General features: G+C 40.3%; 3 protein-coding genes and 1 pseudogene across 4 annotated transcripts; all 4 read right to left on the bottom strand.

Annotated features, from left to right (window-relative positions):
• Nucleotides 1-724: 724 nt before the first annotated feature.
• Nucleotides 725-17262, bottom strand: LOC127229540 (guanylate-binding protein 2). The gene is made up of 11 exons (XM_051194625.1): nucleotides 17177-17262; nucleotides 13506-13716; nucleotides 12888-13015; nucleotides 11478-11587; nucleotides 8885-9081; nucleotides 8298-8540; nucleotides 6650-6930; nucleotides 5206-5418; nucleotides 3471-3573; nucleotides 2996-3189; nucleotides 725-1660 (listed from the first exon to the last, which is right to left on the bottom strand). The coding sequence occupies exons 2-11, from the start codon at nucleotides 13693-13695 to the stop codon at nucleotides 1550-1552; spliced, it is 1770 nt and encodes a 589-aa protein (XP_051050582.1). The 5' UTR covers nucleotides 13696-13716; nucleotides 17177-17262; the 3' UTR covers nucleotides 725-1549.
• Nucleotides 17263-34022: 16760 nt separating this feature from the next.
• On the bottom strand, nucleotides 34023-44143 carry LOC127229477 (guanylate-binding protein 4). 2 transcript variants are annotated; one of them, XM_051194589.1, is made up of 10 exons: nucleotides 43948-44143; nucleotides 42133-42260; nucleotides 41347-41456; nucleotides 40963-41159; nucleotides 39762-40007; nucleotides 38599-38879; nucleotides 36878-37090; nucleotides 36098-36200; nucleotides 35594-35787; nucleotides 34023-34269 (listed from the first exon to the last, which is right to left on the bottom strand). In XM_051194589.1, exons 1-10 carry the CDS (start codon nucleotides 44135-44137, stop codon nucleotides 34051-34053), a joined length of 1881 nt encoding a protein of 626 aa, XP_051050546.1. In that variant the 5' UTR covers nucleotides 44138-44143; the 3' UTR covers nucleotides 34023-34050. The 2 variants fall into 2 exon arrangements, with proteins under 2 accessions (XP_051050546.1, XP_051050552.1); XM_051194595.1 differs by lacking the exon at nucleotides 36878-37090.
• An 11081-nt stretch (nucleotides 44144-55224) lies between these two features.
• Nucleotides 55225-57069, bottom strand: LOC127230587 (acyl-protein thioesterase 1-like; annotated as a pseudogene).
• Nucleotides 57070-57631: 562 nt separating this feature from the next.
• LOC127229467 (guanylate-binding protein 4) lies at nucleotides 57632-70988 on the bottom strand. The gene is made up of 11 exons (XM_051194577.1): nucleotides 70800-70988; nucleotides 68058-68253; nucleotides 66398-66525; nucleotides 64819-64928; nucleotides 64426-64622; nucleotides 62929-63174; nucleotides 61090-61370; nucleotides 60111-60323; nucleotides 58684-58786; nucleotides 58197-58390; nucleotides 57632-57954 (listed from the first exon to the last, which is right to left on the bottom strand). Exons 2-11 carry the CDS (start codon nucleotides 68245-68247, stop codon nucleotides 57715-57717), a joined length of 1902 nt encoding a protein of 633 aa, XP_051050534.1. The 5' UTR covers nucleotides 68248-68253; nucleotides 70800-70988; the 3' UTR covers nucleotides 57632-57714.
• Nucleotides 70989-71513: the final 525 nt, after the last annotated feature.

Raw genomic sequence — 71513 nt, 5'->3', positions numbered from 1 at the left:
CCAGGCCCTACAACCTGGGGTGTTCCCTTTAGACAAATCTTTCCTGTACAATGTGTGTGTGTGTGTGTGTGTGTGTTATTTTACTACTTTAGCAACAAGGCAAAACCATACTATATTTATCAGTGCCTATCATTCACAAAAGGGGTCAGGGGACCCAAAAGGACATCTCTTTTCACAAATATACAAGGCAGGTAGATCATTTCACCAATAATACACATTGTTTTTTGTTTGTTTGTTGAAGCAAGTCTCTAGCCCAGGCTGATTTTGAACTCACTATGTAGCAGAGGAAGACCTTAAACTCCTGATCTTCCTGTTTGCCCTGTCTGCAGAGATTATAGGCATGTAGGCATGTGCCATCTCACCAGGTTAGGGCAACACTTGAACCCAGGACCTCATGCACGCTTGTTAAGCACTCTACCCACTGAGCTACAACCACCAGTGCTATAACACATACTTTGAATAAAATAGAAAATCGGCATGTGAATCAACTTATAAACTCAAATTAATTAAGGTTTTCATTTCCCACACAACATTTCCTGTGCCTAGTCAACTCCCCGGTTGCTCTACCCACCGAATAGTAACTAAAACCCTGCATTTGATCTAACAAAAGAAACAAACAGGATTTTTGATTCCCCAGCTGTAGATACTGAACCATTTCTATGAACATACATAGTGCTACCAGGTTGCATTCAAACCTATATTAAGGAAACATTGCATACAGTGATGTTATTCTGTGAGTTAATGTTTAATTAAAGTGCCTTGTCACAGCCTGGGTTTGATATGAGCACCAGCCAAAAGCATAAGAAAGTTGGTTTTGTTTCTGCATGCCTTGGGAGAGATGAGACCCACGACTTCAACATTATCTTTGTGTGGTGGCATTATTCTTAATGAAATAGACAGAGAGCAGGCATCCTAATATCCTGGAGTGTCTGGGTGCCACCCAATGATATTAAAAAATAAGTGACTTTTTAGTTTATTAGAAGATTCTGTTATTTCCTTAATGAACCACAAATAAAATACATATTCTGAACAATTATGGTGGGCTAATGCTTTTTATTAACTTGTGCAAAATATTCATACTGAAAAACTTCAAACTAGGATGTCATAGCAGGGAGACAAAAGGGGAAATGGAGGTAGGGTTTAGTTTTTGAAGGACTGTAATTAAAAAAAAAGTACTTAAGGAATGAAAAGGGATTAATTTAAAGAGTTAATTAAAAGTCCTCTGCTTTTGATTGTAGACACTATACAGTAGAAAAGAGAAAACTTTAAGATATAAAGAGAAACGAATGCAGGCTGGGCATGGAGCACATCAGGAGGACTTCTAAAACACCCAAGGCAGAGCTTCCATTCATACATGCATCCTGTGCAGATAGGAACCTCCTCCAACACTGCCCAGTGTCAATCAATGACCACAAACTGGAGTTACAGGTGATTTTCAGGTGAGTTAAGTTAATTTAATAACAGTTGTTTCAAACCCTGAAGGTTCTCAGTCAACATATTCCTGCATGAAAGGAAGCTGGTCAGAGACAGTCAGCTGGATCTCAGACCTTCAGAGTATGGTGCATTTCCCAGCTGGGCGCCTATTCCGGATGCTCTGGATCTCTTGATGAATTTTCTTGCTCTCATTCTGAAATCCTTCCTTGAGAAGACGCTCCTGTTCCTGAAATGGAGGTGGAGACAACTCAGACAGCTCTCCAAGTTCCTCAGAAGGTCTCACAAGCTCTCCTTTGGTAGTTAATGCTAATTAGCTGGAAGAATTTTGGTGGGTTTTTTTTCTAAGCCTTTTCCTTCTTTAATTTCCATTCTCTCCCTCCTTGTCCCCTCTCCTATTTCCTATGCAAGCTGATAAATTTCCTATGCTTTCTCCAGCTTTAGAAAGACTACCAGTTCCTAAAACACTAGTGGCTCACAACTCTCACTTCCAATCCTTAGGTCTTTTGACTCATGTAAAATACATACATTTTCTGTAAAAACGCCAGCTTCCCTCTTCTTTCTTGCCTTATCTCAGATTTGTGTGTGGTGTGGACTCTCAAACACACGTAAGGTAAGAAAGATGGGTGTAAAGTAAGTGAAAGGTTACTACTCGATTCAGAATCAGGACAGGTGTTCAATCAAGGAATTTATCACATGTCCAAACTATTAGTGACAGAGCTGGATGACAGAAACATATTGAGGCAACTAGGGTCTGAGGTCCTCACAAGATAGTCTGGGTTGCCATGGAGACTCAGCACCGATGCATGAATAGCAGTAAAAAACTGCAATTTGAGTACTTAACAATGTGTTTGAGTGGGTGGATGGTTAGGGATTCTTGCTATTCGTTAGGATACTTCCAGAGACAAGACCATATTAGGTGTGGCAAAAATGAAATTCCTATGGGTTCCATTCAGTGGAGACAATAAGATGGATATTGTATCATGTGTTTTGATAAATTTATAATGTCTCCATCCAGCACAAAATAGTAGTCCCGAGTTGTTAAATAGGAGGCACATAAGCAGTGTTGAGTAATTAATTCCTAGCTGTTGTCTTTGGATAGCCTCATAAAGGATTTCATCCAGACATAAACAGCTCTTACTCACTAGACACAGCTGGAGATGGGCTGTGAGAGAAGGAAAATGTATCAGCATATCTGAACTATTCGCTTTATTGCAGGAGTCTTATTGTGACTTACTTGGAACCAGTCATTCTCCTGCCTCAGCCTACCGATAAAATTGCATTCCAGTTTCCTTGTTTGCTTTTCAGATTTATTGGTGATATTTTAAGTGGATGAGTGTTTTGCTTCTGGTATGTGTAAATGTAACACATATGTGCAGTCTCTGCAGAGGTCATAAGGAGGGCTATGGACTGTTGTAGCCACTGTGCGGTGTGCTGAGAAGTAGACCTGAGTCCTCTGTAAGGGCAATACACACCCTTAGCTACTGACCTGTTATTTCAGTGCCCTGATATACTTATTTTCGATTGGCGCACAGGAACATACTGAGATGATATGATCAAGTACCTGAAGTTTGAGAGATATAATTTTGTTATGTTCTGCTATTAACTGTTCCCGTTCTTGCTGCATCTTCTCAGTCAGCTGTTTCACGTGCTCCTGGTAACTCTTTTCCTTCTCTGCCAACATCAGCTCGTATTTCTTCTGCTTCTTTTCTAACTCTCTGTTGTTAGCTTCAGCAGCTTCAGCCTTTATACGTTCCACTGAGGAGGAAAAGCAGAGAATACAAAGATTAAATTTTATGAGTTGTTTTTGCTTTTTATCTCCTTTAAAAACATTTTCATGTCATCGATAAAATTTCTTGTGGTGATGTTTGTAGGAAATAACCAATTGATAAGGAAACAGGTAACCACATATACCAGTTTCAAAACAAACCAACATGAGTGACACTTGTGATTCTTTCTCTGTGATGGTGATTTCAAGTGGACCAATGTTGCTAAATGCATCAAGAGCTTCCAACCACTGGAGTCTCAGCAGCTCTCACCTTCAATCTCCTTTGCTGCCTCTGTGAGTGACTGATCTGTCTTTAGAAGTGTTTCAGCCACGTCGTCCTTGGACTCAAAGTACTTTTTCAGGATCTCTTCTGCCTGGTTTGATGGAATAAGTTGAAGACAAGCCAATGTGTCTGTTAACTGATATTAGTGTTACCAGCTATTTTGCAATTCAAATAGTGTCTTACATTTAATGGACCTAAGACTGACTTAGAGATCCCCCTCCCCAAATCTGATCTTTTCCATAGCCCCAACTTTTAGAATCTAGTAAATCTTTTGAAGTAGTTGTATTTTTGATCTCTTTGTTTATGGGACCATGAGCCAATCATGATGGTTTTAGCTTTAAAAAATGTAACCTCAGTCTTTTGCTTACCATCTGTTTCATCCAAGTCTCACAGACCCAGCTCTTGCTTCCTGATTACTGCAGACTGTTTATCTCAGAGTAACCAGAACGTTGCCATGTTATTTTAAAAACAGTCATAATATTCCAATGCTCAATGATGATGTTATAGCTCATCAATTTTCCAGTGTCCTCTAAGATGTTCTGTCTGGATTATGATCTCCTTGCTAATCTCTGCATTGCTTACTATCTTCCAGAACATCAGATTTCTTGCTGTGCCTCAAATAAATATTAATTTACTCTTAAGGACCTGTTCTGTTGTTTGAAATCCCCATCTCCTACATAGCCACTTTTCTTTCTCTCTAACTTCTTTGAACAGTTTGTTAAATCTTTATCTCATAGTTTGTCAAAACAGTAAATTACAGTATCTCTTGTAAGTCTGGAATGTCCATGGGATTAAATTCTTATGGAAAGTATACAATCAGAAAAGTGTCATAATGTGCCTTAAAATTTTAAAAGGACTTGAGGCACCATCCTTTTTTCTTTTGTCCCTCCTTTTTGTTTCAAGGCATGAATTTGAAGTAAAGTTTGACTCTCCAGCAGCTGTTTCTGAGCACGGATGCAGCTTGGAGATGGAGTTCCTAGACTAATGTTCTAGAGAACAAAGGGATAGGCCCATGAACAAGAAGGTGGCAAAGCCACCACAGCCGCACTGGGTTCTTGGGGATGCGGCTAACTGTTCACGAGAAAAAGAAATATTTAGCCATTTAAAAGACATTGTTGTTTATAAATAATACAAAGTCAAACCTAATCTTAAACTCTATTATCATAATAGAGTAGTGTAGAAATGATGGATACAGATGATGCTATTTGGCTCTGCACTCAAGACTTACTGGTCCTTAGCTGAGTGAACTTGAGTGAACCTTTTGCTTTAGTATGCATGGTTTGTGTGAGGGTGTGAGAATTAAGACAATAAATTTCTAAAGTAGTGGGAGAGATATCTAAGTGCTAATAGCTAAATACCATTTGTCAATGGGTTAAAATTACTTCATTCTTGAATGAACATAACTTTTAATTGTTTTTTTTTCTTAATCCTCTTGTCTCTAACAACCTGAGAAGCCCTTAATACACAAAGCCAAATAAAACATATTAGCTGATTAGATGCCTGAATGGTTGAGTGAATACATGAATTCCATAAACATTTCTGAGAAGTCCTGATGTGCTTCTGAGGAGAAAGGTGCTGTCTGTCTCAAAGTTAGCTGATTGCTTAGATGGATGTAAGACAGGGGCTCTCTCCACCACTACCACGGCACCGTCTTTGTTCTCATTGTCACTTGGAAGAGATTCCTCACTAAGCACCTTCAAATGGTACCACCTACTCAATTTACCTGGAGCCCCTTTCCAGGAACCCACTTATACTTTCTCTCCAGCTCTTGTTTCTTTTGAAGAAAGAGGTAGTAACCTCCTGGTTTAGAAAATGTTCCCTGTTTGACTTCTTCCTCCAGAGGTCCAAAGATATCCTCCAGCAAATCTGAGCAACGAGCTGATGACACATCCATGTTTTTCTTGATAAAGGCATCTCGCTTCACTACCAGCTGCTCCTGGGTAAGGACAAAATCACACAGATGGTTGAAGGGGGGAGACAACACAATAGACTACTGGGAGACGTCTAATTGAGGCCAAGCTCTTCATCTCACTGTGAGCTTCAAGGTACCGCTAAGGAGGCTGCACGTTACAGTGATTAACACTTGAGGTCTTGCTCTTTATTCACCTTCTTCAGAGGTATTCTCAGAGCACAGACACTGCTTCTTGGGGAGCCCTTATCTACTGAAGTCATCCACTGAAGGAATATTTCAGATTGTAAATTAAAGATAGGCCAGCCTGTGTGGTCTTCCTGAACCCAGTTTTTTTGTGGCATCATGAACATGTCATTAGCAGACTAATGTTTCCTTGTCTATAAGGGTGGAGTAACACCACTGTTCGCAGAGGTTACTTGTCAGACTGTATGAGCTAATACAGAGTACTAAGCCCAGAGCTGCTAAAGAAACATTCAGTAAAGGCTAATTGATTATGTAATGCTCTTGAACACATGAATAGTTCCCTATATTTTCTCACTGTACAAAGAAAGTACTGAAGATGATATGTTGTGCTCTTCTGTGTTTGGAAAGAATAACAGAAGAGCTATCTATTTGATATCACACAACTAACTAAATATCAACTTCTGTATCTCCTCTAGGTTGGGGAGTAGTCAATGTGTTCTTTACATTGACTGCCATGTTTCCCCAGAACTTCTGAATGAAGCCACATGTCCTTTGTGAAATCCAGCCTTAGTCATCCGAGAAGCATCGCCACTAATCAAGTGGCAAAACATCCATAAACCATGTCATGATTAATTTCTCATTACTACTGAACAGCACAAAAGCAGTGAATTCCTTGACAATAAAAACTTCATTAGAAATGAATATGATAAAAAACATATTTAAACTTCTCAAAAAATGAAACTATTATATTATGAAAAAGTTAATGAAACAATCCTTTGTAAATGCAGTTGTGCAATTCCCTCAGTGTCTGAGAACATGGTTTCCAGAGTGGGGAAAATGACAAAAATGGAATATGTGCATGTGTGTGCACACGTGTGCATGGGTGTTCAAAACATGACTAGTTATAGTGTCATGCTTTTTGACCAAACTCCAGCAGAATCTAATCCTTCTATAGCCATTGCAAATCTGTACACATCATTTGAGTGTCTCTGTATTAGAGACTAAGGACAACGTTCATTCCAAAAAAGGCCCATGATTTTCTTTGTCTTAGGATTTTGGGTACCACACATACCCCTAATTCCTTCTGGAACTTTTGGTCTACATCCTTGAAAGAATTCTTAATGAAGACCTCAATGGCCTCACTCTCAATGGGCCTGTGCAGGTCCAGCAGCTCCTGAAGGGTTTCCGTGGGCAGCTGGACCTTCTGGTTCATCTGTTCTTCGTAGTGCTCAATGGCCTTTTGCACCGCAGCTGAGTTCTCTATCTGGGCCAAAGTCAGGACGGCATTCTCCATGCAGGGTAGTTCTCCACTTCTGATGGCATTGACATATGTCAGCACCAGGCTCTGTAGACCTACCAAAGAAGTTAATGGCTGTCATTTGGTAGAAAGGGCACTCGACAGTTTTCAGGATTCTCTGAGAAAGAACAGCAACTTAGTAACTTACTGGGTTTTATTCCTTCATTTATTCCAAAGATAGATGTTTGATTGAGTGGATTCCAGTATTGGGAGAAGAGACTTGTGATATAAAATCTTGTTTCTTTATTACCCCTTTTTCTTCTCACTCCGTTTATTTCCTCTCATAAATTTACCCTTTTATTCTTCATTACTTTTTTATTAGCCAAAGTTACAGTTTTGCTTTTTATACTCATTTTGATGTTGTTTTTTTTAAAAAGTGATACATCTTTCTAGTCATGTCTCTATCCTATAAAAAAGGATAAAAAAATGTAGCAACCCAGACCCTCCCACAGAGCTGTACATAGATGAGCCAACCATCTAGGTTTGCTCATAACATTGCTGATTGATTGAAAGCATCACACTCAACTTCCCTGCACCCTTATAACATGATAATATGTTGTATGCAGAATATTTAAGACAGTTATTAATGTAAACTAGAAAACTTAACCTAGTCCTCCAGAATCTCTGCTTGCTAAATCCTCCATAGATTTCAGAACCAACTGTAATTCCCGTTCAGGACATTGCCATATCACACTTCTCCAATGGGGGACTCTATCGTTCACTCTCTTCTCTCAGTCACTTGACTCTTATTTTCTTGAAGATGGAAAGTTGTATTCTGCTTTGGGCCTTCTCCTGTTACATTAGTACCTCAGGTATTATCCTCTGACCTTGTGAGTAACTCCTATTCATTGCAACTTCTCACCTTACTCAACTTAAAAAACCCAATGTGTTCTCTGTCCCCATGGACTTATGTCCCACTCAACTAGACCTCTGGCTCCCATGTAGCCACTCTTTATTTATTATTAATTTTGTGAACCATTATTTATCACTATGAATTGTAGGTGTTGTAATGCTTTCTTTTGAAGTGTTTTTCTGTTGTCCTTGTGCTGAAATGAGAATGGAAGCCATATCTTTTTATGCCTCATTAAACCAAATAGTTGGCTCTTTAAAGTCATTACTAAACACTTGGTATATACATGAAAGTTTGTAGTGGCAAATTCCATATAGGGAATTTTCATTTTTCTAACTTGAGTAATCGTTTTTATCAGGAGGAACCATGAGTGAGGGGAAAAGGCTTCTAGGGTTGGATTAGATTTTAGTTTATTTCTCTATTTCCCTTTTGCTATTACAGATATAAAATGCTGAGAAATGGCTTTATTTCCCAAGTAAATGCTGTCATGTGATGCATGCACTACATTTTCAGTGGCATATCCTACAATGAGCAGACAAGAAGCACAGAGAGGAAGTACAGGGGATAACTTACGTGGTCCATTGACTATGATGCCACCAAACAGAGTCTTGACATGGGAATAGCTGAAGATGTATGAGGTGAATTCTGCAACTTGTTGTACAAATTCCTCACTCAGATCTTCTTCTCTAATTGTCTCTAGTTTGGAAAGATACTTCCTCTGAGCAGGCCTGTCAAAGACAAAGCACTTCCTCTTTGGGAAGAACTTCCTGATGCACAGCCGAGGCTCGTTAAAGCTTTTACTTTTCTTATCAGATCCTGAAAAAAAATGAAAATTAGATATAGTAAACTTCAAAGGAATTGCTTCAATATATGACACTTCCAATTCCATAACTCCCACAAAGCCCATGTAAGCTGAAAAACACCTAATATAGATGAATGACACAAACTTGAAGGAATAGGAAAGGAAACACCCTTTTTCTAAGAAGTAGCTTGTGAAATTTCCCATGGAGTACAAATGATTCAGTGAAGCTGTGTTTCATTTCCTACAACAACTGTTAGGATAACATGGTTACAAAATCGAGGCCTTTGTCAACTGTGCAGAAATGACATCTATGAGATTGCTTTCCCTTTGTATCAGAACATTCCACTATCCCAGGTACCTTTTTTCAGGGTCAACGAGTATTCCAGGTATTCATCAGCAGTGATAGGTTTTCCATTAGCTTCCAGCTCTAGGGAGAAATCTCTCAGAGCCCACACAAAGGTTGGAAAGAAGCCTACAAAGTTAGCTGAGTCGTCTACCTCACTCTCTTCAGGTGATGACTTTGACTTGATTAGATCAGTCAGCTCTGTCACATAACTGAGATGTTAAATTAAGAAAACCATAAAAACAAGTTTACTATTTTATGATAAATATTCTACCAGTGCCCCCCCCTCCAAGTTTTATTTTTGTTTTTAGCTATGTTGGTTAGTTTTTGTCAACTTGACACAACTGAAGATACATGGGAAGAAAAATAATGTGAACTGAGTAAATTCTTCAACTGAGGAATTACTCTATCAGCCAGGCCTGAAGATAAGTCTGTGGGGACATTTTCTCAATTACTAATTGATGTAAGAAGCCCCATCCCCCAGTGTGTGGTGTCATCCCTAGACAGGTGGTCCTTAGTTGTATAAGAAAAGTAGTCAGGTAAGCCACAAGAAACAACCCAGTAAGCAGAGGTCCTTCTCAGACTCTGCTCTAGTCTCTGCTTCTGGATTTCTACCTTGACTTCCCTTGATGCTAGACTCTAACCTGTAAACCAAACAAACACTTTCATCTCCAAGTTGATTTGGGTCATAATGTTCACCACAGCAGCAAGAAGGAAACAAAGATATAGCTCATTCATTGACAGAATTCAATAATTTGCAAACATCTGTTGAGACCCTGATATGAATCAGGCACAGTTTCACATAAAAATTTTTAAAATAAATGAAAGGGTACTACCATCATAGGGTTTACATTGTAACAGATGAATACAGGAACAAAAACAAGTAGATAAAATCTTTTAAAATCTTATATATTTACTACCATTTTGATGTAGCAAAAGGTCTTAGCCTAAAGACTAGAGAATAACCTTGTATGCTTTGTTACTCAGAGAGCTTCATGTGCTTTCTGAAGTCCTTGATTATCAGAAATCTAAAGGAATTAGAGGAGTCATCTGTGAAAGCTCCAGTGGAGAGGCCAGAGAGATTGCTCAGTGGTTAGGAACAATTAATGTTCCTGCAGAGGACATGAGTTCAGTTACCAGACTCAACTTTCAAGAAATATGAAACCTCTGGTCTTAACAAGCACATGATTTTCACAAACACACACAAATGAAAACTTTGAAACTTCTACTTGGAGAACATTCCAGATAATAGTCAAATCCCTTTGCTTGAAAAACATGAGTATGTCTGACATATACATGAACTCTGGTGCACAGAGTATAAGAGCTAAAGAAATACATGCCAGGATATGCAAGTTTGAAGATAAGGAGGTCAGTCTAGAAAGGAAGTAGACTAGAGATGATGGAGAGATGATATGGAGGTCGATCTAGAGAAGTAGATTTGCTGATAGAGTTTAAAACACGTGTGAACTAATACTTTCTAGGGTATGAGGGAACAGATCAAGATTATGTCTAAGGTTTTTATCAGAGCAACTTTGTGGAACATGTGGGATATTTGATGGTGACTGAAATATAGCTGCACAGAAGCCCTTTGGACAGAATGATATTGCCTAGGGACCAAGAGTAGAGAATAAAGAGAAGTACAGAAACTAATGAGCTGTGATATTCAGAGTACACAAAGGCAATGAACAGTTTGCCAGAGAAGAAAGTAGAATATTAGAAAATTATGAAGTTCTAGATGCAAGAACCAAGTGGTTCGGAAGAGAGAGAGAGAGAGAGAGAGAGAGAGAGAGAGAGAGAGAAAAGGATTTTTGAAATGCCCATAAGAGATGAAATAATATGACTTCTGAATGAGCATAGTGATATGAAAAAGAATACAGTATGATACCCAAAGTTAAGTTCATAGGAATTCTTGCAGCACTGATAATGGCATGGGTGGATAATTGGGAAAGTAGAGGGAAAATATAAGAGGAGAGAGAACTGGGAGAGAATAATGAAAACTGGTGTCAATTGTTTACCAGTCTCCCAACATTAGATCTTAAAATCTTTAGCAAAAGAAGGCTGTGTGGCAGGGGGCTGATAAAAGACTACAAAGAAAGGTGATGGATGGGTGTGAGCGCCTTGGCATCTAAGGAAATCATCTTTCCAATGTCAGAAGAATGAACAATTGACTGAGCTGTAGATTGGAGAAGCACAGTTGACTGACACTAAAGGTACAGGCAAAAAAAAAAAAAAAAAAAACAATCATCATCTCAGATCTTTTGATGAGTTTGCAGGATAAATATTGCCTATAGCATTTTGTGAGTAGTCAGGAGATAAGTAACATTTAGACATAATGATAATTGCAATTATTAAGAAAATGGGTTCTACATCATGTCAAGATTTTGGACAAATGCAGGCTATTGACCTAAATCGGGATGCTCTCAACAGTGTGTTACTATGTTGATGGCGATGTGTGGCTTAAGGGGATTGAACTTGTAGTGGAAACTGGCAAACTCACATGATAAGTATAAAGGGATTGGTTGATGACTTAGAAATGCTAAGGTCCTTGTCTGCCTATCTATCTGATGAAATGATGAAGCTGTTCTTCTAGACTACATCAAAAGGATACTGCAGCTGGTCCATGGCCTGCTGGTTGATGGTTCCTATGCTGTTGTAGATGAAGGTGCTGCTGAGGAGAATAGCCAAGGCAAAGATCCAGCAGTCGTTCTGGTTGTCTCCCTGCAGGTCAGTGAGTGAAGAAGAGTGACTAAGAGACTGTCCATCAATTCAAGTAGCCAAAGATGAGCCTTTATCTGCCCCATGTTAGCTATGGCATCAAAAGTAAGTCATTGCTTCTACATAATATTTTCTACCTGTTCAATGATTTTATGAATATTCAATTCATGCTCTACAATTTAAATAAGACAATGTACAACTGTGTACATGAGAGCATGAAAGACCTCCACACTTAAACGTCATAATGTTGATCAGTGGTTAAATCTAAACTGACATCCTGAGCTTTATTCACAGGACATATTAAGGTAAGGCAAAGGATATTTAAGCACAAGTGTAAGTAAGGTCCTTCAACAAGACTTTTATTATTTGTCTCAGCTTGGGAAGAGTAGTAACATGTGATTCTCAATGAACAAGGATATTGTTGTAGATCTTACACTGTCATTCTCTTACTGATAGTCTTACATGGAAATGACCATTTTTTTTTTTCTTTTTTAGAATTCTCTTTTTTACTTCTGTCTCTTTTTTTTTTTCCTTACTTAAATTTGAAACAAGGTTGTTTTACATGTCAATCCCAGTTCCTTCACCTCCCATCCTCTCCTGTCACCCCCACCAAACCCCACCCCATCCTCTTTCTGCTCTCCAGGGAGGGTGAGGCTTTCAATGGGGCTGTCATATCATGTGGGGCAGGACCTAGGCCCTCCCTTGTCTGTCCAGCCTACATTTCACATGGCCAGAAAACCTAGGAAACAAGGAGGACCCTAAGAGAGACATACATGGTCCCCTGGAGAAGGGGCAAAAGGCAAGATTGCCCGAGCAAATTGGGAGCATGGAGGGAGGGTGAGAGAGTTAGGAGAAAGTGGAGGGGACAGGTGGGCATGAGAGAACAGGAAGATTGAGACAGGGAAAGAATAGAGGAGAACAAGAAAAGAGATACCATAAAAGAGGGAGCCATTATAGATTTAATGACCATTCTTTTAATACATATTTCACTTTTTTGAGAATGTTAAGCATTGTATTTTATCATGGTACCACACTGAATATAGTAAGTCATGTTTATAATGTGTACAGGTAAGTTCAGGGTGTCATTCGAGTTTTGACCAAAAATTCTCTTTTGGTGTGAAAAAAAATGACTAAAATATCATTAGCTATCATCTAAGTACTAATATGCTATTCTTGGCTTTTAAAACAACTTGAAGAATAGAACATTATTTAATTATTTAAATGCACAAATCTGGAGTTGGATAGGTATTGCAAGGTGAGCTATTAGTAAGCTACAAATAGAATCTGAAAGATTTATTTTTACCTTCTCAACATCTTCAAGGCCCTCAGTGTCAAGCAGAATTAGGGTGTAGTCTGGCTTCTGGGGATGAGGGACACACCACATCCAGATGCCCTTGGTGTGAGACTGCACTGTAGAACCCAGGGAGAATCCTGCAGAGCAGAATGGGCATGGGATGGGGAGGGGATTAGATAATGTTGCTACTGATGTCAAGTTGAAAACTAACGTAGTTGTATTTGAAAGAGGAAAACAACTTCAAGTATTGACTTTAATTACTACCCTACAAAGAGGGTACTTGTAATATCTAATACTGATAAATACATTCAGTCCTTAGTGCTAGACATATGTTCCTCCTATGTAGACAATCTAATGAATGTTTTCTAATTCATCATTAAGGAAGTTAACTTTCTCAATGAATGTATGTTCTTTAACTAAAACATACCTACCACTTTCAATTGGAAAACAAATGTGCTGTTCAGTGAGTAGGGGATAATTCAACAAAAAGGAACTCCAATAGTGGGTAGACATTATCTTTTCATATTCTTTGCTCTCTCTGACATTCTTTCCTCACATCTGCTTTTAGGATGCTGGCTACATGGGTGAACAGAAAGGAACAAGCACAGATGCTTTGGTGGCACTCACCTGTTTTCTTCCCAGCCAGCTTGTTCATCAAGTAGGATTTTCCTGTGCGGTAGAGGCCCACAATGGCCACCACCACCACTGGCTGCTTGATGGCTGACAGGATCCCTAGAGCCTGTTGATTGATGACAAGCTGTTCCTCGGTGTTCTCAATGAGACACATGGGTTCCAGCATGTGGATCTCTGAGGCCATGTTTAGAGTGTTCTTTTGTCTCTAAGGAGAAGGTAGTTGAACAGCAATTTCTAGTCAATTGGAAGAAGGAAATAGTATGTACTAAAATTTTCCTTCTTTATATGGTCTTTATATACTTCTAAAAATTCTGGGGTGCTCTTTATGGCTATCCTATAGATGGCTCACTACTTCTATTTAAATACAACTAATCTGAGGTTCATAGACAAACAGAAAAGCTGTATAGTAGGTTCAAAAGGCTACATATACCATTTGCCCAGTTTTTTCCAATCCTACTATCTTATATATGTTCAGTGTAATATCTGACTAGGCTCTCAGATTTTCTACAACACCCTTGCTGAAGCTGCATGTGATACCTCCACTTTATCTTAAATAAGATTCTTACTAATGTCCTTTTTCTTCTTTGTGATCTAATCCAGGATTCCCCCATTAAACCTCACATCTCTTTAGCTGCCTCTCATCTTCAGTAGGCCCTTACTCTTTCTTTATCCTTCTTACTTAGTATCCTAGAAGAGTATATCACAGTCAGTTTGTAGAGTGCCTTTCAGTTACATTTTTTAGTTGTTTTCTTTGAAATTTGAAATTTCATTGGTTTGAAATTACATTGGTAAATACTGGGCAAAAAGGAGACAAGACTGGTATTCTGTGATCTTCTTTGATCGATCCAATCACAGGGTTTATGATGCTGACAAGACTTGCTCTGATATTACTCTTTTGAATGTGGCCTCTTGGTTAAGAGGCAACCTGCCAAGAACTGTTTACTGTTTTGTAATCAAAATTACAACTCAAACAGCATGTAAATATTTGGAAAAATATCTAAGGTTTTAGTTACCAGGGAAAAACAAGTTTAAAAGTCATCAAGGTTCCCTCTCACACCACAGATAATGTGTAGCATAAAGAAAAAAAAAATAAAAAGTGCTTCCAAGAGTGTGGAAAGAGAACCCTTATCCATTGACGGTGGGAATGTAAAGTGGTACAACTACAGTGGAAAGTATGGAGGTTCCTCAAAAAACTCAGAACTACCAGATAACCCACTCCTGGATATGTGTGTATATGTATGTATATATGAATGTATGTGTGTGTATGTCAGTATATATGTACACACACACACACACACTCACACACACACGTATATATGATTAAGGAAGGATGAAGTATATAATTTGCAGGAATAATAGACAGACCTGTTAAGCCAGACTCGGCAAAAGAAGCATTGAATATTTTCTCTCATTCATGAAATCTAAACTTGAATATACAGTTAAATTTACGTTTATAAATATGTGTTCAGACACACATGAAGTTAGAAGAGCAAGAATGAGAAAGCAGGAATAGTTCCAAAGGGAAGCGAGAGATAATGATGGATGAAAAAAGAGAAAAAGTATGACAGGAGAAACAAAGACACAGTAGCATGATGGGAGATATCATTCTGTAAATATGTTTCTCTTATTGGTTAATGGATAAAGCACTGCTGGCCAATAGGAGAGGAAGGTAGGTGGGACTAGGAGACAAGGAGGAGAGAGGAAGGAGTAAGGAGGACTCAGGGTGGAGAGTCTGGAGAAGGCAGAACCGCCAGCTGCCTCTCCCTGGTAAGACCACGTGGAAATACATAGAAATGGGCTAATACTTAAGACAGAGCTAGCCGATAAGAAACTAGTACTTGGCCAACAGAATTATATCAAATACAGAGTCTCTGTGTTATTTGGGGCTGGTGTGGCGGCGGGAGGAAAAAAACCTTCCTCCTTACAATAGCACACATTTCGCTCTTAGATACACGAGCATAAATACGTGTACACCATTCCATAAAAGCTTGATAGGAACTATTTGGAGAGAGGAAAAGCACCAGGGAATTTAGTGAGGAGGGGTGGGGTATTCTGGGGAGGTAAATATGGGTGAGACACAATAAATATACATTGATTTAGATGGATTAATGAAGCCTATTACATTATACAGTAATTAAAGTGGGTTTTTTAAAGTGTGGAAACAAAAACAAGAGGAGAATTTGAAGGTGACCATTTGAAAGTCAGCACATGTAGCTCCATTATATTCCATGGGCTTTGGTCACTACTTTTAGCATCAACCAATAATCCAAGCTTCTAAATTAACCACTAGAACATTTGCTGAAAGATTACTGTCCACTCTTATCATGCCACGTACTTATTAATTCGAAGTCTACAGTGAAAAGGAGCATTGCTCCTACTTATAGTCATTTATTCATTCATTCATTTGGTTGCACGAGTGTGGACTCCTAGGTGTTTATTCCATTCCGTGTGCCTTAGTATTTTGTGATCATTCTTATTTTGTTGCCTGGCATGTCTCCTGTGTTCACTGAGCCTCCTTCAGCTGGATTCCATGTTGTGATGCCCTAGAGTTGAGCGTTCCTCTCAAAGCTTTGGTTCCTTTCAGGGCACAGTGGTGCTTATATCAAAATAACACACGGAATAGCATTTATTACTTGAGGTGAACCAGTGTCTTCTGGAACATGATAACATCTTTGAACTCATGAAGTCACAGCAGCTGTGCCCGCCTCTAGAAAACCTGCATAAAACCAGGTGGTGATGGCACTTGTCTTTAGTCCCAGCCCTCTGGAGGCACAGGCAGGCAGATCTCTGAATTTGGGGCCAGCTTGAACCACAGAGAGAGTTCCAGGACAACCAGGGTTACAGAGAGAAGCCTTGTCTCAAACAACAACAAGAAGAACAAAGAAACCCTGCCTAAAATCCAGCAGCCAAAACTCCACTATGGGTGGGTGGGTGAGAGGCTCAAGAAGCCCGTGTGTCGCTTAGGAGGTTTTGGCAGTTGAGGGAGAGAGGACTGGTTTTCTTTAGTGATGTGGTCTCTGGTAATTTACCCAACCTCCAGTAGGTGGCCTTATACCCATACCCAAATGACCCACAATACTGTGACTCAATGAGGAGATGAAACTGGGAAGAGAAAAGAGCTGGAGGGGTGGAGTGGGTGGAGGGAAGAGTAGGGAATATATACAATTCAAAACAAAACACATTCCATGTATGAAATTCTCAAAGAATGAATACACACACACACATACATATATACATACATGCACACACATATATATATTTTAAATACACAAATATTATATAACTTCCTAAATTTATTAGTGGGGGAACTGTCTCTTTTTACAAACCCCAAGCAGCCTAACTTACTTTACCAATAGTGTAACCTTGGCAACAAGTAGAGGGACTTTGTCTGAGTTTCGTTATACTCTAAAAATGGTCTAAAATGGTGTCACAAAAGCAATAGCATCCTTCAAAAACTCACACCCTCTCTGTGGACTCCCCCTTACCAGAGCCTAATTAATTCACCATAGTGGGGGCCTGGACACTAAGAGTAAAAGCTGCCTCTATCAGTCACCCTGGGTTTCAAATAATCGTCCCACTCTTACTGGTCTGTTTCAGGCTCCCTTGAAGAGGTCTTGTTAGGGTAAAGCTGCCATCCAGTGAAGCCACCTCCACCTCTTTCTTACCTGAAGCAAATCCTTTTGTCCTAGAGAAAGCAGCCTGTGAAGTGTAGTAGTGTAGGCTGCTGTCTGCTTTGCTTTTGAGTCTGACTACAGAGCACGCTCTCCTTTTCACGGGCACTGTGAGCTCCCCACCCTCTGCAATAGCCTAGGAAGTTCCAGATTTTCATCATAGAATTTAGGAGGAGCTGTGTTTAGGAAGATGAAAGTGAAAGTAGAAAACGCTCAACAGAAGAAATTACTCAACCACTTAGAAGTGAGGGGTGTTCTAATGTGAAGGCCTCAGATTAACCAGGGAGAGGCTGATAAATGCTGTGCTCAACTCCAGAGTGTTTGTGAAAGTTTAGAAAGCTAAGGTTAGGCATTTACTGAGGAGGGCTTGGTTCTGGAGTCACTCCCTGCTACCTTTCAGTCCTTTTGGATCCATCCCTGTTTGTTTTGTGAATTTGCCCCACCCCTACCGCCCCCTCCCACTGAGATACACAAAAGTAGCAAGAGATTGTGCAATTTGGAGTAGACTATGAATTTGTTTAAAATCCATTTCTCTATACTAAGAATGAATAGAGACGGAAAGAAATAAAAGGGTAGAGTTAGAAGGAACAGTGAGGGAGAAGGGAAAGGAGAGAGGGAAGGAGGGAGGGAGGGCGGGAGAGAGTATTACTGAAAGTGAAAGTGATTCTGAGTTCTTTTAAACATCTTAAATGCCTGGAAATCAGCTGGTTTGTTTTCCTTTTGAACTAGTAAAATGTGTTAACTTTATACAATCCCCAAACAATTTAGCACCACTTGAATATTAGTCAATCATGTGGATCTTAGAGGTAAACAAAAAAGGGTTTTGTGTTTGTTTCTAGGCTTAGGGGTCAGATTTCCAGTCACCCCATAGCATGTTTGTTTCTAAGGTAGAAGGGCCGGTTTTCCAGCCCTTTGAGGCACATTGTTTCTAAGCTGAGGGGCAGGTTCTCTGGTCTTCTTTGTAGCCTACTTTCTTATAGAGTAGTGAATCAGAGCCATTTCTCTAAGCTCCTGAGTGGCAATGACATCTGAGAGGCCTGTGAGCCTTTGGAATGTGCCACCAGGCTGGAAATGGCCACTGGGAGACATCTAATTAACCCTCATGCTGGTCTATTCACTGACCAGAACTTAAAATGTTCCTTCTGACCTAACACTAATCAGAAAATAGGCCTGATTCTTGTTTTCCACTTACAAGAGGAAGCCCTCAAAAGCATATTGAGGGAACGCTGTACCACCGCCATTATTATTCTGTAAGTTAACATATCATCAGACTTGCGTCCATCAGAGCCCTAGGTTTGAGGCCAACAAAAGCAAAAGAATTATATTGAAAGTATTTTTGTGTTTCTGTATTCCATGAGAGTGGTGAGACCCACAACTTCAGCACTTTCTTTGTGTGGTGCTTTTATTCTGAATGTTAATATGCAGATCCAATGTCACACAGTGGGTAACTGTGACTGCTAATATTCGTCAAATCAACTCCCTGCTTATTAAAATTGAGAAGAGGATTCTCTCACTTTATGAACAAGGTACAGCAACATTTGAAAAAATTACAGTAGGCTGACCATTTTTATTAACAGATTTCACTTAACCTGTGCTTCTGCTTTGTTGGGGAAGGCATTTATTCTCTGAAATTTTCAGTGTCATAGTGTCATAGTAATGGGACACAGATAAAAGCAGAGATGAGTTTCAGAACAGGTGGGACTGTGGTTATGATCCTTGGAAGAATAGAAAGTAATTTATTTTGAGTTCCCTATTCTGTGGTTGTAGAAGCCATTCTAAAATTGTAAAAAGGAGAAAAACTTAAACTATTAAAAAGAAGAAGGTTAGAAAGGAAATATAGTTGGCTGGAGCATGATACAAGGCAAAAAGGCCTCTAAACAGGGGAGGGGAAACTTCTGCATGAAGGGAAATTTTCTCTACCACTGCCCTATGGTCCTTCTCTACTCATTCAGCAGATGGACAGCCTTCCCACATTGAGAACTGCTCAGTATCTAGTACCTACACTTGGGACAAATATCAAGGTCCACGATTCCCTTGTCTGTAAACATCATGAAATCCAGGGGGCACAGAGCAGGTGTGAATCTCCACTGTATCCTATGGGTATGTTCACATTTTCCTCACATTTACAACATGCCAGTCTCAGCTTAGGACAAAGAGAAATCCTTAATTGCTTGTGAGCATTCAGCGAAGCATATCCAAAAGGTTGTGTGAATGATACAAAAGGTCTACCCAAAGAGACCTGCCATGTCACTGTGCAATAAAAAATTCCAATTATATAGTTTAGCACCTCTAATGGAGTCTATTTTACAATTTCAAATATAAGAACCAATTAAAATCATATTACTCTTTAGTTCTAATATAAACATGAACTGAATTCATAATCAAAACACTATTTTTATACTTAAACTTCACTTTGTTGATTTTTTTCCTACCCTCCTCCCAATAAAGCACAATAGTATAGCTCAATGTCAAGTTGTTCAAAGATGACCCAGCAGAAAACTCCTTGATGAGTAAGAGCTAGGTGCAGAGATGAAGTTGGTTTGAACTTTAGAGTATGGTGCATGCAGAAGGTTGCTTAGTGCTCTTGATATTCTCCATCTCTTGAAGAAGTTTCTGAAATCATTACCTGAGAAGCCATTCCTGTTCCTAAAATGGAGATGGAGACTGAGACAGCTTCCCACATTCCTCAGAGTGTCTCACAAGCTCTCCTTTGAAAGTTACACTAAGCACTCAGAGAGCATTTTAACATTTTTCTCAAAATCTTTTCTTTCCTTAATGTCCATAATTTCTCTACACTGTCTCCTACTTACAGCAATAGATTTCCTATGCTTTCTCCACCTTTAGAAATGCTGTCTAAAAGTTCTGAAACACCAGTAGCCCACAACTCTCATGTTCCATTATAGGATCCTTGGACTCACATAAAACACATTTTTGTATAAAATCAACACCAGCTTCCCTCTTCTTTCTTGCCTCATCTCTTACCTGTGTGATGTAGACTCACAGACACATCTAAGAAGGGAATAAAAATGGGAAAGAAAAAAAAACCCAAGTGGAAGCTTACTGCCTCATTCATAGTTAGGACAAGCATTCAATCAAGGAATGTAGCACATGTCCAAAATTTTAGTGTCCAAGACAGGAGAAGAAATCTATTCAAGCAACTATGGTCTGTGACACTCACATGCCTTTTTATTAACAGCCATGAAGCCTAAGTATAGATGTGGAGGGATGCCCAGAAAACAGGATGTTCCTGACCCTATGAGTATTTAACCATTTTCTTGATGATTTGGGACTGTCTGTACTCTTTAGGATGCTTCCAGAGATAAGATCATTCTAGGTGCGGCAGGACTGGGCTCCACTCAGTAGAAAAGAAAGGATTTGGATATGATATATCATATATTTTTATGTGAAAGTCATTTTACATGCAGAAAGTACAACATCTCCATCTAGCACATGAGAAAAAAAATAATCTTTGACAGATTAGTTGAAGATTCAGTCACAGAAATCCTATAAAACACATGAAGAAGATCTATGAGTCGAAACTACTGTTTAATAGAGATACCATGATTTCTTCCAGCAATAGGTAAACTTAAAAGGCCAGAGGTAGCCCAAGAAAAAGCAGTGGGTGATGAGAATATAATAGAGAATGTGAATGATTCTCTCTATTTTAGGGGATTTTGTGTTATTACCCTTGTAACCTCGCAGGGGCGAGGGTGATACAGGGTCTCCATTTACAATCCAGTCAAGCCTTGGTCTTGTGAACCTAATGCTTCAGGCTCCTGGTATACATTGCTGATTGACTGCAGAAACTGAAAATTGAAATGGTGTAGCCAGGTACCTCAAGTTTAAGGGATATGATTTTTTGTTTCTCTGCCATTAACTCTTCCCATACTTGCTGCATCTTCTCAGTCAGCTGTTTCACGTGCTACTGGTAACTCTTTTCCTTCTCTTACATCATCAGCTCATGCTCCTTTTGAATTTCCTTCAATCCTCTGCAGCCTCTGCAGCTTCGGCCTTTATACGTTCCATTGAGAAAATAAAAAATAAAGAATACAAAAAATGAAAACTATTAGCTGTTTTTGTCTTTTACCACTTTAGGGGAAAAAAAATCTTATCATTGACAAAAATTTCCTGTAGAATCTTTGCCCTAAAAGCCAGTTAATAAGGATGGAGATGGCCACAACTACCAGTCTAAAAACAGCTACTATGAAGTTAAGAGAGACATTTGTCATTCTTCTCTACAATGTTCTCATATGGCCCAATAGTGCATCACATACCAATAATTTCTCTCACCTTCAATCTGCTTTTCCTTTTCTGTGAATGACTGGTCCATCTTTAGAAGTTTATCTGTCACAGCATCCATGGACTCAAAGTACTTTTTCAGCATATCTTCAGCCTAGATGTCAAAGATTTTAGAATGAGGAAATAAGAATGTGAATGAAAGAGAAATCTTGCCATACATCTCTTAATTAAATTTAATGATATCAATTATGAAGAAATAGTGCTTTAAGCAGTATTTCAAGTTGAAGTTTTTAAAATCAACCCAAGATCCCCTCAGACTGCATCATTTCCAGTAGTTCAAACTTTACCAACTCCTGTCTCTAGAATCTAAAACATAAAATAAAATCACACAATCATATAATCACCAGAAATGGCTTTAGAGCATGAATATAGCCTGGAAAAGGTCACCATATACTAATGTTCTTGAGTACAACAAAGGAAAAAAAGCCTTTAACGCAGAACATGATCAAGTCATTAAAATGGTTGGGTTCTTTCTTCCTTACTTCTTATATATAGAAGGAAATAAATATTTAGCCCTTTTAAAGCCAGTAATGCTTAGAAATAATATGTAGTTAAATCTTACCTTGCCCTCTATTGCCTAAGTAGGGCAATTTAGAGCCATTAAAGGCAAAGACAATATAACCTAAATTTTCATTCAGGTGGTACTACTAATTGACTATGTGATCTTGGGTGAGATTTTAACTTCCCTCCCACACAGTTCCCTTTTCTCTTTACAGATAATATTAAATACTTCATAGAATTGGTGTCAGAACTCAATGAATGAATTTCTAAAAAAAAAATGATGATGATCTATATGTCAACTGCAATTACTACCATTATTACTAGTCTGTGAGCTAGCATTACCTAGTGGTTGTGAGTGAGAACTTTCTAGCTACTTTTGGTTTGAATTGTTTATTCCTTCTTAAAGTAATTCTAGCACCCTGAGAATTACCCAAAACATGGGGATAGAGTCCTGATACTCTGATCCATATATCACCCAGAACCTGCCTTCCCCTTACCATTGGTCCTGGTGAACCCACTGTTCCTGTTCAGGATGAGTGTTGGAACAAAGTGGGGTCCAATACACCATCCACCTCCTTGGAACTTCCTGGGCCAGCTCTGAGAATACTGGACCCACCTATCCACACAGGAACACCTTGAGCTTGCACTCACCTGATCTTTGGACCCCATCACCTGCCCACTGCCTGACTTCTTGAGACCATCCTGAGCCTGCCTTCTCCACATCATTGGCCCTGCTGTAGTCTCTGCTTGAGAGAATTTAAGGAGTGCTCTGATCATCCAGAGTTATAGACATCGAACTCCTGACCCACCTTCACCCACAGGGAGAGCAGGGGAGAGGGGGGGACCCCACCTGCACACACTGGAAGAAGTGATAGGAAGACAACAATACAAGAAAATACACAACATTAGAAAGACCAGTATAACACCACCAGAATCTAGGAACTCTATACCAACTAGACATGAACACACCAAAGCAGACGAAGCAGAAGAGAACAACTTAAAAAAAAAAAAAAAAAAAAAAACTTCATTAAAATGATAGAGGCCCTCAAAGACGATATGAGAAAATCCCTTAAAGAAACAGAAGAACAAACAAACAAAAAATGGAAGAAATGGAGGAAAGGGTCAATCAAAAAAAAATGCAAGAAATGAACATATCTCTTAAAGAAAGTAAGGGAAGCCAAGAAAAAAAAAAAAAAAAAAAAAAACAGATGAAACAAACAATTCAAACAGTTCGAGACCTGAAAACTGAAATAGAGACAATAAAGAAAACACAAACTGAAGGAATGCTGGAAATAGAAAAACTGGGCAAACGATCAGGGCTTACAGATGCAAGCATAACCAGAGAGAATTTCAGGTGCTGAAGATAAAATAGAGGAAATATATTCATTAACCAAAGAAAATCTTACATCCAACAAATCCTTAACACAAAACATCCAGGAATGTGGCATACCATGAAAAGACCAAACTAAGAATAATAGGCATAGAAGAAGGCAAGTAAGCCCAGCTCAAAGGTGCAGAAACATATTCAACAAAATCATTGAAGAAAACTTTCCTAATCTGAAGAAGGACATTCCTATGAAATTACAAGAAGCATACCGAACAGCAAATAATCCTGAACAAAAAATACTCACCTCACCACATAATAATCAAAACACCTAACATACAAAATAAAGAAAGAATATTAAGAGCAGTGAAGGGAAAAGGCCAGGTAACATATAAAGGCAGACCTATCAAACTTACCCCTGACTTCTTCATGGAAACTCTGAAGGCAAGAAGGTTCTGGATAGATGTTCTACAAATACTGAGTCCACGGATGCCAGCCAAGGCTACTATACCCAGCAAAACTCTCAATCATTATTGATGGAGAAAACAAGATATTTAATGACAAAGCCAGATTTTCACAAAACATATCCACAAACCCAGCCCTACAGAAAGCAGACCAAATTATATCAAATTGAAAATACTGTTATTAACCCACATACCTAAAACACATGATTTTTTGACAAAACAGCTAAAATTATACAATAGAAGGAGAAAACCATCTTCAACTAATGGTGCTGGCACAACTGGATGCTGGCATATGGAAGACTGCAGATAGACCTACGTCTATCACAATGCACAAAAATTAAGTCCAAATGGATCAAAGGCTTCAACATAAATCCAGCCACACTGAACCTCTATTACGAGTAGGTTTGTCCCTCTGGTCTGGGCCTACCGCCATGCCTGCCCCAAATAATACACTGAGATCTGTATTGCCCCAAATAACACACTGAGATCTGTATTAGATATAATTCTGTTGGCCAGTTACTTGCTTCTTATCGGCTAGCTCTCTCTTAAGTATTAACCCATTTCTATTAATCTAAGTACTTCGACGTGGTCTTATCTTACCGGAGAGAGAGACTGCCGATGTTCTGCTCTCTCCGTCTTCCATCTTGTATCCTCCCTACTACTTCCTTGAATCCTCCTTGTCTCCTAGTCCTGCCTATCTTGCTTTCCTATTGGCCAACAGTGCTTTATTCATTAACCAGTATGAGAAATATATTTACAGAATGACATCTCCCATCAAACCTCTTAGAAGAGAAAGTGAGAAGTACCCTTGAACAAATTGGTAGAGGAGACTGCTTCCCAAATATAAAACCAGTAGCACAGACACTGAGATCAACAACTAAAAATGGGACCTCCTCAAACTGAGAAGCTTAATTATTATTATTATTATTATTATTATTATTATTATTATACATGTTGATCCCAGTTCCCTCTCCCTCCATCCATCCCTCCCTCTTACCCTCTCTCCACCCTTACATGACCCTGACCACCCTCTGCTTCCATCCCCCCCACCCCCATTCCACATGTAGGGCTATGCTATCCGGGAGGGGTCATGTAACTCTGTCAAATCATTTGAAGTAGGGACTAGGACTTCTCTCCTGTCTCTAGATTAAGGCAGTTATCCCTCCATGGAGGATGTGTTCACAAGGTCCTTTTGTGCACCAGGAATACATCCTGGTTCCACTGTCCGAGGTCCCTTAGACTGCTCAGACCTTCTAACTCAGACCCATATTCAGGGGAGTCTGAGTCAGTTCCATGCTGGATTCCCAGCTATCAGTCTGGGGGCCCGTTAGCTCCTCATTGTTCAGGTCAGCTGTCTCTATGTGTTTCTGCAACCTGGTCTTGTCCTCTCTCCCTGCACCTGGATTCTAGTTCGACTCAGTGTTTAGTTATGGGTATTTGCTTCTGTTTCCAACAGGTACTAGATGAAGGCTCCATGGTGGTAGATAAGTTAATTGTTGATCTCACTATCTGGGAAGGGCATTTATGGTAGCCTTTCCACGGTTGCTCAAATTGTTAGTTGTTGTCAGTCTTGTAGGTCTCTAGACCTTTCTTTACGTTCAGTTTTCTCTTCAAACCAATAATGGCTCCTGCTTTTATTGTCTCTCTCCCACTGTCTCTCTCTCTCCCTCTCTCTTTCCCTCTCCCTCTCTCTCTCTCTCTCTCTCTCTCTCTCTCTCTCTCTCTCTCTCCTGTCTTCTATTCCTACCCTACCTCAATCTTCCTAGTCACATGTGCTTTCCTCTCCTCCCCTTCTCTTTCTTCTAGTTCTCTCTCCATTCGCTCCCCCTCCCACTTCCCCTGAGCTCTGGGGGATTTGTCCCTTCCCCCCTTTTGTTAGGGACCTTATATGAATCTCTTAGAATATACCTTGTATCCTAATTCCTCTGGTGGTGTGAATTATAGGCTGGTGATCCTTTGCTCTAGGTCTAAAATCCATATATGAGCAAGTACATACCATGTTTCTCTTTTTGTGACTGGGTTACCTCATTCAGGATGGTTTCTTCAAGTCCCATCCACTTGCCTGGGAATTTCAAGATTCCACTATTTTTTCTGCAGAGTAGTATTCTTTAAGCTTCTTTAAGGCAAAGGACACAGTTAACAAGACAAAACAACAGCCCATAGATTGGGAAAAGATCTTCATCAACCACATCTGACAGAGGGCTGATTTCCAAAATATACTAAGAACTCAATAAGCTAGTCACAAAAACACCAAACAATCCCATTAAAAAGTGGGGTCTAGAACTAAATAGAAAATTCCTAATAGAGGAATCTAAAATTATTGAAAGACACTTAAGAAATTGCTCAACATCCTTAGCCATCAGGAAAATGCAAATCAAAACAACTCTGAGATACCATCTTGCTCCTGTCAAAAATACCAAAGACAGTTCTTGCTTGGAAGATGTGGAGAAAGAAGAATACTCCTCTACTGCTGATGGGAGTGAGAACTTGTACAGCCACTTTGGAAATCAGTATGTCAGTTCTTCAGGAAAATGAGAATCAGTCTACCTCAAAATCCAGCAATTCCACTCTTAAGCCACATTCATCCAACAAGGACATCTGTTCAACTATGTTCATAGAAGCATTTGTAATAGCCAAAAGCTTGAAGAAACCTAAATGCCCCTCAACTGAAGAATGAATAAACAAAATGTGGTACATTTATACAATGGAGTATTACTCAGTGGAGGAAAAATGGGATCTTGAAATCCACAGGCAAATGAATGAAACTGGAAGAAACCATCCCGAGTGAGGTAATTCAGTCACAAAAAGACAAAATGGTATGTACTCTGTTACAAGTAGTTTTTCCTGCCTATGTTGTCCCACCACCATGCCAGCCCCAAATAACACACAGAGATGCTATATTAGATATAAATACTGTTGGCCAGTTACTATCATTTCTTATTGGCTATCTCTGTCTTAAATATTAACCTATTTCTATTAATCTAAGTATTTCCTCATGGTCTTATCATACTGGAGAGAGGGGCTGGCATTCTACTCTCAGTCCTCCATCTTGAATCTCCTCCCTACTACTTCCAGAATCCTCCTTGTCTCCTAGTCCCACCTATCTTCCTTTCCTATTGGCCAATAGTGTTTTATTCATTAACCATTAAGAGAAACATATTTACAGAATAACATCTCCCATCAGTGCTCATTCATATATGGATACTGGACATAGAGCAAAGGATCATCAGCCTATTATTCACACCACTAAAGAAGCTGGGAAACAAGGAGGAACCTAAGAGAAATATACATGAGAAAGAGACCCCAGAGAAGGGGAAAGGGACAAGTTCTCTGGAGCAAATTGGGACCATGGTGGGAGGGGAGAGGGAGTTAGGAGAGAGAGAGGAGAAAAGAAGGGAGGGAGACATGAGGGACCAGGAAGATTGAGTCAGGGGAAGAATAAAGGAGAGCAAGAAAAGAGATACCTTAATAGAGGGAGACATTATAGGTTTAAAGAGAAATCTAGCATGATGGAAATGTATAGAGATGACCCCAACTAAGATTCTAAGCAATAGTGGGGAGGTTACCTTAAATGCCCCTTTCCTTATAATGAGAGTGCTGACTACCTTATATGCTATCCTAGAGCCCTCATCCAGTATCTGATGGAAGCAGAATCAGAGACACACAGCTAAGCACTGAGCTGAATTCCTAGAATCCAGTTGTAGAGAGAGGGGAGTGATGAGAAAAAGTCAAGATGAGGCTGGAGAAACCCACAGAAACAGCTGACCTGAACAAGGGGGAGCTCGTGGACCCCAGACTGACAGCTCAGAAACCAGCATAGGACAGAGTCAGGCCCCCTGAATGTAGGTATCAATTAAATACCTTGGCAGTCTATGGGGGTCTGGTAATAGAACAATATTTATCCCTAGTGTACAAATGGACTTCGGGAGCCTATTCCCCATAGAGGGATACTCTTTCAGCCTAGACACATGGGGAAGGGCCTAGGTCCTGCTCCGAATGATACGACCGACTTTGATAATCCCCCCACAGAAGGCCTCACCCTTTCCCTGGAGCAGAAGAGGAATGGGATTGGAATCGGTGGAGGCCATGGGAGGATAGGAGAGAAAGGGAACTGGGATTGATATAAGAAACATGATTGTTTCTAATTTAAATTTTAAAATATATAAAAAAAATAAAAACACTTGCATTATACCAAGTAATAGCTCATCTGTAAGAATGAATCACATATTTTAAGAAGTATATTTTTAAATTATTTATTTATGTGAAAATGTGTGTGAGTGTGAACACGTAGGTGTTCAACAGAGCCTGTATGGAGGTCAGAAGACCACTTGTGGAAGTCAGTCCTCTACTTCTACCATGTGGGTCCTGCTAATCAGATAGTCAGGCTCTGTGTCAAGCACCCCTACTCACTGAGCCACTTCTCCGGTCCTCAAGAAATATTTCCTGCTAGGTATTGTTACAATCGGATATTAGTGGTTGGATATACATTTAAGAATTGATGATTGTGTGCCAATTGTCATGACATTGAATTTCAATTGTTTCACACTGAAAGATAGAGAGCAAAGTATGCTAAGAAATGTGGGTTGTGTTCATGCCCCTGCTTTGGACAGAAAATAGCTTCATTTGATATAATCTTAGAAGATAATGGGCTCCAGTGAACATGTAGGAAGGTAACAGGCTGGAGTTGGATCCTTGAGTCCATGTAGTAATCTACTTTAAATTATTTTAGGGTGTCTCAGTCTGTTAGGATCACTATAATAAACCCATGAATCACACAGGCTTTGTTTGCATAGCAGACATTGCTTTCACAATTCTGTGATCTTTAGAAGACAAGATCCAGTTATTGACAGACTCACTGGTGAGAGCCCACTTTCTGTTTATAGATGGTTTTCAGCTGTGTCCTTCTATGGTACAATGGAAAGACTCCAGTCTCTTGGTTCTCTTATAAGGGCTTCTTTTCATGGCCTAAGCATTTTCAAGGCCTCTCTTCCTAAGCTATCACCATGGTAGGGATTAGGTTTTAGCACAGGCATTTGGAAGCCACAAAAATTCAGACCATTGCATGGAGTAAAAAGCATTTACACTTTCAAAGACGATTCTAACTAGAGTGTTTAGTGAGTATGTGAATCAATCTCATCCTAAATTATAACAAAAACTGGTGATTCGCCACAGGGGGCACTCTTTTTACATTAACAGCAAAGAGTTGGCTTGCTGGCCTGAGGATTGATGGAAGTAATAGAGTTAATGAAGGGTGCGGTTATTTAAAAAGATACAAACTTTCACGAGCAGGGTGCATAGTAAGAAGCCTAATAGTTAATGATAGTTATGTCACATTCCATGATCTTTAGCTGTTTTCCCATGTCCCTTACTCTCCAGATAGTGCTGCCTTGGTCTGATATCAATACCAGAGAATGGGCTCCGAACCTACATATGCCCATCTCTGACCAATCTTTGCTTCATTGAGGATCTTACCATATGTGGACAGGTGGTCAAAGCCCTTCCTTCCTTCTCTAAAAATGCATGCTCATGTAGGAAAATTCAGTCTAAAGATGCAGAGGCTAATGGGACTGTGCAGTGTTTCCTCTTTAGCTTTCAGGCTTCCTTCTTTCTAGTGTTCTCCAACAAGCTTGCAACTTAGTTTTGTTTGCACTAATGCACCCTGCCTCCTCTCTCCAAGTACGGGCAATACTACTATTTCTTTGTGTTTCTAATAATTTTCCCCTCCAAACTACAAAGCAAGAGGAGGTTTTTAATGAATCAGTTCTGTCTGGAGTATTGAAATTCACCCTAACAGATGAGCAGGTAGCACCAGCAAGTCACACCACAGACAAAATCTGAGAAAATAACCTAGGTATTTCTGCCATGCCAAAGACAAACTTCACATTGAGTTTCTTCAGTTCCCATCTTCCTCTCTTAAGTAATTGGTGTTTTCAGGACCAGTTGTGGCCTTTGTCATTTTGAAAAGCCTGACACCATCTCAAATACATCTCTATCTAGAAAGCCTAAGATGATTATACGTTTTGACTAACATAGGTTACTATCTGTAACCTCTTTTAATTATACATTTAAATGAGCAGAGTAAACACAATATGTATATAAAAGGGGAAATATACATATCACATAATTGACCTTAAATTTCTATTTGTGACCCAAAATCCATTCCAATGCAAAGTATTCATTTCTATCTCGTATTCCCTATTTTAAAAATAAGATTTACCATTAACCATTTATCACCCATCCCATTTGAATGAAAAAAATTCATGAACAATATTTGGGAATTTCAGCATATTTTTCTCTAAATTTCTTCCTGCTGTTTACGGGCACTGTCCTTAGAAAACCCAGAAACCTGTCCAAATCCTCGCTGTAGTAGCTTGAGGCTGCATTGTCTCAGCTGTTGTAGATGTTGGATCACCTGGGCCACTGCTTCAAGGGATCTTGCTTGAGCAAACCATATTAGCCTGAAAGAAATCTCCAGCTTCTCATTTTCTGTGGAAACAAAAACAAAATCTCTTCTCCAAAGTAACATGTTCTTACACTTAAATTTTGAAGTCAAAGCATTTTAAAAATCTATAAATCGGATTAATTCAGCAGCATTTATAATCAAATGTTTGTTTTTAGCAGCTGTTGCTGTTTCCTCAGCAACCAAACAATTCAAAGACAACACAATGACATACAGTATCCAGACTCTCAGTGTGTTTTCCATCTTTACATGGCTTTTTTTTATTATTATTACTCTATTTCTTTTTCTTTTTCTTTTTCTTTTTCAGACAGGATTCCTGTGTGTACTTTTGCCTGTCCTGGAATTCTTTCTCTATACAAGGCTGGCCTTGAAATCACAGAGATCTACTTGCCTCTGCCTCTAGAATGCTGGGATTAAAGTTGTGTGCCACCCTACCTAGTTACTCTATTTCTTTTTAACCACTTTATCCTTTTCCATTTCTCTCCCAAGTCTACACATAACACTGTAAACCCCTTAGAGGTTTTTCTTTATTTGAATGTGTCTTTACTGTATATGTCTATCATTTTCTGGTCAGAAATCTGTTTTTAAGTTTTTCTCAGGTTTCATGTTGAAAATCTTGCTCTTCTTGTGGGCGCCATTTTGTGCTGGAAGTTTCTTGTCCCGCCAGGTCCCACTGCTTCAGTCCAGAATGAATGCACAAAGACTTATATTAATTAGTAATCTGTTTGCCAATGGCTAGGACTTCTTATGGGCTAGTTCTGTATTAATTATTAAGCAATTTCTATAAATATATGCAATTCGACCTGTTCTTGGCTTTCTGTGGTATGCCAGGACTTGCACCTCCTTTGCCAGCTACATGACAACTCCCTTGGCCCTCTCTGCCTACCCTTTCCAGAATTCTCCTCTTCTCTTAGCCCTGACTATCTTCCTGCCTCTTCTGGCTACTGGCCTGTGCTTATTCATCAAACAATAAGAGAAACATACATACAGAAGGATTCACCCCCACTAAGAATTCTAGGTTGTTTACTGTGAGATTGTGTGTTCTATAAATGACAAGGAAGCTGCACTCAAGAATCTTCAACTATATGGCTGCCTACATAAGACCAACACACTGACAACATCATCTTACATGACAGTGTGGATGAGGAGATCTACAGGGCTCCACCTACAATTAAAGAGCTATAAGAAACTCAATGTGAAGCTTGTCTTCGGCATGGCAGATATAGCCATTTGAGCAAGAAGCTGCTCTTGCCTGGACTGTTCAAATGTGTGCTGTATAAACTGGATATGCAGGACCACCAGAAAGTAACTAGTGAACTTGCCAAAACAAAATGGGACAATTCTGCAGGGTTCCAGTTTCACTGGGAAATCTAGCAGACATGGGGGTATATTTTATCTTTCTGTGGTCTTTGATGGACTTAAGGAGAGATAGTTTTTGTTTGTTTGTTTTTCCTCTTTTAATTTAAATTAGAAACAAGCTTGTTTAATGTGAAAAAAGAAAAGAAAAAGAACTTAGGTAATACATGCAGGAGTAGTACATTTGACTTCCTACAAAATTACTGAGGAGGTGATTGAAATTGCTCTGTCACACCATCAAGACACAAATTCTTCATGAATTTTCTCAAACCTTTGAGAAGCATTTTGCCTGGAAACTTCACCCAACGGGTGACAAGCGCCAACTGAATGTCACACTGGATGGACACTGATTCACTGTGCTTTTGTTGTTTGGTTTTATTTTTCTCCAACTGCCATCTCTTTCCAGTACACAAACAGCTATAATTTGAAGCCAATCTCCCTATCTGTGGCTTCATATTCCTATTACTGATCATGCATGTTTGGGAGCCAGAGTGTTTCCCACATCTCTGTATTAGTCATTTTTCCTGTTGTGATGAACTATCTGACCAAAGTAATTTAAGGAAGAGTTAATTAGTCCATAGTCTGAGGGGGTGTTGATTATCACGGGGCAAGCATGGTGGCTGAAGCATGAGACCAGGTTACACCGAGTGCCAGTGGGAAAGCAGACAGCAATGAATCCTGCTGCCCAGTTTGTTTCCCCTCTTCATTCTGTCTTAGTCACTCATAGAGGTCTGTTGTCTAAGCAATTCTAAATCCTGCCAAGCTGACAGTTAATATAAACATCCAAAGTTCACCCCTGGTCAACTTGATGCACATCATTGTAACTGATTAACTTTGTCCCCAAATACTCATGGCCATCTTATAGTGCAAAAATGCATTCCGATCACACTCAAAAGTCTTTAACAGTTTCAACACTGCTTAAAAGCACAAGTCTTACCTGAGATTCTGTTGTAATCGCCTAACTTTGAGATCTTACAACATAGAAACAAATTGCATAGTTCCAAGATACAGTGCCATAAAATAAGCATTTTTTATTCCAAAATGGAAGAATGGGAGTGTAGCAAGGGGTGATCATATCAAAGCAAGGTGCAAATCCTACAGGTAAATCATGAAGTTCCACATAAGGAATCCGTGACAGAACCCAAGTAGTCCTGCCCCATCAGCTCTGAGGCTATAGAACACCTAGGCTTTCTTTTGGGCTGGATTCCTTCCATGACTCTATGTTTCCTCAATGGTGTCCCACCTCCCTGGAATTTCCAACATCTCTACTGCAACCTAGGTGCCATCTTTACAGTCTCATGCAGTGGCTTCTGAGAGACTCTCCTTTCGAAAGCTGATCCTGTCACATATTGCCTGCCCTCAACAGTTCTCTAAAACTGTGTGGCAAGACTTTTCGACTCCTTTAACCTTTCATGCCTGCAAAACCAGTGTTGTATGGATGCTGCTACCAAGATCTGTTGCCAATGTGAGACGTAGTTAGGATGTGTTAGACCACCATAGGAGTAACTTTCTCTATGCTTTGGTGGCTAGACCTACACAACTAATTTCCAGGGTAGTTTTGTTGTTGTTTTGTTTTGTTTTTTAAAGCAGGAAATGCTTTGTGAGATATTCTCAGCACAGGCTTTCATCTCTCAGATAAATTTGTATTTTATTCATAAGTTGGTGACTTTGATGAGATGGATTGTGCTTTGGAGGCTGTCCTCTTGTCCTAATGAAGAAACTGGGAGTGTCTCTATAAAAAGTGCAGACATGTCCACTTTGCTGTTCTAGCTTGAAAATAACACACATTTCCTACAGCATTCCAGGGTTTTCCTGTCTCAAGGTTCTAGGCTCACCTATTTCCCTCCTGTAAACTAGTTCAATAGGCTCAAGGTCACGATTCTCACAATCACCCTAGAAAATAGTAGCCACTCTCCATTTCAAACAATCCCTTATGTACAGGGTCCTGTCACATAACAAGGGTGACACAAAAAGCTTCCTAATTTTAATCTGTGCAGCTTTTATTAACAACCAACCTAACATTTTTCCCATACCTTGTTCCATGAAATCTACTTGTTGCTTTTTTTTTAGAAGAGTAAATCATAATGAATTATCTGTATGATTGGGATACAATTTCCAGTGTTCTTCCATTGGGCCATTTGTCTTCTTGACTTACATCCTTTCTAGAAATAATTTCACTGTATTCAGATTGTTTTCCCACTTTGCTATATAAATTATGTCAATGAATTTTGATGGAATTCATGGATACCTCACTCTTACATTCTTGAGCCTTTGGTTTGTATTTTTGAACTTCATACTAACTCCTAATGAACTGACACTGACCCTCAATCCTAATAGGTGGTGTCTCTTTGATTATTTATTAAAGTAGCACATGTATTTTACGAATAAGGCATAGGGTGCCATCAAAATAATAGAAGCCTCTTTTTTTTTTAAATATATAAATTCCTTCCCACAAGCTCTCAGACTACTTCATAAGTGAGCTGAGAACTTTCAGCCCTGCACCACATATTTTGCCAGCTCCTGGCAAAACCATAAGGAACGCATTGCCAACTGTGTCAAGGATGTGTGAAAACAGTGAGGACTCTGCTCTAGTTCTCTCCATCTCTTCTCTAAGTTGACTTATTTCATTCTGCAGCATTTCCGATTTCTTTCTGAACCCTTCAGCAAGCAGTTCTTCTTGGATCTGTAAAGAAAAAAATCTTCCATGATTGGCAGGTAGAATTTTGTATTTAACAACTTTAGCTTAAGTGCATTATTGGCTTCACTACTGCCTCACAGGGGTCTTTGATAAGTTAAGACATATCCATTGCTTCTACATAATTAGGGAGGTTTATTCAGCATTTTCCCATGGAGTTTTGTCCCTACACACACACACACACACACACACACACACACACACACACACACACACGCCCTTTAGAAGAAATTGTAGAAGGAAGGTGAAATATTTGGAGTGCTGACCTTGTATACAGCACTGGTTATATACTCTAAGATGGGACAAATAATTTATTTTACTCAAACTTACAGGATGAATCAAACCAGCATAGAAATTAATACAGCAACTTATGAGATTGTGTCATGCTTTATTTTATTGTACCATTTTATTTTTCTATTAATTAATTAATATCTCTTTGTGTACTCATGTGTGAGGATGTATGTAAGTGCATGTACATGTATGTGTTTGTACATGTCTATGAAGGACAGAGGTTGATGTCATGTATCTTCTTCAATTGCCTCCTCCGTATTTTTTATGTATGTATTTTTACTTTATATGTTTGAGTAATTTGCTTACATGTACATGTTTGTGCCTGGTTCTCATGGATATCAAAGGAGAGTATCAAATCCCCTGAAATTCTAGTTCTGGACAATTTAGGGTATCATGTCTTGATGGGAAGTAAAACTGGGTCCTTCACAGCTGAGCCAATTCTATAGCCCAATTTTCAATATCAAGTCTCTCCTCAATGCTATAGCCAGCTGATTCTACAAGGCTGGCTAGCTAGAAAGCCCAGGAGACCTGTCTTTTCCCAAAATTCACAAAGGTCACTGGTACATGTCACTTCTTCCTGATTTTCCATGGGTTTTTAAGATCCAAAGTTGTTTCTCATGCATGCACAATGAGAACTTTGTGGGCAGAACCACCTCCCAACCCCATTCTCCTCCTCTGTTTTACCCTGGGCTAGATTTGATATAGTCACACTAGATATGCCCACCTCATGTCTCTTTGAAGATTAAGCCTAGAATCTGAAAGACTAATGGGAAGGGTCACCTGTAATATGAAAAGACCATCCTAGAAACTCAACAAATAGCAACTCAGAACCCTGGGGACATCATTTATGTACTCAAAAGTTTATCCCTACACAGATGCTGGGATCTTGGGTGCTCATAGCTTCAGCAAGGCCCATGTGAACTTCGATGAAACATTCCCAGTTGAAGTTACATGTTTGAAATTAACAGTTCCCTTCTTGGGGAATGACTGTCTGGCACTAACAAGCTCCATCCACGCTCACCTTCAGCTTGTGCTCCACCATCTTCTCCTGCTCTCTCAGAAGCATCTCCCTTTCCCTCTCCATCTTCTCCTGAAGTTTAGTGATGTTTTCTCGGAAGCTTCTCTCTTGAGCTACCATCAGTTGCTCTTGCTTCTTCTGTTTCTGTCTCAGCAGCTCTCGTTCCTTCTCAGCCACCTCTTTCTTTGTCCGCTCAGCTGCTCCACAGATATTTGAGAGAGGGAAGAAATCACACTCAGAATGTAGCTGTACTCTCCTGGGATCATTAGGGAAACCTCTGAGTACACCCATTAGCAGGCCAGTAGCATCATGGTTCCTAACACGACGGAAAGGCACCGATTGACTGGACATATAACACAACACCAACACCCCTTGTTTGCACATCTAGGAGAGGTCATGATCCTCAGCAGGAGGAAGCTCCTTGTTCCAGAAGGAAATACCTATGCATCAGTCAGAGGACTTTGCAGAACATACCCACACCACTAACAGTTGGACCCTCTACCCTACCTGCTATGGCCCTCTGTCCATCTGTAAGGGCTTTGTCTGACTGAAGGATGGAGTTCTCTACAGTAGCCTGTGACTGTAGGAAGCTCTTCAGAATCTCTTTTGCCTGGGGACCCAAGAAGAGAAAATATAATTCAGGTGGTAAAGATTTAGTTTTCTGCTGAGGTATTTATTGATTAATAAAACACCTTTTTTTTCGAGTCCTGTCACACAATGTCTCTTTAATTCCACGGCCATAACAAATGTACAAGCTCTTCATAAATTCAAAAACCCACTTGCCTTAGTCTCCTTGAAGGCTTCCCAGATCCCTGATGGGAGATGTTAGTGAGCCAGTGATACCTGCTGTCCCAGGTCACAGCCCTAGCAACAGTTATGTGCAATCCCACAAACATATAGTCTGCATTTTATTTACCATGTTTGAATATTTTGTTTCCTACTTTCATGGGTGTTCCCGACTTTATAGCAAAGACAACATATACAGACATATCACTTTGTATCTCAGATGTCTTATACTGGTATTTCTGGCTGCTTTCTTAGGTTTCTTTTATACAGCTCTATTGTGGTATTACTATCAAATCACAATTGTACCAGTTTAAGGCATATAATGTTTTAATTATTCTATATTGCTAAATAATTAATATAATCAAAGAAATTTATGTACCTAACCCTGAATGCTCAGTGTCTGCCAATCATGAACTCATCTTCACCTTGATTGTTTCTACCAGTACCGTGTAGTTACCACATTAGCCGAACTCTGTAAGCATTGCTTCTGTCATTCCTCACCTTCACTCCTTTCCTGGGCACTTGCTCATAGCCTTGCTCAACCTTCTTCCTGGCTTCTAAATAGAGGCTGTGCCCACCAGGAAGAGAAAAAGCTCCACTTGAGACACTCTCTCTCAGGGGTTCTGCAAGCTTCTCCAGCTCAGCCTGGCAGTGACTGACAGATGCTGCTTCGTTCTGTTGCATGAAAGCTTCCTTCCATTCTTCAATGGCAACCTGCCGGGTGAGTAGGGAAAGACAGAACTAAGTTGTTAAAATAGGGTGTGGTGGTTTGAAAGAAAATGCCCCCTTAGGGCACTATTATGAAGTCTGGCTTGTTGGAATAGGTATGGACTTCTTGGAGGAAGTGTGTCATTGTGGAAGTGGGCTTTGAGGTCTTCTATGCTCAAGCTACATACAGTATCACAGTTCACTTCCTGTTTCCTGCAGATCAGGATATAGAACTCTCAGCTCCTTCTCCAGCAGCATGTTTGCCTGCATGCTACCATGCTTCTCACCATGATCATTATGGACTAAACCTCTGAAACTGTAAGAAACCTTCATTTAATGCTTCCCTTTATAAGAGTTGCCATGATCATTGTGTCTCTTCACAGCAATACAAACCCTAAGGAAGATAGAAGGTGCCACTGTGGTTGTCCTGAATGAAGCAATGAGACCATCTCAGAGTGGACTGGGAAAGGAAGAGGATCAAAATTCCCAATCTGGTCAGTTCTGGATGACTTCCAAAAAAAATCTATCAACTTCCTTTGTTTCATATCCAGCAGTTGTTAAATCGAGTTGGAAAATACAAGTTCATTTCCTCTGAGAATGGAGGTGGTGTAGCTGACAAACCAACTCTTCAAAGTTGAGATAAGTGTACTCTCAGGAGAGTTTTGAACCCTCATGAATTCTTCCAATGATTACTTGAGTGTCAGAATGCTAGAACATGAATCTTTTTTTTCTTTATGTGTTTATTTAAGCTCATAAGTGATAACCCTAATGAATTTCTTCAATATGAACTAAGAGATTTTTGTCCTTTAAGGCTCAAATTCAAATAAACAAAAGTACAGAAATTCTCAGGGAAGCTGTCCTTGGTCTGTTGTGTCATGTTAATTCCCTTGGAGTTGTTTCTTGGTGTCAATGCTTTCAACATCCTAGGCTAGTGAATATGATGGATAGTAATCCCATGGCAACATTATATTTCATAACACAAAGTGACCTAGCCACCCAATCCCTTCAAAATTCAGGGTTTGTCTGGCTGTGAAAGGAAGATAAATCAGAATGTCTAGAAAAAAAAAGAGAGAGAGAAGCATCCAGTGATTCCTTGGGGTGCTGGTAAGTGGAGAGTTCCCTCCCTACTCCCCCCTACCCCATACCCCCCTACCCCCCCCCAGCAGAGATAAGTCAATCCGACACTTTCTGGTTGCTGTGTATACAGCAAAGACTCACACACTCTTGCTTCATCTCTCTCTCTTGAACTGTGAGCCAATAAAACACATACTGTTTCAAAGTTCTAAGCACATAATAGTGTGTGTTTCATAGCAATAAAACTAATGAAAGGTTATTGTTCCAAGAACGGGAAAACTCTAGTCCAAAAAGTCAGGTTACCCATAAAAATTCCAATGAGAAAGATTCAGACCTTGAGCCTTGAGATAAAAAAAAAAAAAAAAAAAAAAAAAAAGTGCAGCCTAAAGGTTATATCAGAAGGGCAAGGATCAAGCAAGGCCAGTGCTAAGGCATATTACCACCAGCTTCTGCTGGAACTCTTGCTCATCATCCTTGAAGGAGTGCTCCATGAAGACAGCCACCGCTTCCTTCTCACAGTCTGCATGTACATTCAGCAGCTCTTGTAGTGTGTCTGTTGGGAGCCTCAGTTGCTGGGCCATCTGCTGACTGTAGTGGTCAGCTGCCTTCTGCACAGCTGCTGAGTTCTCACGCTGAGCTAGGGTCATCACTGCATTCTCCAAACAAGGCACAGTCCCACTATTGATGGCATCCAAGTAGGTCTTCACCAGAGTCCCCAGTCCTGAGATAAACATTGTTATGAATTGGAAAGTTCTCACCAATTGTTTTTTATAAACTTGAGACCTAGCACTAGCAAAAGCAACAAACTCTATTTATCTTGAATTTCTCTTCTCCTCTTACTTCTCCCATATCTTCCATCCTCTTTTCACGTCCTCTTGGAATCAATGTCTACTTAATAAAATGAGCTTCTTTCCTTTGTAGTTCTCAAATTCAATACACTAAAAATAATCAGTGATTATAACCAAAAGGTTTCAAGGCTTCTTAGAGGGGAAAAAAAACCAAAAACAAAACAAACAAACAAAAAACACTCCATCATATAAATAAAATAAAAGCATTTTGGAAGGAGAAAGCAAATTACATCTCTTGTGAGATTGAGTTCCAAATGAAAACTAAAGTCCCATCATGGAAAAAGAATCAGAAATTTGAAGACAGAATACAAACATGGCACCAAGTATGGATCAATCTGAGGGGAGGCAAAGTATGGTTTGGTTACACAGGCAGGATGTCTATGAAACTTGGCATGTTTAAACTTGTTTCTCAAATTGCATGGGATTCTTGGCCTGCTGTGTTCTGACAGATGTCAGGCCATAAATAATCTGTACAGTCAAACTGAGACACTCTTCCTAGGGGACTCCAAGTCATCTTGCAGATTTCTGTCCAATCACCTGAACAATCTTTATAGTAATAGTTATGTGAGACTTGCTAGACCTCAATAAACATATACAGAAAGTCCAACTATGGAACATGTATGGGTGATTCAAACATTTGTTTCTCTATACTCCTTTACATAAGCAAATACAAATTTTCAAGACCACAAAAGAACCATCACTTCAGTACATATTCTAAGTCACAGAGATGCGCTTGAGGGACAAAAGATACTCACTATTTCCTGTGACAGTGACTCCCCCTCTCAAGGCCTTTGTCTTTGCATTGGTGAAGATGTAGGAGCAGAATTTTTTGGATTCAACCTGAAAATTCCATTCCAGTTGGTTTTCTGGAACTTTCTCAATTTGGAATAATAAACTTTTGTCAGTTGTAGGCCGATCAAAAACAAAGCACCTCCGTACTGGAAAGAAATATCTGATACATTCTCTGGTCATGTTGGATTTTTGGATTTTGGGATTGTTTCCTGAGAGAGAGAGAGAGAGAGAGAGAGAGAGAGAGAGAGAGAGAGAGAGAGAGAGAGAGAGAGAGACTAAGACCATTCATTGAAGAAAGAGCTAGAAAACAACATTGACAACATTCCAAGACTGTTTTTAAGTTTCAGTACATTTGAATGACTGTACCAATAGCTTTAAAGTAACCAGTGAGTTTGGAGACCTTACTACTTAGTCATTATATAGGACTAGACATTACTTTGCACAAGGACTCTGTGACATAGCTATTTAAAAGAAGAATTGTCTAAATAATAGATAAATGAATAAAAAATACTGATTTTAGGTACTTAACTATCCCACTAAACATAATTCATGTAATGAACTTGTAATGTTAACATTCCAGCATATTGCATAAGGCAAGAAGGTGAAATTTTGGTGAAAAATGAAATATTGCACATTAGTAGAGATATATATCTACTTCACCCATTGCCATTTACTCCAAGATAATTAGTTTATATACATATATCCACTGGAAGGTATAACTATTTGAGCTAGTAAAACATTTGAGTAGGAAATATTTTTAAAATTAGGTCAGTAGATTTCCTTGTGATTTTAGGTTTTCTCACTTATGTATTTAGTGAACCACTTTCCTCATATATATGAAGAACATATATATTAACAAATAAAAAAATGAAGCTTAGGAAACCACTATCTTGATGCCTTGATTGTAATCCTCACCTATGTTTGTTTTTGCTTATAATATTAAAGGGTATAAAATTATTTGATATGTCATGTCCTAAGATAAAATGGGTTTAAATCTTAGCCTCTGAATATTTTCAAGTAATAATTGTCAAACTTATGCTAGTTGTCAATTGGCATGACCATTATCAAGGGTTTCAATCCAGCCTCAAACAGGTACGTCAAGTCTGAGCAGTGTCTAGCTGATTCTACTTCCTTCCCTGTTGAAAATTCCCTCACTTTTGATACCTGGAATTAGCTTCAGGGCATTCTCCAGGTATTCGTCTGCTGTGATGACGTGTCCATCTAACTTCAGCTCCAGAGCGAAATCCCGGACAGCCCAGACGAAGTCTGGAAAGAAACTCACAAACTCACTAGAGTCCTCTACTTCACCCTCTCTGGGGCTGGATTTTGCCCGGATTAGCTGTGATAATTCGGTCACATAACTGAGATTGTATCTTAAGGATATGAAATTAAATGCCTCATGTGGAATCAATTATTAAAGCTTTTCCCCTTTGTTCTGTGTCCTCTCTAGCTGAACCAAGGCTTGCTGACTTAGAATAAAGAGGAAGCAGTAAGTTGCCTTCCTCCTAAACTCAACAAAACAAGGCAGCTCCGTCCCTGGAAGGATACTGCAGCTGTTCCAGGGCCTGCTGGTTGATGATGTTCATGCTGTTGTAGACGAAGGTGCTGCTTAGAAGCACAGCCAGGGCGAAGATCCAGCAGTCATTCTTTGAGTCACCCTGGAGGATACATGAAGACAAGAAAGTTAAGAGTCTAGTAATCATTCATTCATTCATTCATTCATTCATTCATCCAATTGTCCCTTTACCCTTTCAGATAGATTACTAGTGAATCTGAGAGAAATAACAAAATGTGAAGATAATTCTACCTTCAGTCCTCATTACTTACACTTAAGCTGACCCCCCCCCCTTCCAGGGCATTAGCCTGTTTAGCTATCAAGATAGAGTTAGGATATAGCTAGGTGGTGGGAAGCATGCATGCACAAGGTCCTGGATTTGGTCCCCAGAACTACTGGCAGTGTATAAAACATTTCCTAAGTGCCTGGAACACAGTAGGCAGTGATAAATAGGCAGTCACACCTTTGTAAATTTTGCCATGATTACCGACTCAAACCCTATTCAGTTAGGTACATCTCTTCATTGTGCCTCTGACAAACTGCAGAGACACATTTTGTGGCTATCAATCTCCATATAGTAACCTTCTGGAAGATGACTTTGTACAATAGGAAATAAACATGTCAACATATTAATGCAAGCACAATAACAATGTCTGCCAGAAAGAGAGCCAAAATCATTAATAACAAAAAACAGCAAGGAAGAAAAGAACATAGAGGGGCCAAGTTAATCTGTGAATTTAGAGATAGAAATCATTATATTAGATAAGATTTTACCTTACCTTTTCTATATCACCAAGACCCTCTGTGTCCAGAAGGACCAGGGTATGGGTTGCCTTGCTGGGGTGGGGCACACACCACATCCAGATGCCCTTGGTTTCAGACTGCACTGTGGAACCCAAGGAAAAGCCTGAAGAGAAGAGCAAAAACAGGAAAAGGTCACAGCATGAAGACCAAGGATAATGGAATGCTGAGAATGTTTAGCAAGAAAAAGGCTTGCTTTTATTGCAGTGGACACCATGAATTTAGTCCACATGTAATGGACTCTCCAAGAACCACTTGTGGCTTCTACTAAGGTCATTCTTCCAACACCTCAGAATGGACTGTGTTGTAGAATTAGTTTAGATTTTATTAGTTCCAGTGTTTTTATCTAAAACTCCTGTGTCCTCTTATTTCTAGTAGAGTTCAACCACTCAAACAGCAGTAAATGGCCACCTAGCAAGCATTGTGTTCTTCACTTCTAACCATGTGAGCTATATATAGTGTGCCTGGGACTTATTCCTCACCTAGGGTCACAGTTCCCTTAATGTAGCTCCTTTCAATATTTTTTTTTTTTTTTTTTGCCTCACACTGACACTATTCTTTACCTGTAGAGTAGGGAGAGATCAATTCCTACTGGAACATTCCTGTTAAGCTATCTAACCCACAGCGTTATTTACTGTGGGTTAGATAGCTTAACAGCTCTTCAGTGCATAGGTCAGAAAAATTAAACATGTATACTATGCTCCCAGTTTGGGGGTGATGTGTAGAATGCTGGGAATAACACCAGTGCTCATCAGCAACAAAAGAATAAATGATACATGGCATCCTCAGACAACAGCATGCTATAAACAAACTATGGATGCATGTGACAACTACAGGACACTCAGTGTCCTCCTCTGGCATGTGAATATGCACATTGTACACATACCTGTACAACACTCAAACTCATATATTCCCCTACACACAAAGAAAGAATGAATGTGTTCCCTGTAAATGAAGGTGTTAAGGTGCTTCGGGGAGTATGTGAGGGTATGATTGGGGTTCCCATGGTTACTCAGGTTTTATTTCTTGATCTGGGTGTCGGTGTGGATGCTCACTATATATTCACTAACTTCATTGTCAATAATTCATAAAAAGCTTTGCTGTTTCCTCAGAAAGACAAATAATGGTGTTTTCTCTCATTTGTGGGTCCTTATTTAGGCAGATACCCCAAATCATATGTGTAAGGATGACATGAACGTGGGAGTGAAAATATGAGGAATGAAGTTGACTAGTGGGAGGGAGGGGAGTCAGGAGAAAAGGAAAGATTATGGGGGGGGGTATCTGCTCAAACATATCCATACGTAAAAATGTTCATATGTAACACAATATAGTAAAATAACACAGTAAAGTTTTTTTAAACAGGTTTATCATGAAATAAAAAACCAAATCCCCAGAGACTGGATGACAGTCCAGTTCAGATGTTGACTGTATAAGGACCCTACTGAACATCCTTCTTCAACCCATCTGGCTTTTAATAGGTGAAACAATATTTGTACTCAGAATGTTCTTAAGGTTTGGACAAAGGTACAGGAAGAATAGGACGCTTGCAGGAGTTCAGCTACTGATCAGACCGGAGTAGAGGGGTGAAGAGGGATACTGCGGTGGATCTTTTGATGAAGTTGAGGGGTAATCACACTAGAAGCATATGATCTTTTCCAGTGGGTTAAACATTATAAACTTGATAAGAATGAGGGCTTTTCATTCGTGAGAGGGATGAGCCTCCAAAGGTGTGCTCAGCCCACCTACCTACCACAGTCCAAGGCAATGGTCTCCACACATCCAGAGGAACTCACCATGGTTCTGTCCTGCGAGACGGTTCATGAGGTAGGATTTCCCTGTACGATATAAGCCGACAATAGCCACCACCACCAGAGGCTGAGATATCTTCTCAAGAATCTTTATAGCCTCTGGATTTAGCATCAGCTGCTCTTTCCAGTTTTGCACCAGACAAATTGGTGCCTCCATGGTTGGCTGAGTTGCCATGGCACCCTGTAACTCAGAACAGTCACTCATTGAAATGCATGGTCTCAAGGTCATCTCCTGTTATTTATTTATTTGTTTGTGCAACACATATATCAACTCCCATGTGTTTCTAAAGGTAAAAACAAATGAGCCTGTTACAGTGCTTAAAATACCGTATCTTACAATTCCCATCTGAACTATGAAAAGGACTGCCTGGCTCTTTAAAGAATAAAGTGAGAAAAGCACTCGGGTTTTGTAGAAAGTGGAGCAAAATACACACGATAAACTCGCAAAGCAGGGAGGAAGACTTCCTGGCATTGTGAAAGAATTTGAAGCCTCACTCAGTATGTGAAGTTTACTGAGTGCTGACTGTGTCTTGGCCACTGCCTTAGGTAGGTCGCTATTATCAAGAAGTCAACAGAATGTTTGCAAATTCTTGCCTTGGTGGGTCTCTATTCAAATGGGACAGATAATAGCACAGAATGAACACACACACACACACACACACACACACACACACACACACAATTTTTAGAAGAAAATAAGTAGAGAATGACGTAAGGGCATGGATTCAGATATATGTAAACAGGAACCGACTCCACCAGAATAAAATGAAGCCTCTTGGTGACATCTTTGAGAACAGATGTCTACCTTCAGGAAAGCGGTGAGGGCACGAGGAAGGAAACTGGGAGAAACTTCCTCACCAGAGAACTGCTACAGGAATGTTGGGTTTGGCTCCTGGGTCCCACACAGGGCTTCTTTCCCAACATCCACCCACCAAAAATGAGACATACTCATTTCTCCCAAGCCGAGAAGTAAAGGTCTGATAAAAACAGCTCATATACCCTTGGGACCCCAGGAGGCACTCTGCAGCAGGCTGCACACGATGGAGTCAACTACTGATCCATAAGGCTTGCCCTTGCTAGCTCACAAGTGAGAGTCTGCAAGCCAACAGTAGAGTGAGCCCTGGGATTTCTCCCATGGGGTCTGTTCAGAGGAATGCCTGAAGACAGACTCACCCTGAGTTGTCTAGCAGCAGGGATGGCAGCAGGGAGTTCTCAGCTGATTAGGCTCATTCGCTGGCGCTGGCGCTCAATGCGCTGGGCTCCCCCCTGCTCCAGGCTGCTTGGAACACCCACTGTTAGAAGTTGCAAAATAACAACTGAGACAAAGGGAACAGAAATCGAAACCACTCTCCTTTCCAGATCAGTCGACAGAAGGGACTGAGCAAAATTAACGAGTTTCTGACCTGAGCTGAGCTGAGTTTTTCCCAGATTCCTCTGGACTTTCTGAAGTTACCATGAGGCTTCATCTCACAGACTGAGCATTGCTCTGTTCACTCCACACCACTTAAATCAGATAAAATTAAACCAGAAGCAGTGGTTCACACCTGCAAGCCTAGCAGGCAGGAGGCTCAAGCAAGAGGACTGCCAGGAGTTCAAGTTCAGCCTGGACTGGACAAGATAGTGACTTCCTCGCCCTGTCTCAAAGAAACAAAGAAAAGCAAACATTGGAAAAAATTATGCATGTGTCACATTACTGATGCACCCTTTTCAGGTTACACCCCACTTTTTGTCTTTTTGTGCAACACAAACCTAGTAGAAACTCCATGCACTGGCTTGTAAATGTGTAGGTATGGATCAGGACCAGCTAGCATCTAAGAAAGAGTCCGTGATTCAGAATGGGGCTCCCAGAGACAGGCTTGGGCTTTGGTGAAGAGAAACGCAGTGTAAGTTACTGCTATGCTTTGAAAATAGCTACTGGGTTCTGGGGAGGGATCCCTTTTATTTAGTTGCTATATGTTAGAGGAAAATTGATTTCTTATTTTTTATTAGGGTGGTAGGTTACATTGTTGTTTGTTTGTTTTATAAGATACTATACATATATATATATATATATATATATATATATATATCAAAGTCCATTTAAATGAAAACAAACATTTATAGACAATATTTGGGAATCTGGGCGTTGTTCTCTCCAAACTACTTACTTCTGGTAAGGGGCGCTGTCATGGGGGATTCGAAGAAGATTCAGAAATCCTGGCTGTAGTCTGTAAGGCTGCTTTGTCCAGCTGTTTTGAATGTAGGATCACCTGGTACTCTGTTTCAGGTGGTCTGCTTGATCAAACCACATTAGTCTGGAAGGAATCCACATCTTTTCATTTTCTGTGGAAACAAAATATAGAAATCCTTTTCCCCAGTAACTTGTCCTTGAACTTAAATTTTGGAGTCAAAGAATTTTTTGTTTTAATTTAATTTATTGTTTTACATGTCGATCCCAGTTCCCTCTCCCTCCCTCCCAACCTCCCTCACTCCCTCCCTTCCTCCTTCCCTCCTTCCCTCCCTTTTACCCTCTCTGCCCTCTCCCATGCACTCTAACCACCCTCCCCTCCCATCCCCCCAATTCCATATGTAGGGGAATGCCATCCAGTTGGGGTCATGTAGATCTGACAGGTCATGTGAAGTAGGGACTAGGGCTTCTCTCCTGTCTCTAGATTAAAGCAGTTATCCCTCCATGGGGGATGTGTTCGCAAAGTCCTTTTGTACACCAGGGATACATCCTGGCTCCACTGTCTGAGGTCCCTTAGACTGCTCAGTCCTTCTGGCTGAGATCCATATTCAGGGGGGCCTGAGTCAGTCCCATGCTGGCTTCCCAGCTATCAGTCTAGTGGCTGATAGCTCCTCCTTGTTCAGGTAAGCTATCTGTGTGTGTTTCTGCCGCATGGTCTTGTCCTCTCCATCTGCATCTGGGTTCTGCTTTGACTCGGTGTTTATGTATGGGTGATTGCTTCTGTTTCCAACAGGCATTAGTTGAGGGCTCCATGGATAAGTTAGTTGTTGCTCTCACTCTCCGGGAAGGGCATTTATGATAGCCTTTCCACGGCTCAAATTGTTAGTTGGGAGCAGTCTTGTAGTTCTCTAGACCTTTCTTTGTGTTCAATTTTATCTTCAAACCAATATTGGCTCCCTCTTTTATGTCCTCTCTCTCTGTCTCTGTCTCTCTCTCTCTCTCTCTCTCTCTCTCTTTCCTGTCTTCTATTCCTAACCAGGCTCAATCTTCCTGGTCGCACATGTTTTCCTTTCCTCCCCCTTGTTTTCTCCTACTTCTCTCTTCATTCACTGCCCCCCCCACTTCCCCTGAGCTCTGGGGGACTTGTCCATTCCAAGTTCTGTGAGGGACTTTATATGAATCTCTTAGAATACACCTTGTATCCTAGTTCCTCTGGTGGTGTGAATTACAGGCTGGTGATCCTTTGATCTAGGTCTAAAATCCATATATGAGTGAGTACATACTGTGTTCCTCTTTTTGTGACTGAGTTACCTCATTCAGGATGGTTTCTTCAAGTGCCATCCACTTGCCTGCAAATTTCAAGATACCATTATTTTTTTTCTGCAGAGTAGTATTCCATTGTGTAGATGTGCCACATCTTCATTAACCATTCTTCAATTGAGGGGCATCTAGGTTGCTTCCAGGTTCTTGCTATTACAAATAGTGCTGCTATGAACATAGTTGAACAGATGTCTTTGCTGCATGGATGTGGATCCTTTGGGTATATGCCTAAGAGGGGAATTGCCGGGTCCTGTGGTAAACTAATTCCCATTTTCCTGAGGAACCGCCATACTGATCTCCAAAATGGCTGTATGAGTTTGCACTCCCACCAGCAGTGGAGGAGTGTTTCCCTTTCTCCATATCCTCTCCAACATGAATCATCATCGGTGTTTCTAATTTTAGCCATTACAGCAGGAGTAAGATGGTATCTCAAAGTTGTTTTGATTTGCATTTCCCTGATAGCTAAGGATGTGGAACACTTTCTTAAGTGTCTTTTAGCCTTTTTTTATTTCCTCTATTGAGAATTCTTTCTTCAGTTCTGTACCCCATTTTTTAATAGGATTATTTGGTGTTTTGTTGACTAGTTTCTTGAGTTCTTTGTATATTTTGGAGATCAGCCCTTTGTTGGATATAGGATTGGTGAAAATCTTTTCCCAGTCTGTGGGCTGCCGTTTGGTCTTGTCCACTGTGTCCTTTGCCTTAGAGAAGCTTCTAAGTTTGAAGAGATCCCATTTATTAATTGTTTCTCTCAGTGTCTGTGCCCCTGGAGTTATGTTCAGGAAGCAGTCTCCTATACCAATTTGTTCAAGTGTACCTCCTACTTTCTCTTCTAAGAGGTTCAATGTGGCTGGATTGATGTTGAGAGAGACCAGGTCTTATAAGCCCAAACTGTCCTCCAACCTGGAAGAGGTGAAAGAATGGCTTTGAACTCCTGAGCCTTCTGCCCCCACTTTCCAAGTGTTGGGATTACAGGCATAAACCATCCCAGGTGATTGCATGGAGGGCTGAGAATTAGAGCCAGGTCTCTGTGTGCTACGCAAGGACTCCAACAACAGAGCACATCCTCAATCCCTTTACGCTATTTTTTTTTTTTAATTTGATAATTGGATTTCATTCACTGTTGGGAACTGCCTACTCCAAACCCTTGTTAGTCCCATTTAGAAAGGAAAGAAATTGTGTGGGAAGACTGCTGTTCCTTTACAGGGAGCATGTCCCATCATTGCTGCTAAACAGGAGAAAACAGCATCAGAGTTTGTCTGTGGTACTCCCCAGAGAGCACTGCCAATCAGTGACTGCCATTTCGTGCTCTGGATCCCTTGGTGTCTTAGATTTAGACAGCTGTGTCTTCAGTGCAGCCTCCTCCTTCCCCTCCACACATTTCAGAACAGGTGAGATGACCCCTCTCAGATGGAGCAGGGGAGAGCAGCACCAACATGAAACAGCCCAAACCCAGGCTGGCTGTGTGTCCTTGCCAACACAGATGGCTGGATTTCGCCTAGCAGAGCAGCCCTTCCTGCATGTACCAGGGGGCAAGGGAAATAGAAACTGAAGCTACATCCTGACCGTGAACCTGCTTTGTTCAGGGAGACAAAGATGAATATTCAAACCCAAGCCCTGGGTATTTTCGCCTTATTATTGAAAAAAAAAAAAGTCTTCAATTTCTTTAAAATGCTTATCTGCTCTCAGCTCCCTGTTCAGTTCTTTAACTGAAGTTTCCATCATAAACAATGGTGAGAATGTAAACACAGCTGGTATCCCCAGTGTGGTTTGCTTGCTTGGGAAGAAGAACATGTGATTCAGTGTGAAAGCTAACAACACTGGGTTGTTCCTTCCCTGCCTGACTCACAAGAAGTTCCCAGTGTGCTTCTCCTGGATTTCTGGGAACTTCCCAGACTACTGTGTTTTCCCTGGTGACTTGTCCGATGAACTTGAGTATCCCTAATCTACAAACCCAAAACTTCAAATCCCCCAATACTAAACTCTTTTGAGCTCTGACATAAAGCCACAAGTAAAAAATCCTATTCTAAGGACCATTCCTTTTTCACAAATTACTTCAAATATTGTGTATGTGCGCTGGGCATAGTGATGTATGTACATAGTTGAAGGTTGGGACTATGAATCAGGAGCACAAGGCTGTAACATAATAAAATAAATGGCCCAGAGACTGATGTTGGGGTTCAAACTTCAAGCTGAAGTTCACAAGAGCAAAGCAGTGGACCACTAGCTTCTTAGCTCTATCGACTTGAATGGGCTGATCCTGTCTCTACCAGCTCTCACCAAGTCTCAGACTCTAACCTCTCCTCAGCACAGCTGGAGAATGAATGTCTCTCTGAGACCTTGCTTCTGTCTTACACACTTCCCTGGTGCTGGGATTAAAGGTGTGAGCTATAATTCTCTTTTAGACTGATTCACTCTTGTGTAGATCTGGGTAGCCTTGGGCTCACAGAGATCCATCTACCTCTTAATCCTGAGTCCTAGGATTAAAGGGGTGTGCCACCACCTCCTAGCTTCTGACTGCTGAGATTAAAGGTGTGTGCCTGGCTTCTATAGCTTGTGGTTGACTTGGCTTTCTGAATCCCCAGGCAAGCTTTAATAAATCATAAACAATCTATCACCACACAAGGCTATGTAGTAAGCTTGAGGCTTTTGTGGGCTACATGAGATTTTGGGTACATGCATGCTATATCGCCCATGCTTCTTCATGTGTAGGACCTCTTTATTCATTTAAGAAAAATTCATGTTCGATACTTCATATGCAAGCTGGACAGCCTGTGAGATTACAAGGATTCCCCCTGTCTGCCTCCTATCTCACCATAAAATCATGTTTAGAGATTTCACATGGATTCTGGAAATCTAAACAGTATCTCACGGTTATGTGGCCAAAGCAGACCTAGATGGTGATCAAAAGGACATCTTTCCTGTGGTAGAGAGGAGGGTATCTTGGAAACAATTTAAATTTTCAATAGAGAGGAAACCAGTCCTCCATATACAGGCATTAGTGAGAACATCTTCAACGCTCCATCCCCTTGACTGAGCGGTCTAGTACATCAGTGCCTCGCCTAAATATTCAATAATAAAAAGTGATTACCATAGGCATCTAGGTATTATACATGTGACATTAAAAACAGGCTACAACCAGACTGGCTTAACAGTTAATAGGGTCCCAGAAGAGCCACAACAGATACTAGTTTTATTATTAACTGTATTTATATTGTCATCAACTATCCCTACTGCTGACTCAGTTGTAGTCCTTATGTAATAAATATGAGTATTTGTTTATGCTCACAGTTCTACATCTTCCTAGTAGATTAGCAAAATAGGCATGTGACTGGTTAGGTAAATAAATTGTGAGTGGAAGGTACGGAATTCTTTTTTTAAAATGTAATATTTTTCTTATTTTATATATCGATCCCAGTTCCTTCTCCATCCCTCCTTCCCTCCCTACCTCTCTTCCACCCTCCCAAGGCCCCCAACCACCCTCCTATCCCACGCCCCCCACTCTACATGTAGGGTGAGGCCTTCCTGGAGGGGACACCTAAATCAGTCAAGTCATTTGAAGTAGGGTCTAGGCTCTCCCTCCTGCCTCTGGGTTAAGGGAGTATCCCTCCATGGGGGATGTGTTCCCAAAGTACTTTTGTGCACCAGGGATACACCCTGGTTCCACTGTCTGAGGTCCCTTAGACTGCCCAGGCCTTCTAACTGAGACCCAAGTTCAGGGGGTCTGAGTCAGTCCAATGCTGGCTTCCCAGCTATCAGTCAGGGGCCTTTAGCTCCTCCTTGTTCAGGTCAGCTGTCTCTGTGGGTTTCTGTAGCCTGGTCTTGTCCTCCCTCTCTGCATTTGGATTCCAGTTTGGTTCAGTGTTTAGCTGTGGGTGTCTGCTTCTGTTTCCACCAGCTACTAGATGAGGACTCTATGATGGTGGATAAGTTAGTCGTCAATCTCATTTTCCAGGTAGGGCATTACTGTAGCCTTTCCACTGTTGCTTAAATTGTTAGTTGGGGTCAGTCTTGTAGGTCTCTGAACATTTCTCAAGAGTTAGTTTTCTCTTGAAACCTATAATGGCTCCCTCTTTTATGGTCTCTTTCTCTCTCTCCTCTCTCATCTATTTCTCCCCTGACTCAATCTTCCTAGTTCCACGTGATCTCCTCTTCTCCCCTTCTCTTTCTCCTAGCTCCATCTCCACTCATTGACCTCCTGCTCCCAATATGCTCAGGAGATCTTAAAGACATTTCAGATTCTTACTATTCCTGCTTTTTCTGATTTGTACCCCACCATGAGAAATGAAAAGCTCATATACAAGTTGCTCCATTCAGCAGATCACAAAAGAAATGGACACAAAGCTTACACTTGAATCTAACCTGAAACCTAGTATATAGTTTCTGCCGTTAATTGAATTATATGAAGAAAGAAATATGCATCACCTTTCACAATCCGTTAACATATTTGGAGTTTTATTGTGTAATATTACTGCAGTCAAACCTGCCTAGAAACATTTCTGTCTCTCTTCCAAACAGAGGAATATATCCCCTATCCGTTCACTCTTCCAGGTGGCTAGTTCTCACTTCTGCCTTGCTTTGTTTGGGAAAGTTTCTGGGATAGTGTAGAGAATCTTTCCAAATGAGGCAAATCAGAGAATACAAAATTCCTTAAGTACCAGAAGGTGTGATTCTGATTGTTGACAAAGAAGAAATTCAGAATAGATGCCAATGTCAGGAAGTAGTTCCTTTATCTTCTTCCAAATCAGACACTGGAAGGACTTCCCATAAACAACGCACACCCAAGGATCTCTAAAGAACAGTTCTTTGTGCAGATTTCACCATTTACTTAAGGGACTTGTGCACATGGAATAAATAGAGAAGATTTGAACTGCTTGTTCCTTAGTTGTCATTATTTATGCAGCACTTTAGTTGACAGGTGCACCTACTTTTCAGAATTTGTATTTTCCTTTTCTATAGTATTATATGCAATGTGTATGATTTAAAAAAAGAGAGGGGGTAAAGAAAACAAATACTCCCCTTAAAATCTTGCGTGTCTGTCCATTAGGAGACTGTCCCACACAAAAGGTTCACACCCTTCAATCATTTTTTTTTCCTCCACTGAACACATACTTTCGTTTCTCTGCATATGAATGGAAGCATTCCTGCCCTTTGTGATCTCTAGCTTCCCAGGGAACAGGCTGTGTACACAGAACAAACAACAGTTAAAGTTTGTGTGCATTCTGGGAACAGAGGGAAAGATTGATCTGAGTGGGTGGGAACCAGAGCAATTCTAAGGAAAGCCCACACGATATTAAAGTACAGTTGTGAATGTAGTTTAGTCATTAATCACTCAGGGAATGGTGTCTTTGCTGCTCAGCCACCCTCAGCTGAGTATCATTGGCTTCATGCATGTCACATTGTTGCTGATAACCACAGGGACAGCCTGCTTAGACTCAGACCTGTGTTTCTGTCTTTGTCCACTTCCCAGGTAAGAGACTCGTGGCACACAGTTGAAGAGAGTGTCTTCATCCTAAGTTCCAAGATCTACTTGAAAAATCCAAATAGAGATGATTTGACCTCGTTTGATGGTCTATAATATCTGATTTGTGAGTGAGCTATCAATCTTCAACTACGAAAACCTATACATGTGTCTCTAATGCTTGCTGAAGGTAATTTACTATAGGCTAAGAAGTTTTTGAGTTTTTTACTTTAGTAACAGACCAATTAAAATATTCTGGAAAAAAAACATTAAATTACATATTTACCATTTTGTTTTGTTTGGTTGTTTTTTGAGACAGGCTGTCCTGGAACTCACACTGTATTCCAGGCTTGCCTTGAACTCAGAAATCTACCTGCTTCTACCTCCCATGAGCTGTGATTAAAAGCATGTGCCACCACCACCTGGCTTCATTTACTTTTTTCATATATATTATTATCCTTCCAAGGCCTTAAGAACCACTGTTTCAATTAAAAAAGAATGGAAGAAAGAGAGATGAAGCTTCAGAGATAACCTATCTGGTAAAGTGCTTGCTATGCTAGCATGAGAACTTGAATTCAGTCTTGAACAATTACCAAAACATCTGGACAGAATGGTGCAGGCTGGGTATCCCATGCTGGAGATATGGATATAGAGGGCTCCCTGGAGTTTCCTGACTGGACAGTCTAGTCTAATCAGTAAGGCCCCAAAGAGAGAACTTGTTTCAAACACAATGGATGGGTCTTGAGAAATGACATCCAACCTCCTTTTTTTTTTTTTTTTTTTTGCAATCTTAAGAATTATTTTTGTTGTGTGTGCTTATGTGCACATTTGAGCTCATGTGGACACAGGTTGATGTGGGAATGCCCATGTACCACAGTACGCATGTAGAAATCAGAGGACAACCTGTAAATGCAAGTTCTTTCCACCTACCACATGGACCATAGACATGGATGTTATGTCATGTGGCTTGATGGCAGGCACCTTTGTCTGCTGAGCTGTCTCTCTGACTCTAATTACTCTCTTTTTTCTTTACTATAAATTTACCCTCAGTGGATATTAATTGTTTTTATAATTATAGCAGCACATGTTCATAACAATTGCGTGATTAAAATAAATAATCCATTTCTGGAGACAAATCCATGTATTTTTCACTTGGTACACTGATATGTATTAAGTAGAAATTATGTACAAAGCTCTTGTATTAGGGTTTAGCTGGGCACAGGTGAATTACACCAACAGTTTAGCTAGCAGAGGTTGCTTAGAATCGAGGATTGTGCTAGCACGCAGACTTAGATAGGAACCAAGGTTATGACAGAGTTATTGAACAAAATAAGAAGGGCATGCTTGCTCTTACAAATAAATTAGATATAATGTAATATCTATAGCAGGTTGAAGCTGGGCAACTTTAAATTTTATACAATAGCAATTTGCTTCAAATATGCGACAGTAAGCACTGTGCAGTGGATTCAATATGGTAGATTCGGGTGCCTTTAGAGAGTTTGTCAATCGCCTTAATTTGAGAGAACTTCTGTGAGAATTGGTGACTCAGCAGAGCAAGCCCTGATTCCTGAATCAAGGAAAATTGGATGTCATAGCAGGAAAGTGAGGAGGACCGATGGTCAGTGGGGGCTGGGGTAAGAGAGAGTTAGGAGAGGAAACAAGGCTCCATACTCTTAAATGAGCAGGGCACTATGAATGAAGGCTCCAGCGCTCAGGCCAGCTGTGCCCTGTTTCAGGGCCAGAACCTTCTGCTTTTGTTCTCCCTACTCCAAGGGGAACTGACCCAAGTATCACTTTATGACCAGCGTTCACGTCCTACTCCCTATGTTTCACATGGAAGCCCTCCTGAGACTTCAGAGAGCTTCCTTACGTGGTGAAATCATATGTAGTTGAAGCCATATGTGGGTGACTCAATGTGACGTGGGGTGTTTCTCTAACCAGATTCCTTGATATCAAACAATGGGGAGCAGAAAGGTTACTCAAGGAACCTTGACATCTGATTCCTCAGCACAAGTGAATAAGAAGAAACAAGCATGAAGTGCTGGAGAGCCATAATGATGGTTGTCAGGGACAATGTAAAAAGAGAATCCATAGTGGCTCAAAGAGCCTCAGATACCCTGCTCAAATATCCTGGGTTAGGCAACAGTAAGCAATAGAAAAATAAGAAACCCTGTCTCAAGCAAGGTGGAAGGTGAAGCCAGATGGCAAAAGTGTCCTGCATGTCCACATCATACACACACACACACACACACACACACACACACACCATATGAAAAATTCTTCAGAATTGAATTTTATTTCACATGGATAGAAACATTTTACACTATAAACATCAGAAGTTTTTGATCAGGAATGGGAGAGGGTTTATACCCTACTACAGTGATGCTGGTGGGCGTCTACACACAGCCTCTTAGTGACGTCAATCAGTTAGAGACAGAAGTTTAGCAATGACTTGCTGGTGATGTGGACTGTGCATCACACCTTCATAGCTTTTACAAATTATTTGGCTAGATTAATTAATGCTCTTAGTTTTTCCACAGTAGGAGAACAAAGCATTAAGGGAACCAAAGGGTCACATCTCCATAGCCCTGGAGAATAGAAATATCTCTAGCTAGGGATCCAGGAGAAACAAAGCCCGAAGCAGAAGCCAGAAATGGAGATAGCAGTAACACTGGCCAGTTTCTGCTGTGTGCTAAGAGAGTGTATGAAGATGAAACTCCTCCTTGAGGAAATCCTTCCAACATAATTCTGTTTAAGGAATGTCAGTGTCCATCTCTCCATCTACCAAAGGTAAATCATTTACATTTTCTGCTGCCTGTTTAGTTCCAGATTCATCCTCCTGGGAATATGGTGAATGTCCAGTAATACCAAACCAAGAAGACAAAGCCATATTCAAATGTAATGTAATAGGCATAACAGGCACGTGTGGACAAATGCATTTCATGTGGGAATTTCTGATATGGCCAAAAGGCCACTAATACTAGTATTAGTGGTAGCTTCTGGCAGGCCTTCTGGACAGCAGGTAGTGGGGTAGACACATTGTTGCTGCACATCCATAGGCTGGCAGACAGTGCCCACCATATAAAAAAGTAATGGATTACTTTTAATTATTTTACTCTTATTGAAAATAGATTTTTTTCTCACTATCTCTAATTGTGTGTCACACACACACACGCACACACACACACACACACACACACATACACACAATCCTGACCACCATTTACCTTCCCCCTACTCCTTCTCCGAGTTCCTCCCCACCTCTCCATCCATCCATATTCACCCCCTCAGATAATGACTTAAGGTTCAGCCAACAAGATGAAGTAGTTTATTTCCCCAATGAAACTCTCTTGAAGAAAACTAAATTTTCATTTGTAAGTGGTTATCAACTGGAGGTTGATTTTGGGTTATGGATACAGGTGTTTCTACATCTCCTTTCAGTTCTGGGACCCCACTGGGGGCAAACCCATGAAGGCCCTGTACAGGTTCTATGCATGCTTGCCTCCGTTTCTATGAGTTCATATATGCATTGATCGTGTTGATTAAGAAGGCCTTATCGTGGTTTAATTAGGATCAGAGAAAACAGGCTGAATAGATGTTTATCCAGGGAGAAATAACCTACAACAGAGACAGATGTGAACACCAGCAGGCTCCTGGTCCCAAGGATGCCTCCGGATGCTCCTCTGTCCCCACACTGCCAGCAAGAGAGCTCTTGGGGTCCCTTCCCCAGACCTCCTTCCCCCAGGTCACATCTGCCCCCACTCCCACCCCCAATAGGTGTGGTCAGTGCCACAGGTGTGAACAAAGTAAACATCTCACTACAAGGCTTGTTTTCTTTCTTTTTAAAACATTTTTAATATTCTTAATGGTACTTTTTTTGTGCACTGGTCTTTTGCCTGAATGAATTTCTGTGCCAGAGTGTGGTATCCCCTGGAACCAGAGTTACAGACAGTTGTGAACTGCCATGTGGGTCCAGAAAATTGAACCAGAGTCCTCTGGAAGAACGGCCAGTGCTCTTAACCTCTGAGCCATCTCTTCAGCCTCAAGGGAACATTTTTTTTATTTTGTGTCCTCCATCCCCTCTGACTCTTATACTCTTTTCTGCCTTATCTTTGACAGTGTTTCTGGGCTCTGAGAGGAGGGATTTGATGGAGACGGCCATTTAGGGCTGACTATTCCAAAGTCTCTCACTCTCTACATAATTTCTGGCAATGGGTCTCTGTGTTTGCTTCTATTCGCTGCAGGAGGAAGCTTTTATGATGATGACTGAGCAAGGCATTCATCTATGAGTATAGCTGAAAGTCATCAGGTATCATTTTATTGCTGCTTTCGGAGAAGAGAGTATAGAACAGTAATTGGTTTTACTCTAGGTTCTCTGGGCTGTCCGGTCTCTGGTTCTTGGTCACCCAAGCAGTTATGGGTTTCATTTTGGGAAGCGGACCTTAGGTCAAATCAGATAGTGGTCGGTTACTCCCTCAAGCTCTGTGTCACCACTGTACTATATTACAGGCAAGACACTATTGTAGATAGAAGGGTGTGTGGCTGGACTGGTGTTTGCTTTTCTTTTGGTAGTATGCAGAGTATCTTCTAGTGCCAAAGATGTTAGCATGTAGGGTGAAGGCTCTATGGGCACCAGCTTGATGTCTCCATGTTCAATGAGTTGCATAGGTGTTGTCTTCAGCAACGGAGCCTTGAGAGCAAGTTGTGGAGAGTGGCCTATGCTCTTGGTTTTTGAGATTTAATAAATGAAGTTATCATGACACAGAGTTCAAAAATCTCAAGAGTAAAGAAGCACATCTACACTTTTCTAAGAAGAACTCTTTTTCTTTTTCATGTGAGTGCTTAGCATTTCCAACCCTAGACCAACTAGCTTAGCAGCACCAGGCAATATTGAAACTAACACATTTCCAAACCCATCGAAGAGTTGAGCACCCAATGACCTGTCCTGTTTCTTATTCTTTTGAATCTCCTTTTGTAGTTGGCTTATCTCTGAATCCATTGCTTCATATTTCATTCTAAATCCCTCCTTAAGCATGTCTTCTTGGACCTATAAAAAGAAAAATACACTTGGGTTTGCTCTTGCAACTCAAATAGTTAAGGAATGTGCCTATCACTCCACCAAAACGTGCTCACTGATGAATTTGTCTCATTTCTGGGTGATGAGAAATTGCCAAAACCAGCTGTATCCTTTATTCTTCAGCACCATTCACAACAGTGGAGATGTCCGACAAGGCCAAACCTGAACACTATCTATCGCTCTGATGAGTTCTGGAGCTCACACAGTCTTACCTTCAACTTGTGTGCTAGTCTCTCCTCTTGCTCTCTCAGAAGGGTATTCCTCTCAGTCTCCATCTTCTCATGCAGCTGGACCATGTTTTCCTTGTAGCTTCTCTCTTGAGCTTCCATCACTTGCTGCAGTTCCTTCTGTTTCTGTCTCAGCAGCTCCTGCTCCTGTTCCGCTGTCTCCTTCTGAGCCCGCTCAGCTGCCCCACAAGGATTTGAGAGAGGTAAAATGCAACAGTCAGGAGTGAGCTCTGAGATACAGCTGATTTTGGAAAGTGTGCGAGAGAAGTCTAAATTCTAGTCCCCATATCTCCAGAGCACATTTTGGAATCATGCTAAAGGCATGTGTGACACTAGCTGAGGGAGACAATACCCCCTCTTGATTTCAGATTAGCAAAGTGTGTAATCTTTGTAAGAAGACATGTTTGACCATAAATCAGCAGGCTTAGCAAAAGCCTACCCATCCCTGTGAGATCTAAGTCCTCCCATGTACCTTCCATGGCCTTCTGCCCATCAGTGAGGGCTTTGTCTGACTGCAGGATGGAGTCTTCTATGGTAACCTGAGAATGTAGGAAGCTCTGAAGGACATGATTTGCCTGGGGAAAAAGGAAAGTGAAATTGTCAGAATTGTCAGCCCACAAAAACACTACACATTTTCTCATCCTTCTTAAGACTGCACCCCGCCCCACGCCATGTCCTTCCCTTTCACAATAGTAAGTCAAATCTCTTTTGTAATTCTTGGAAGCCTTATGTGGTAGCCTTTGCCCAAGTTTCCCTTTCCAGATAGTGTTTCACTTTTCAGCCCAGGTTACAGCCATAGAGACCTAACAGATCCTCAAAAGTGCACTTTCCATTGTCTAATACACTCACACACTTCTTGTCTGCTAGAATCCTTGTTGTGTTTTTATGAGCCTGGGAAACACCCATTGTTAATCCATTTTTGCTCTGTATCTTCTTTTAGAGGGAGCATCACTAAGCTGTCTTCTGAGGTCTGCATGGCTGCTAAATACACTGGGCAGTCAGTCCTACTTGCTCTTCTGTGGCCTGACAATGCATTAGTGTCTCAATTGTCTCATTGCACAACTCTTAAATGCACACAACAGTAGTACCTAATTAGACACTTATTCTGAGGATTGAATTGTCTCTTCCAAAGTGCCATGCATTTTCAAGTTACTGATGGTATCTGCCATGTAATATAAGGTATTAAAATTTGGGCATACTGGCTCATGTCTGTAATACCAGCACTGGAAGGTTAAGGTTGTCAAATTGCAAGTTCAGTGCCACTCTGGCCTTGTTGCATAGGACTCTATCTCAGAACAACTCAAAGGGAAATAAAATCTAAAAATAGAGGGTTGGCCTTGTGAACATTATTGCAACCACTATAATATTAATTGCATCATTGTTTCTGCTCTCTGTTTGTGCCAGGGTAGTTCTTACTCCGTTGAATTCATCCAACTGACAATTTATATGTGAGGTAATAACATCAGTATCTTAGGAACAAATGGGTCTTTGATCTTCAAATCCCACTATTTAGTTTAGAAAAAAAATGCCTTGGCTAATCAATGGAAAAATATTCTACTCCAGTAAGGATTATTTATTGTAAACTACTTTGAGGGAAAGACTAATTTTGTGACTTCATTGAGAAACAGAAGAATAGAGATAGGGATATCCTCATCACACCATATATGTGTATGTATGAAAATTTCTTAATATAACACAGTTCCTACAGTGAAATATATAAACAATGAAAATTTAAGTAAATAAATAGATAAAAATAGTTAACTCTGTATATAAAAAGCTGGAAGTGCATAGGTAGACATGCTCAGCCATGTCCTCTCGAAAAGTTCAGATCTAGGGAGGAAAGATACTTCCTGGTAACCCTGAGACCCATGTCCCTGTTGTTTATTCCTCATTCCTCACCTTCACTCCCTTCCTGGGCACTCGCTCATAGCCCTGTTCAACCTTCTTCCTGGTTTCTAAGTAGAGGCTGTGCCCACCAGGAACAGAGAAAACTCCACGTGAGATACTATCCCTCAGGGGCTCTGAAAGCTTGTCCAGCTCAGCCTGGCAGTAACTGAGAGATGCTGCTTCGTTCTGTTGCATGAAAGTTTCCTTCTTTTCCTCTATGGCAGCCTGTCAAGGGATTGTAGAGATAACCGGAAAGACAGCTGTTAGAAAACAGATGCAGCTGTGATCTTGGAGGATATGGAAATTACACCGTGGATCAGGAGACTCTCTTCAATGCCATGTCTGCATAATCATGGACATTCTATGCCTTTCTAGTGGCCAGGCTCATTGGCTGTGAAATAATAAGGTCTAGGGGCAGGACCTTTGGCTCTAACTATTCTCCTGCTGAACAATGGGACATGGTTGGCAGAAGTATTTCCTCCAAGAATTAATATGGAAGAAAATACACCTGTAAAAAAGCAACTCACACAGCAACTGGATCTTTGTATAGGTTCATGAGCCCTTCCTTAATTATTCAATGGAGAGCATGGGTATGTGCAGACATAATAATAAAACGTGGTACTTATAAATTACAGTCTAAAGGAGTTTCTTGATTGAGTTATGAGGCTGTGCAGAGCTTTAAAGTGAGAACCAAATTAAGTCTGCATCATGCTTCAGTTTCCTGGCACCCTAAGCAGAGCACGCCAGCCTCCCTGCACTGTGCTTATTATCTACAGAACTTAGGTAATACATATGCTTTCTCATGCTGACACATTTATTGAAAATTCTTGTGCATCAATGAAAAATTAAACAAGTCCCTGAATTTTGAGCCTGTAGAACCCTGTCACTCACAAGAATCCAGATGAATGGTAAGGTCAAAATGGCAGTCATTAATCAACACTCCTCAAAGTGGGTATCAGAAATTAAAAAAGAAAAGGCCCAGGCACAGTACCACCAAGTTCCTCTGGAAGAGCTGGTTTTCATCCTTGAAAGAGTGCTTCATGAAGACAGCAATGGCTTCCTTCTCACAGGCTGCATGCACACTGAGGAGTTCCTGCAGTGTGTCTGTGGGGAGCCTCACTAGCAGGACCATCTGCTCACTGTACTGGTCAGTTGCCTTCTGCACAGCTAGAGAGTTCTCACGCTGGGCCAGAGTTGTCACCGCATTTTCCAGACAAGGCACTGTTCCACTATTGATGGAATCCACATAGGTTGTCACCAGAGTTGCCAGTCCTAACAAAGGCAAAGAATTTAAGGTTAAATAACAAGCTAACATTTGTTAATTTCATAAAATTCATGAATCAGCAATGCATATTAAACTACTTAGGCAATGAATTTTTCAAGCATGAAAGCAAAGCCTATTTCATTGGACCCACCCTCAAATGAAAATATTAATGTTTTTTAAAAAAATTAAAGAATTTCAAGACAATAACAGAGCATTACGTGAGAGGAGCAGCTCTTCTGAGTACAGCTGTCATGTAACTGAAGAGCCATTTCATTGAAGGACATGTGTGTGTAACATGTGTTGGGGGGACTGTGTGTGTGGTTGCATGTCTTTGTGTGTGTTGAGGCCAAATGAGAACATTTGTCGGCTTATTTTAATTTTGTATTTTACCGAGACAAAGTCTCTCACTGACTGAAAGGAGGCAAAACTAGCTGAGTATCACCAATCATCCGTCTGCCTCTGCTTCCCAGTTACAGGTGTGTGCCACCACTCTCAACACTGTTAGGTCAATTCTAATTGAAGTCATGCTTGCAAGCTAAGCCCTCTACTGACTGAATCATCTCCTGAATCCAAAACTAGTGAATTTTTATCCCAAACTCTTAATGAACTTTTAGGAACCTTGGTCTCTTACTTACTTCAGAACTTTTTTTTTAACCAAATTCTTGTATCCTTGTACATTATTTCATACACAAGTATTTCCTCTTTAATGGGAATACTAATTCCCAACTAATCTTCTGTCTTCCTGGTACTTGGTACAGACCCCAGTAGATTAAAAATTTAACAAATGTTTACTGTGCAATTAACTAATGAAACCAAAGTTTTTTTTTAAATAGTTTTCTGATTTTCGTATACCCTGGTCAGAAATGAAATTTGGGCCTTTGATGGGGGATGTCCACTATATGCTGTAACTAGGTGAAGTTGTTTCAGACAATGGACAGGCAGAATTTAGCTAGGTGGGAATTCCAAACATAGAAGAAGGGAGAAGGAAGACAGAGATAGGGACTCCATGTAGCCAATGAGGAAGCAGGACACAAGGGCATCATCTAGGTAAGCCAAGGCTATATGGTGATACATAGATTAATATAAATGGGTTAATAATTAAGAGAGAGGTAACCAGTTAGAAGCCTAAGCCAATGACAAAACAATTATAAACATATATTAAGTCTCTGAGTGGTTATTTCATAGCAGCTGTGGGGACCCAGTGGGCATTGAGAAACCAGCCAATGGGAACCATGATAGATGGAGAAAAGGCTCCCTTTTAGAGGGCTTAAAACAAAGTGATGCAACCAGGTAAAATGAAAGATGGCATACGCTATCAGGTCAGGACAGAGAAACACAAACACCAGCTTCCTTCGTCTTGCTTCTTTGATCATTAGTCACTTCTTAAGATATATTAGGTTTCAATAAGACCCCATGCAGAGAGATAATATTTAAGAAAGACAAAATTTTCTGATTCACGTGAACAGCTGTTTCTCTGTACTCATATGAGATACTAACATTTAATCCAAGTTTTACAGCAAGTGATTTCAAAGTAGAGAGATATTTCCTGGGACAAAGGTAACTCACGGTTTCCATTGACAATGATTCCCTCTTTCAAGGTCTTGGCCTTTGCACTGGAGAAGATGTAAGAACAGAATGCTTTTGATTGTGCTTGGAAATTGTGGTCAAGCTGGTCTTCTGGCATTTCTTCAACACGGACTAAGAGTTCTCTTTCTTTTGTAGGTCGATCAAAGACAAAACACTTCCGCTTTGGAAAGAAATGCCTAATGCATTCCCTAGGTAAGTTAGAATTTTGGGCTTTGAGACTTCTGCCTGTAAAAAATATACAAAAGAATTTTTTTTCTTTGATAGGACAGCCTTCAGGCTAAGGGCCTGGTGTTTTCATTTCCAGAGAGTTTAAAAAAATCACAGCTGTTCTTCTATCAATATGACTCGACTCCTTTTATCCACAACATGGCTCTTCATTTGAGCACTAAGACAATGATAAATCCATTTCTGCTTAAAAGTAAACAACAATGAAGTAATTATGAAGACAAAGAGGACCTGTTATCCATGGGATGAGGGCAACTAATTTTCTATCTTCCTAGTACTCGGTACAGACTCCAATGGGTTAAGAATTTAACATTTACTGGACAATTAACTAAAGAAACCAAAGTGCTAGAAAAAGTTTTCTAACTTTTTCTATATCCTGGTCAGAAATGAAATTTGGGCCTTAAAAAAAAGTGATGCAGAAAACAGGAAAAAAAGAAAGATGATATATGATATCAGGGTAGGACAGAAACTACAGACAACAGCTTCCTATAGACACACACCAAAAATGCATTAGGATATTCTGTGCCTTGACAATTGTGATGAATAATATTAATTTAATGTAATATAAAGCTGTCTTCTCTCTCCTAAATCAGTCTGTTAGTCTTGACTGAGAATTAGAGCAATCCTGTCCTATTATGCAGGTATTCAATGAATAATTGTTGAGAGAAAAAAGTGAATGAGTGAATAAACAGAGAGACCTCTCTCAAGAACTAAATATTGTATATTCAAAAATATATACAATGTCAAATATATTAACTGTGATGCTGTCAAGAGAAGGTGAGGATAAGGAAGTAAAATAAAAGATTTGAATCTTATTGAAAGGAAATATTGTTTTTCTTAACTTTTCATAATATATCCTTTATCTAAAAAATCTTAAGTAGCCAAGTAGTAGTAAAATAGACTGTACAAAAGAATTACAATTTGGAGTATATAACTTCATTTCATATGATTTTATGTGACCTGTGTATACTCCCATTCTCTCTCTCTCTCTCTCTCTCTCTCTGTGTGTGTGTGTGTGTGTGTGTGTGTGTGTGGGCGTGTGTGCGCATGTGTATACACACATACTGTTTTCATATTTAAACTCCAACAGCTGAAGATTTTCCAGTGTAATAACCATGGAAAACGTTCATCAATTGCTTTTCAGTTATCAGTTTATTGCTGGCTTAGAGTTCAAGTTAGGGTGAAAGCAACATTTACGCCAAGTACTCAATGAGATGGGTAGAGCCTCCCTCCCAAGCCAGGCTCTGATACCTGGAATCAGCTTCAGGGCATTCTCCAGGTACTCGTCTGCTGTGATGACGTGTCCATCTAACTTCAGCTCCAGAGTGAAATCCCGAACAACCCAGATGAAGTCTGGAAAGAAACTCACAAACTCATCAGAGTCATCCATTTCTTCAGATCGGGAAGTGGATTTTGCCCTGATCAGCTCTGTTAGTTCAGTTACATAGCTGGCACCTTAGTTAAAGAATAAAAGGCAGCATTCTCCCCTCCCCAGATTTCTCCTGCAAACCCATTTTACAAGCACCTTCGTTTTTCCCACAAACCCTTTTCCTAAGTCCTACTGGCTGAGTAATATAAGCAATATTCCCAGTTGTCACTCTTTTAGATTAATGAAACAAGGCAGCTCAGTCCCTGGAAGGATACTGCAGCTGCTCCAGGGCCTGCTGGTTGATGGTGTTCATGCTGTTGTAGACGAAGGTGCTGCTTAGAAGCACGGCCAGGGCGAAGATCCAAGAGTCATTCTTAGAGTCACCCTAAAAGGCACAGGAGGGCAAGAGACTTCAGAATCTACATCTACTTTTTCACTTGTTTTTTTACTGCTTAAGCAGAAACACGGGAGAAAAATAGGATGAAGAATAACATTATGAAGAATAAAAAATTTGTATTTCCTTTTCAGTGTTGAACTGACCGTACCAGTTTCCATAGCCAAAATTGATGATGCTGTCCATGTTTGCTCTACTGCTTAAACACAGTGTATGTGCAATATCGACATACCATTTAATTAACAGGTTATCAATTATGTCTTATTAGAGACAGGAATATTTACTCGAATTCAACAACTATTCAGGAAACATCTACAAAACACCAGGTACTACAATGATCTGGGTGAATGCAAATCTTCATGTAACATTAGGGAGAGACAGACCTGTAGATATAGAAATAGGACCAAGATGATCATTTGTGCCAAAAGTAGAATGGAATGCTAGTACATAAAGAAAAATGATTAACTTTAGTGAGTGCAAGAAGGGCTATGTAACTTCAGAGTGAGGTGACGGTGTAGCTGAGTTATGATGGCTCTGGTAGAAAACCAGCTTCTTTTCAAATGCATGCTAGTCGATGCAATTAGAGATTTTAGTAAATCACACACGTGGGAAGACCAATACTCAGTAAGTAAAAATATTGTAAGTGAAAGCCAGGCAAATAGAACTACCCACTCCCACAAACCCCTGAGTCAATGGTTTGCACTCTATCATCGGGGTCCACTATAGTGTCTCTCCCTTGCTCTTGTGAAGCCTATGGACTTGGTTCTTATAAGACCTGATATAGCAGCAGGAAATCTTAGATATTTTGAGGACATCTTCTTTTCAATTCCCTATTTTGATATTCTTAAAAATGTTGGATTTGGATAAATGGAACCAAAGCTTAGGTCAGACTAAACTTGCTTCTACAAGAATTCATCTCGGTTTACTAGAGGGTTGGTTGTATAACTCATGATGAAATGTTTAGCCCTACATCCACAGTAATCGACATCCAAAGCTGTTGTTGCTACCTACAAGTTAAATTCAAAGTTCAATGACCTAATAGGTGACAACTTCCCTTCAGAAAGCATTATCCATTCAGACAACTTGATTTATTTTCTACTTCTATGAACTCACAACACTTTGGACTGATCTCATAGTGTACATCTCCTTTTTCCTAGACTAATAATGAGCCTGAATCAAGTACTATACGACCTCTAGTATACAGTATGAAATCCTAGAATTCAGCTTCTCAAAAATAATTACTTAACTCTATTATTCACAAAGTGCAAAAACAAGACTGTCCTCCATTATAACAAACTTTTTGAGTTTACCAAAGGAGTACATTCCCCCAAGGGAAGCAGCTTAGTCTCCTCGTCAATAACTTGCTTGCAATTCTTACCATCAGCACAGAAGTTGAACTAAAGCAACAATCAAATGATACACAAAGGATAAAGACCAGCCTCCATAACTCTCTGGCTTACCTTTTCCACATCACCAAGACCCTCCGTGTCCAGAAGCACGAGTGTGAATTTTGGTTTGGTGGGGTGAGGCACACACCACATCCAGATGCCCTTAGTTTCAGACCTCACTGTGGAGCCCAGATTGAAGCCTGCAACAGAGAATAAGAAAGCAACATGCATGCATGCACATGAATCCTTAGAATACAGGAGACAGAAGTTCTACCCACAATGACACTGAGTTGATTCAGGTACAAGATATTAGGAGGAAAACAGCCACTGCATGCACTGCATGTTCTTTCTAGGAAGAGGAAAGTAGTGGGACCAGGGCAGATTGAATGACTTAATTTTTGAAATACTTGAATGTGCATAAAGTAAGACATGCCAATTGCAAGACATGAAGAGCAGTCTCGCCTTGTCTATAAGCTAATGGCACAGAGCAAAACTCACCACATTAACAAAAATTAAAATCAGAGGGAGTTTGTATAAAGAAGTACAGAATTCTCTGTTGCTGTTAATAAATGTTAATTATACATAAAGTTTAAAAAGCAACTTGATGTCATTGGGAAACACTGAACATGCAAAAGTCCTGAATCTAGATTCACTCTGGTTATGCTACACTGAGAGAAGTTTGTGCAAAAATGTGCCAGCATGAAGACAAGCTTTTGTGGGAAAGCCTTGCTCTCCACAGTAAGCTCTGCAAAGAAATCAGTGCTCACCACAACAAATGCCACCTTCACATACTGACATACTACGAACTCTTTTAAAAGTAATTTAGTAATAAGTATGACAAACCCAGATGGATTTTATAAATTTGTGAGCAAAAGAAGCCAGAGATATCAGAATATGTCCAACACATGAATTCTGATACATTAAAATAGACATGTGTTTTATGTAAATACGTGTAAGAATACTCCTTAAGAAGTTTAAAAGTAGGTCAAGGTGAACTTACTTTTATAGATGCATAGTTAGATTTCATAACTAGTATTGTAAATCAATGGGGGAAGTTTCCTGCAAATAAGAATATTGATGGGCCTTGGGAAAGTATAAGATGATATGAATAAAGTATTTGGATGCTAACAAAGTTTTATATTTTTACCTAGTCAGTACAGAAATAAGAATTGTCTTTATTAATTATGTATTTTATGTAACCGTGTGTGTGTGTGTGTGTGTGTGTGTGTGTGTGTGTGTCATTACATATATTTGAAAAGGCTTAGGAGAGAATTATATATATATATATATTTGTTAAAATGCTATGATGAAGTAAGGCAGAAAAATAAAGAGATGACTCAAGTAAGATATGCCATGAAATCAAATCCTCCCTCTTTCCTCCTTCCCTCTCTCCTTATCCACTTCTCCTCATCTCCCACTCCTCTCTTTCTCCTCCTTTCTTTCCCTCTATTTCTCTCTCCTCTCTATTTTCCTGCCTCACAGAGTAGTTTTCAAAATCCAGTTGCCCAACATCCCTACCCTCCTTCCCTTCTTGCTTCCTTACACCACCCCATCTTCATTATTTTAATAAGCAAAACACAATGAATTACATTTGCATCGTAAATAGTAAAACTAAGAAGAGAAAAATGGGAACAAGATGGGAATTGATGTGAGCAGGAGAGAATGGTTAGTTTGCCCTGTTAATGATTCTAAGCAAATGGCCTCTGTCCTTCTGTCTAAGGACAGCACTCACCATGGTCCTGTCTTGCCAACCTGTTCATCAGGTAGGACTTCCCTGTACGGTACAGCCCTACAATGGCCACCACCACCACAGGCTGCGTAATCTTCTCAAGAATGTTTACTGCTTTGGGATTCACCCTCAGGTATTCATTCTCATTTTCCACTAGACAGATGGGAGCCTCCATGCTGACACCAAATACCATGATAACCTGCAAACACAAAACACTTTCTCAGTTGAGGTCTCCAAGCCACCTCTAGCGGCAGGTCAGTTGGCATGTATTTCTGCAATGTGCCCATCAACTTAAGTTTTTGTTTATTGCTTATTTCATCTTTGTTGTTATTGGAGTTGGCTGACAAAGCTTCAGTAATCTGTCTGGGATAAGCACTCCAAAACCAATAAGAGTAGAAGAGAGGAGATATATTCACCAGTGGACCAAAGCCAAGATGGCTCCTGAAAGTTTCTTTCTGGAATCTAGTTTGCATTCACATTTTACACTCTACGACCACAAAGTGTGGCAAGCAGGCAAGCAAGGGTGATTTTGTTTTTCAAAAGCATACATGGCAGTTTGTTTTTTGCTTTACAAGAACATGTTACATTTGGTAGGTGTAAAGCCTTTGTAGTGAGGTTAAGGGCAACAACGTACCATGTTTTGGCTATTTCTCCAGTTGGTTCTAGTCCAGTGAGCAAATGAAGGCATGCTTGGCAACAAGCAATACAAGCATGATGTTTTAAGTCAATCCAATAATTGGTCTTTATTACCCTTTTCTACTTCAGCAAAGTCTTACATGGCTCTGGCTAGCATCAGACTTTCTATGTAGTATGGACTGGTCTTGAAAAACCAATCCCACCATAGAGTTTCTTTGTCTGCTGAGATTACGTGTGTGCACCATCACACCTGGCTTTCTAATAATGATTTTTTTCCCTTGGTGGGAGACAGGGGCTTTATTATATTTTAGGGTTTTTTTTTTTTTTTTGTTTGCTTGTTTTGTTTTTTTAGGTTGTATCCCACCAAGCCCAGGATGACCTCTAATTTTTTATTTTTATTTATTTATTTGTTTATTTATTTATTTTGTAGCAGAGGCTCATCTTGAACTACTGATTCTGCTGCCTCTGAGCATGGATGGGTATCACCATGCCTAATTCATATTCGGCTGAGAGGTGAAGCTAGTGCTGCAAGCACTCTACTAACAGATCAGCCCCAGGACCCTCAACTTACTTTCTGTACAATGATAAGTGACAAGTATGTGGCCTTACACTGGCAACTCGTCATCCCCCATTGGCTTCCTGACCATGATGTGGAAGATGACACATGAATATTATTTCTCTCCCGTGGCTAATTTCTCTGAAAATGCATCCTAATTAATAAATACTCCTGTGGGCAAAGCTCTGAAGGTGGTATCATACCTGTGTTATCACATAAAAGGATCCTGCATGCTTAAATGCTATTGCCTTTCATTTTCGCACGTGTTGGAGGCTATAGAGGCATGTTCAATGAATGCTAGAAAGCCGATAAGAGACTCAGTGGAGGAGGGGGAACCACCAGTCTTCCTGTCCCCATTTTATAGACCCTACCTCCAAAATTTCCCTGTCCGAATCGACTTTCCCGATTCAGATTTCTAAACTGATAAATTTCTTAAACTGGGAAGTACTAAACGGTCTCTATTGATTAAAGAATGACATGCCATTATGACATAAAATGTAATGGACTGAGATGCTGTTTGTCTTGGGGTATCAGCTTAAAAATTACTGTGGGGCTTTTTTTTTTTTTTTTTTTTTTTTTTTTTTTTTTCTTAACATCAATTAGGAGTAGGTGGCAAATGGGAAGGTTTCACTTCACCTCATACTCTGTGAAAGACATTACCGTAATGGTCAGTTCTCTCTCAATAAGAAAACATTGATGAGCATGTCATTTTTTTTTTCTCCCCATTTTCATGCAGGACTGAATTACTCTGAATTACTATCTCAACTAAGAAGCTTCAAATCCACGTTAAACAAATCAAACTTACAATAGCTTCATTTGGGTCTTGTAAATCATCCAGTTTCCAAAGGTAGCTTGAGGCACACAGAAGACAGTTAAAACCGCCTCAGCCCTAGGTGTTTCACAAGTCCGCCAAAGCGTTCTTGGATGGACCACACACCCTTTGAAACAACACAAGAGGCTCAGACTTTACCGCTGGCTGTTTTAAACTTTGGACTAATTCCACACCACAGGGCGCCAGAGTGCAGCTGGTACCACAGAGATGCACCAAACCCGCATTGAGGATTCAGTCTGTCTGACATGACATGACATGACATGACATGACATGACATGACATGACATGATATGACGTGATATGACGTGACGTGGCTCTGTTTTCTGTTTCTTCAACTCCAGGCGGCACACAGGGAGGGAGCAACTGAGCCCTGTGGTGGGTGAGGGAGAAGCTTTACCTGGAGCCTGGGATTAGGTCCCTCTGTAGTAGAAAGGACTTCGCCCCCTTAAGGTGAAGATGTGCGTAGGATTGCGCAGCCCGGAGCAGCTGTTCCGGTTGGAACCTGGCATCCTCCTCCGTGCCTGGCTGTGGCTGCGCCTCCATGACAAGCAGAGCTGTCCACACGCCCGGTGGCCGCAGAGCTGCCCCTTGTCACCGCGCCCACCAGGGCCAGTGTCACCTTGCACTCAGCGTACAGTTTGCGTGCGCCCCGGGACCTCGAGACCTTGTTGCATCCCCCTTAGAGATGTGTGTGTTAGTTACCGGGTCGCAAGGAACTCACCTGACTGTGAGCGAAGATTCTCCACTACCCAGGCTCTGTATCCTTAGGCTTACAGCTGTGCCTGGTTCCTCCTTAAAGCTCTTTTCATTAAAGAGTCGGGGTCAAACCGGATGTAGCATCCACCCACTTGTGGAGATAGAGAACTGAAATTGAAACTACATTGGCTTATGCTTGCTTCCTGAACTTTGCACCGTTTTCAGGAAATCTGTGGAAAACAAGAGAAAATTCCTGAAGTTCTCTGACAGATGATCAGACGAAAACAATTTGCTGACTCTCCAAATACTGATTTTTATTGGGTAATAACAGAGTGTTGCAACAAGGATTTGCCAGCTCCTGCCACAGCGAGCTACTAGCTTATACAAAGAATTTGATGGAAATGGAAACTTTTTTAACTTAAAAATTTTCGGCGCATGTGTGATATTAATACTGTACATATTAACAGGGCAATGGATGTTTCCACACATGTATACAGACTGTATACATCACATGATGCATGGTGTAGATTGACTTAACACAGTTATCTCTTCAAGCAGTTAACATTCCTTTTTGAGATGTGTATACCACACAAGCTTGGGTTAGTTAAACATTTTGGTGCATTTCGTTTTAGGGTGATTTTGTAGTTGAGATGTAACCTCATGTTCGGTTAAGGAGCATATATATTTAGAACAGAATAGTAAAGTGTCCATGCTTGATGCCTCCCTGGTGTTCCCTAGA

This window comes from Phodopus roborovskii, unplaced genomic scaffold (assembly GCF_943737965.1).
Source record: "Phodopus roborovskii unplaced genomic scaffold, PHOROB, whole genome shotgun sequence".
Classification (NCBI taxonomy): domain Eukaryota; kingdom Metazoa; phylum Chordata; class Mammalia; order Rodentia; family Cricetidae; genus Phodopus; species Phodopus roborovskii.
Note: the sequence above shows the minus strand (reverse complement) of the source record. Positions and strands in the feature narration are given on the sequence as shown.

Excerpts from the sequence above, each read along its gene's own strand:
- LOC127229477 (XM_051194589.1), bottom strand. The coding sequence starts at position 44,137 with ATGGCAACTCAGCCAACCATGGAGGCACCAATTTGTCTGGTGCAAAAC. Across the intron at positions 38,880-39,761 it reads AGTCACTGTCACAGGAAATA|GACTGGGGACTCTGGTGAAG; the intron begins GTGAGTATCTTT and ends TGTTTATCTCAG. Across the intron at positions 35,788-36,097 it reads TGGACAGAGGGCCATAGCAG|CTGAGCGGACAAAGAAAGAG; the intron begins GTAGGGTAGAGG and ends TCTGTGGAGCAG.
- LOC127229467 (XM_051194577.1), bottom strand. The coding sequence starts at position 68,247 with ATGGTATTTGGTGTCAGCATGGAGGCTCCCATCTGTCTAGTGGAAAAT. Across the intron at positions 60,324-61,089 it reads TCTTCCAGAGGAACTTGGTG|GCTGCCATAGAGGAAAAGAA; the intron begins GTACTGTGCCTG and ends ATCCCTTGACAG. Across the intron at positions 57,955-58,196 it reads GACTAGCACACAAGTTGAAG|GTCCAAGAAGACATGCTTAA; the intron begins GTAAGACTGTGT and ends TTCTTTTTATAG.
- LOC127229540 (XM_051194625.1), bottom strand. The coding sequence starts at position 13,695 with ATGGCCTCAGAGATCCACATGCTGGAACCCATGTGTCTCATTGAGAAC. Across the intron at positions 11,588-12,887 it reads GCCTTGAAGATGTTGAGAAG|GGAGACAACCAGAACGACTG; the intron begins GTAAAAATAAAT and ends ACTGACCTGCAG. Across the intron at positions 3,574-5,205 it reads TTCCTGGAAAGGGGCTCCAG|GCAGAAGAGATCCTGAAAAA; the intron begins GTAAATTGAGTA and ends CCATCAAACCAG.